Below are 72,089 nucleotides of genomic sequence, written 5' to 3' on the forward strand. Positions count from 1 at the left end.
CCATAGCAACCATCCATTTAGAACGACTGGCCTTCATAGCAACCAAGGATCTTAGCTGTGATTCATGTAGCTACAGTATGCATACAATGTGATGCAAAGTATAGAAAGGTGATGAAATATACAGAGACAGGTCAAGAAATATAGTGCAATGTAGACAGTAGTATACAGTTGATTTACAGAAGGTGGTTTAGAGTAATATGAATTAAATATAAATATGTGCAGTGTATTAGCAGTTATCTCATACAATAAGTAGAATAATGTATGTAGTAGTAACATTATAATAGTATAAATAATAATATAGATATATGCAGTGTATTAACAGAATATAATAAAACAGAATAAATATAGATATTCAATATGACAAATATATAACAGATATGTACATAACATACAGCTATGTGCAGTGTGGAAACAGTGTCATTGTAGTGCAGAAACAACATTATAAGAGTAGTAAGAATAAGTCTATGTGCAGGATGAATAGTATAAAGATCAGTAGAATAACTATGTATAAATGTAATTACAGTAGGCCTATGTACATTTGTAAATAAATAGAAAACTATGGGTTAGAGGGATAAATTAATTTTATTTAATCGTAAAAGTAAATTGCATTCAATTAAATTGCAATTAAACATATTTCCAGTAGGCTTTAATGTCACGCAAAAAGTACAACCAAAGCTGAGCTTGATCAACTAGAACGTCTAAAGAACCAGAACTTGAGTGTAGTTTTTTGCTGGGTCCCAGGCCATGTTGGTCTGAGGGGAAATGAGAAAGCGGACAGTGCTGCTAAGCAAGCCCTTAATGAAGAAGTCACAGAATGTCAAATCCCTGCCCCAGACCTTAAACCAATACTGAACTCTTACATCTCAGATAAGTGGCAATCTGAATGGGATTAATGTATCAACAACAAGCAAGGAATGTGAATTTTGGCACATTTTCATGATCCACTGGGTCGTTATGGGCCACACAAAAAACGGTGTTGCTAAAATTACTCCTATTGTGGCTATTAGAGACATGCGTTCATGAGTATCCAACTACATTCAATGAGTTAAGTAAAATACATTCACACACAAAAAAAACCCCATCACTAATGTTGTGGACATTCTTTATTCTGAGATAAATCAATAGGCTCTCAAAACAATCCCAAACAGACATAAGGTCTTTATAGAGCAAATCCATATAGATTATTTGTCAAATAAACCAGTAAAACAGAATTAGGGGATGGAATATATAACATTCACACTCATAGCTCATATTTTTAAAATAAATCAGTGAAAAAGTATCCTGACAAACAAGCAGCATTTTAATGCCTTAGTCATATTTCATAATTTCAGCCCAGTTTGAGAGGTGCAAGACGCCCAGTTTGAGAGGTGCAAGACGCGTGACATTATTTATTTTTGCAGCCAATCACTGCTGTTGTTTTATTTTATTGATTTGATTTTAGTCATAGAAGCTAAATTCGAAGGCAGGCCACAGGTAAAATCCAACGAACCGCATTCACCCCGCAAGGCAATAGTTTAATAGAGCTTTTGAGGTATTGCCACTGCTCCAACACTGAAAGGCACTGTTAGAATGCTTGGATCAAGCCAGGTTCAGCATAGCGTATGTCACTGTCTGCTCACGTTGGTGACCGGACCAGGGCAAGCACACTTTCGCAGTTCCCGCCGGAAATGCAGTCTAGTTATAACATTTATTTTGTATTTGGCCCGTTATGAAATCATGTGGAACAATTTAAACACATTGTAAAACTTAAAGCCCAAATTTGGAGACATCCATGCATGTCGAAATTTACTGCAAATTCAAAACTGGATTACTCTGGAACGGTAGCCTAGAAATCTAGACGTGCCCCTATCGGCTAGTCTAGCAACTCTCCGTTGGCTTGTGAGCTCCAGAAATCGAAACTTAATCAGGCCATTGAAATCGTGTATATAGTCGTTTGGTGGGCTTAACATAATGAGTTACAACGGTTTGGCTTGAATTCCCTGCTACTTGAAAACAAATATCCTATTGCGTCCTATTGCGTGCAGAGGGAATTTGAAAGACAACTGATTATCATGCCCCTCGGACTGAGCACTGCTAACGGTGAGTGCCCAGACCCTACATTTTAATGTGTGTCTGGCTCGCCAGGCTACTGGAACGGCTAACTGTACAGGGGACTGCTTTACACCTTTGTGTTCGGTAAAGTCTGCTGTTTTTTTCTGATATATGGTTTGTCATGTGTTAAAAGAAGGGTTAAGAGATGAATGGGTAGGGAGATCATGGACGCAAAACCTTCAGTAGAATGTATGATTAAATTGAATTATATTATTTACTTTCCTCGCGAACCGTTCAACACAGCAATTATTGGCTAACATCGTTTAAAAGCTGAGAAAAAGCTCTTTCATGTGATACTTGTGATGTCTGTGTGATGATGAGTAGGCTACTTCGCAAGTAGTTCCTTAGTCAAAAACATCGACACATCGAAACGTTAGTCAAAGTTTAATAATGTTCTGCACCTTTTACTAAAGAATAAAGACAATTAAGAAGACATCTGAGCTGCACATCTCTCCTCTCTAAAATATCTGTCCTGGCCTGGTTGCAACGGATTGTGGCCAAACGACAGAAGCGCGGAGAACCCTCCTTTGTCTACCAAAAAGTGTTACTTTGTGCCCCGCGCTCCCCCACTGCTTGTGAAAGAAGGGGGTGGGGGAGGGGGGCTTAACGTGAAAAAGCTTAATGTCCCAAATCAGCAACAAGTCATAATGGTAGGCTACAGGAAGTGGGGGGAGGGTATGGGATGACCAGAACCGTCTTCGCTGTGCTATTCAGAAAGCATCTTCTATTGTCTTTCCAGGCGCCAGGGCTTGAAAACGAAATTATTTTTCAAACGTTCCGTTCCGAACGGTTCAGGTAGGCCTATATTTAACGTTTTCGTTCTTGCATGCGTTCCGCCACCAACATATCGGTCCTGAAACGGTTCGGAACGCAAAATATCGTTCGTTCTTAAAGTTCCGGCAGTGTTTGGCAGGCCTATCAAGTCTATTTATGTGGACTTTACCTTAGAATAGACCAGTGGCGTAACAAACCAATGGTGGGCCCAGGTGCGAGAGCGCTACGTGGGCCCCATACCGACCTAATTTGGCCCAGGATGACTTAGCTCTGATACATGCAATACACATTAAGGGTGACTTCAATTGTTTACACAAAGGGCCTGAGGCACCGAAGTAGTTTAGTAGTTACAGATTACAATTTCAAATAAAAAACACACGACTACATAGGATCCATTACATGTGAAAACATTAAAAATAATTTTATTAACAGCCTGCAGGCCAGGGTAATCTAATATTACTGCATTAACATCAACTCGCATGGAATTATGGGAACACTCAATGCGCCTCTTCAACCCTCTGCTGAAACTGCAAGCGTAGATTGCTTGCTTATAAACTCGCACTGCGCAGAAACAAAACTTAATGTAGCCTAACTTATTTAACCGTGCAGAAACCAAATAAAATCATTCATATGCATACAATCCCCAATATGCTTGAATTAGGCTATTAGAAGAAGGCCATCTTACGAGCCTTTCGTTGTGCAAAATCGTCAACGATATTCCCAATATTTAATGCTCTGGCTCTCGTATTTTCAATGGACAGGATAGCTAACCCACTGAGCCTCTCCTGCCCCATGCTGCTCCTTAGGTAGGTCTTAAAGGAATACGCCACCCCTAGGTGAAATTGGGTCTCTCCCCGCAGTCCCTAGAGTTGGATGAGTGAGCCAAAGCGTTTTATAGCCGACCCAGCCATTGTCCTAATCTAGAAACGGCCCGGTTAGCTTTAGTTTAGCGTAGTCGCTGTAATCCGGCGCTGCCAGCTAGCATGTCGTTTCAAAAGTGAATCAAATAACTCAAGATTTTTTATAATTATTTCTCGTAACCTGTACATTCACATCGAGTACAAATATCAATGCAAATTAACACGAAGGGATTTACTAGACCAATTTATATTTGGAACTATTTTCGGGCATAGCACCGGCAAAGCACCGCTGCCAGGCGCAAAGACATCACGCAGCATCTGAAAACCCTCAACTTCCGGCAATACACCAGCGTTAGTATTTTGAAGTAGTTTCACCAGAGCCCGTCTTATTAGACATTCTCTGGTTTCACCGAAGGACTTTGGTTTGGGAAAAATGGCTACTTGCTGTGTGAAGGGCTGCGGTAACAAGCCGAGGACATACACCAACATAATGTTTCACAGAATTCCAAAACCAGTGGAACGAAGAAATCTTTGGCTTGCTGCCCTCGGCATTCCTGCAACAACTCAAGTGGATAAAGTAAATCAGTATCGTGTTTGCGAGGAGCATTTCAAACCGGAGGACTACGAAGAGAAAATGCAGTATGCTACTAGAAAAATGCTGTTACATCTGAAGGATATGGCCGTCCCATCCATTTTCAGTACAGAGGCAGAACAGTGTTCATCATCCATGCTTGTAAGTATAATTTCTATCCTTCCTTAGGTTATACGTTGCTAACGTTATAACTGAAACGTTAGTCCGACTCACATTGTCGCTTCCAGTTGTATTGTATAACTTCATTAGGCTGCCGTTTCACCCTATTGACAATATGACGACTTTACCTTTTACCGTTACCTGTGGAATTAAATAATTGTGGGGCTTGGTTACACTTTGCATACAATCGCTCTGTTGACTCGAGTGTACTGCAAAGTTTGATAAGAAAGTTGCAAAGAAGTCACTGTTCATGTAAAGTTTATGTAATCGACCATCCAACCAAAGATTTTTACTCAACTGACATAACGTTAGTACATGGGCATTGTTACCAACTCCAAAGACTGTAGGCAGAATAGGCCCTCAAATCAGTCCCCAACCAACCAGCTAATTACAGTAGCCTAGCTAATGTGTAGCGCGTCCATTCTTCCCATGTCAAAATTAGTGTTTGATCTTTGTTTAGGGTAACGTCACAAACAATATTAATTAGCCTAACCTGTGATACTTCTTTACACTTGCTGTAATGAATGGCAGCTATCCAACAGTACACTGCCTTCTTCTACATTTCCTGTACTTTATTCAAAAGGTTGTGTTCTCATGGAGTAATCATTTTAGTTGCATTATATCAACCATTTATCAGGGTGAGCTCAGTGATGTACAGGAAGATGTACAAGACACACCAGAAGTGGAGGATTCATTCACCCTTTTTGCGGGTGTACCTCAGTCCACTCCTCAGAAATCCAGAACTCCGGACTTCAAGGCTCCATTACCTTTTCTGCAAACAACTTGTGCACAGGCAACATGCACCAAGTCACCGTCTGGCCTTGCACCCACATGGACACAACCGGTAAAGCTAAAGAACCTTTTCTCATGCTGTTTTTACAGGTACTGTGCCATGTCACCAGAAAGTCATTATTACATGCATCTATTCTTTTTGTAGGGCACCGCATCTTTGTCCACGCTGACCACTGTGCGCAGTCCAAGAAGAGGTCTAACATTTGATGTGAGTGGCAAACTTAGATGTTCAGTATCTAGGATCCATTATGTCTAGCTTACAATTACAGTAAAGCACAAATGTAGTTATGGAGCTGTTAGAAGATTGTAAGTGTTAGTTATTGTTTTTTATGAGGTGACTAACGTGTGTGGGGGCAGCCATGGCCTACTGGTTCAAACTTAGAGCCAAAGGGTTGCTGGTCCCTAACCGGCAACTGAAAATTTGATGGACTATGTTGATTTGTCAACAACAGGAACCACACAACACAGCACAGGCGGAGATGGATATCAGTACAACATCTGCCTTTGACATCAGCATGACCTCAGAGCCAGCTGCTGATCCAGCAGACACAAGTTTTGTCCCGTACTCGACCCCCTCCTCCTCTGCCACAGGAAGCTCAGCGAGCCTTTCTGGACAGCCAGGAGGTTGGCATGAGAGAAAGTGGATCGTAAATGAGTCCAAACTGATGGAACTATTTCAGAGATGTCCAAGTTGCGGAGCTTCAATGTGCGATCTGAACCAAACCAAAAAAACAACTGGCAGCCAACTATCAATAAAATGGGAGTGCAATAATGGACACACTGGGGAATGGCAATCCTGTCCCGATACACGAGGAATGCCTGAGAATAATCTCCTCACAGCAGCAGTCACACTCTTTACAGGTGCAACATACACACACATTGCGGACTGGGCTGGGCTATTGAATCTTCAGCTACCTCAGAAAACAACTTATTACAATATACAGTCAAGTTATCTCATTCCAACTGTTGATGAAACCTACAAGAAACAGGAAAATGCAATCAAAGCCAGACTCATCTGCCAGACTCTGGATGAAGAAGAAGTGCACATCTGCGGGGATGGGAGGAGCGACAGCCCAGGTCATTCATCTAAATACACAACCTATTCTTTTATGGATGACGCCACCAAACAGATTGTTGGTTTCGATTTAATTCAGGTAAACAAACAAAACAAAAAAATGAACAAAAATATTGGAGACAAAATCCTAATATGTATTGTCTAAAATGTCTATGTAGTAGTAGATTTGTTTGTCAATTTGTCTTTGGGAGGTGGGGGAAGGAAAGCGAAAGCGTTTCACTCTCGCTTAGTGTCTTTAGGGAGGCCGAAAGCAGATAAGATTGGGGTTGTTTAGGTTTAGGGTGAGATGCCTTCCATTTTTCAAAGCTCTCTTTGTCCATACTGGGCTCTGATGACCTGATCATCATGACATGATTTTTCAGTTTGGAGAGCAGGGTGGAGAGATTCTCTCGAGACAGACCGAGAGAAAAGCAGGGAATATGAGGAAGGAATGTGACCACCTCCACTGAAGGCCAGACCACACTTATTTGTAACCTTGTGCCCTCTAGGTGACCCAAGCCAAAAATTCAGTCGCCATGGAGCGGATGGGTTTCAAGAAAGGGCTGGATAAGCTGTTGGATGATGGGATTGCTGTAAAAGTGGTTACCACTGATAGACATCCCTCCATTAGGAAGATGATGAGAGAGGACTATCCAGATATAACACACCAGTTTGACCCTTGGCATGTGACAAAAGGTTAGTTTACAAGGGTACCATTATGCAAAGGAGCCCATCATCATTTAGCATGTGCATTCTCTAATCTGCATTTTCATTCTTTTCCATATACATTTAGGGCTAAAAAAGAAAATGGTTGTGGCAGCGAACAGGAGAAATTGCAAGGACCTTGCACCATGGACAAGAAGTGTGAGCAACCACATGTGGTGGAGCTGCAGCTCATGTAAAGGAGATCCAAAGGTACAAGCATGCACAGTGGAAAGTGAAAGATGTATTTCCGAAATTATTATTGAACATATATAATGCACAGTGAAACTGCTGGCTAACAATCACCACAGACAACTTGTTTTAAATACTGTGCAAGGAATGTAATGGAATACAAAAATGTGTTCTACTTGTGCTCCAATAAATCAGGAGTTACAGAGACGATGGACGTCCGTCCTCCATCATATCCGTGGTGTTCATCGATGGGAGGACGATGGAAATGAATACAGATGCTACCACGATGACATCTCAGCAGATGAACAACGGATAAAAAAGTGGTTGCGACATGATTCACCTGCCTACAAAGCCCTGTACGAAGTTGTTATGAACACACGTCTACTAAATGATCTGAATCAAATGGCCCTCTTCAAGCACACAGGTATGAAACACATATTGGAGTGATTCTCAATCATGAAACCATGGCAGTCTTGAAAAGATCATGTGCACATCAATTACATTTTGCAATGTTTTCTAATTTGTGTCTAATTTGATTCGGCTTTACCAGGACAACTAGAGGTGTTCCACAACTCTTTACTGAAGTACTGCCCGAAGCGTCTTCACTTTGCCTATCCATCCATGCAGGCACGGACAATGTTGGCTGTCATGGACCACAATGAAAACCATAACCAACCACGTCAACAGGCAACAACAGAGACTGGTAAGGACCAAAATTAGCCTATGACCTTGTGCAGATATCTTGTACTTTGTAGCCATAGCAATACCAGTACTGATATACAAGTAATGCAGGGGCAGCCGTGGCCTACTGGTTAGGGCTTCTAACTTGGAGCCGAAAGGTTGCTGATTCAATCCCCTTCCAGTGGACCACAGCTGGCACCTAACCTCTCACTGCTCCCTGGGCACCGCTGAAGCAGGCAGCCCACTGCCCTGGGTTGGTGTGTTCTTCACCCTCACTGTGTGTTTCACTAATTCATGAATGGGTCAAATGCAGAGACCAAATTCCTTGTGTGTGTGTGCCTTGGCGAACAAGACCAATTCTAAATGCTGAAGTAATTCTATCTGTCCAAATTGATGTTTTGCCCAGAAAAAGAAGTGCTGGATCTGTTAAAAAAAAAAGGCCAACAATAATGGCTATCGACCTGATGAAATCACCAGAAATCATTCACTAATGTTCTAATTACAGGCCGCAGAAGACACAACATTGTCTATCAAAAACAATCAAAACAATGGATTGCCAGGCCTGTTTACGTGGACACCACCCAAAAGTTCAGAGATGAACTTATGGAAGGAGTCATCCAAAGAAGGCTGGACCCCTCCATAAAATATAGAGACCCATCATCACACGTTAAAGTTCCTCGCTTGGCAGCAAACATCGGTCTGCCAAAACCCAGAAAGGAGGACGTCATGAAAGGCCACACTTTACGCTTCAAAGTCTCATCCTAGTCTTCAACAATTTTTTTCTTTTCCTACATGTAAAACTCACTTACATACTTTGTTAGCGTTGTTGATAAGCATGTGTGTAGTCATTGGTCTAGCAGTTCTGCAGTAAAAGCAGTTTTATCACATGTTGTAGAAGCAATATTGGATTACACCAAAAGTAACCTTAGATATTCAAAGAATAGAGGATGTATCGAGAAAAGATACTCATATTTACAAAGACTTTCCATGAATGCAAATGTTTATTTTCTATCTCAATGTTATATACAGGTTCCTACGGAGCCCTCCGGGTGACATGGGGGGAAAAAAAACATGGGTTAGAAAAAAAAAAAAAAAGTAGTGGGGAAAAAAAACATGAGGAAGAAAAAAAAAAACAATGCACTTTTGCGGGATCTCATTGCGGGATCTCGCAAAGTTTTGCGAGATCTCGCAAAAAGTTTTGCGAGATCCCGCAAAAGTTTTGCGAGATCCCGCAAAACTTTTTGCGAGATCTCGCAAAACTTTTTTTCTACTTTTGGAACTTGCTGGGCTTCCTACTTGACCCCAATAGGCCCACAAACCACTACCGCCAGATGGCAATCGTATCATGATACTATGATTGCTCTATCACTGTTGCGTGTTGTGGGTTTTCTGGACACATTACATAGGCCTATGACACGGGAGGGAGAGGGAGACACCTGCGTGCAGACACGCACACACGCAGGCGCGTAGCAAGCGTGGGGGATGTGGGTGTTATAATGTACACAGTTTTGCTGGAACACGATTATATCCCCCACACTTTTTGTCAGATTAAATTGAAAGTAAAATATGGAAATAAACGCTCCCGTAAAGAGTTGGAACCGTATCTATAACGAACACACAGAGACACAAATAGGTCTGTTGATTTGATTGAACGGTCATCCAGCCAATCACACCAAGTTAGGTGAAGAACCAGAGCCGCTCTGATCAAATTCAAAGTGTACGTCTTTCAAGGCTGCTGCTTGGGTCTGCATTGTAACGTCTGCAGTGAGCAGATTTCAGATAGGATAGAATTGAAATGATAATTGTTACCGCATTATGCTAATTTAGTAAATCAAAATTCACTGTCTGACTGACAGTTTTTGCCACAATGCAGGGAGTCAAAGTGAAAGCGGGGTGCGTGCACCAAGGCACCTGTTTCTGCAGGAAAACCTTTGGCTACTGTTCTCAGAGCATTATGCTTTCTCTGCCTATGATCTGCAGCTTTTCTCAAACTATGGGCCTCCTCAACAATGAACCTACTACTGCTCCACGTAGCCGCGAAATTAAGTTATGCCCGGTGCTTCACACATCTGCTCATTTGCAGCATATAGTGAATGGCTACTTGCGAACGTTGTGGATTACTTGCGAACATTGTGGATTACTTGCGAACACTGTGGATACTTGCGAACTCTGTGGATTAGGCTACTTGCGGACTCTGAATTATCTCTGGACACTTACGGTCAGTCTCATAACGCTCCAGGCTGGAGCTGCTGTACGGACTAAACCAGTACTTTCTTAAAGCCGGTCATAGGACCCTGTGATCTAGCTCAGTCTATTGATTGCCTTGTTATTGCAGTCTAGTGTGGCCTACTGTGTGTGTGTGTGTGTGTGTGCGCGCGCGTGTGTGTGTGTGCGCGCTTTGAGTTTAGCCCCCGGCCGGGGTTAATGGCCAGTCCCTTCCCCTAGTTTAACTCGGCCATAGAGAGGGCTAGTTTAAGCGGGTTGTATGAATGCGGGGTGGTTGTGTGTGGGAGGTAGTGGTGTATTAATTAATTCTTGTGAATAAACTGTGAAAAGTAAATCCCGAGTTGTGTGTGTGTGTGTAACTCCTCCTCCGACTACCAATAACATAATTAGGCTACAATACTTATTCATTTGGTGCCATCAACTATATAGACATAGCCCAGTCAGCACACATACAGTACGTCTCCAAGACGCTTGGAAAGGAACAGCTTACATCGCGTTCCATTTAGAACGTTTTATTTGATCTGATCTTACAAACGGCGGCGTCAAGACACATTTGAGTTCTACATCGGAGATAGAGGGCTTATGATCGATCATGCTGTGTGCGTCCATGCAGCAAGTGAAACTGGAGGTAACGTGGGCTAGAAGCAACAATAGTTTAAACAAAACGTGGCTTCCTGTAACTATCAATGGAAAAATGCATAGAAACTGCTAATCATAATCTTTAAATTGACATTAATTAAGCTGGCTATATGCAACACAATTTATATATAATCCCTTTGCATATGTTTGGGTAGACTTCAAACGTTTTTGAATTTGAGCTTACAGTTCTGTGTCCTTTACATTTATTTAATAGGTATTAGTGATACCCAGGGTGCGATTTTGTGTAAAAAACAGAGGGGGGGGATTTTGAATATGTTTGTAACCCCCAACCCCCCCCAAAAAAAAAAATGAACGAACGAATAATTTCATAGCTAATAATAGCCTATATTAATTTTGCCAACTTTGTAACATTTACCTTTAGCTTAGTTTTAGTTTACCGTTGTGTATGACTTTAAACAGCGATTGTGCTCAGCTCCTCTAATGCAGGGTTGGACTACGTTTTGATAAACATACAAATTCACCTTGTTCTTGACCCATCTGAAATGACTCCTCTACCTTTGCTGCCTCCATCCTTTCTGTATTTGTTATGTAAAATGTTGTATATGATGACACTGAAGTCTTGAGTTAGTGAATTGGCTAACAGTGTTAGTTGGTATACAAATAGCCTACACATTGCGCTACACGCTGCTTAGGCTGCGTGCATTCTCTCTCCTGCAGATTTGCGTTCAGTAGCCAAGTGCGTAATATTGTAAAAGTTGAAAAAATAAATGTGTTTATTGAAGCCTACAGAAAATAAATAGCTTACTATCATACTGTCAGTTAATTGGCTACAGTGCAGTGAAGAGTTTGGAGAGAAGTTATAGGGCAACTTGAAGTTTTATGAAAATAATTTACGAACCAGAATATATAAGCTTCTATTTCTTGCAGCTGTTAAAACACCCGCTAGATAGTTTAAATACCCGCCACCAACATTTGTTTTTGCTGTACAGATTATTTCTGTAAGTTATTTGTCTACTAGGCCTAGCCTACTGGCTGATTTATCAAACGAGTGCTTTCTCGTTCGTCCTCCGCAAACTACTAGGTGTTTAAAGTAAGACGATATGCTGCTCTGAGCGCGTTTCATGTTTGGTTCAGCGCTGTTTTCCCTGCGGAAGTTCCCGCACTAAAATGTTGAGAGGGACTGAAAATGTTACAATGTTTTTGTGTTCGATGACGTTCAGAAATGCCGTCTGCCCGAATGCTACTGAATAGCCTACTCTGATATATTGACACTGAAGATCGCGAGTTTAAGTAGGCTAGCAGTTAAGTTGCATTCATCGCTATCAAGGGGTTTAATCCTTGTCCCCACCAGAGATAAAAATAATTTAGCAGAGGTAGGGATAGGAAAACCAGAGTTGGGGAAATCCTCACCATCCCCCCCTACAAATCGCACCCTGGTGATACCTCGAAATTAGGCTGCTGTCTGTTAGGCAATTTATTGTAGCCTGCTGTGTGTGCGTGTCTGCACTCAGGTGTCTCCCTCTCCCTCCCTTGTCATAGGCCTATGTAATGTGTCCAGAAAACCCACAACACGCAACAGTGATAGAGCAATCAGAGTATCATGATACGATTGCCATCTGGCGGTAGTGGTTTGTGGGCCTATTGGGGTCAAGTAGGAAGCCCAGCAAGTTCCAAAAGTAGAAAAAAAGTTTTGCGAGATCTCGCAAAACTTTTGCGGGATCTCGCAAAAGTTTTTGCGAGATCTCGCAAAACTTTGCGAGATCCCGCAATGAGATCCCGCAAAAGTGCATCGTTTTTTTTTTCTTCTTCATGTTTTTTTTTTCCCACTTTTTTTTTTTTTTTTTTTTCTAACCCATGTTTTTTTTCCCTATGTCACCCGGAGGGCTCCGTAGGTTCCCTTTTCTACATGTTTGTAAGAAAATAAATAGTTTGTCTCTTCATTTTTGGTTTTATTGGTATGTGTAGAGACTCAGGTATAGTTTTGCAGTAAAAGCAATTTTATCTACTTACAGATACAGAGAGGGCCTACATTACTTGGTTACAACAAAACAGTATAGATATTCCGGGTTATATATGTATAGAGTTGTAAAGTAAGATTTTACAAAGCCATAAAATGCTAATAATTAGGCTATATCAATTGCCTCCTATACCTCTTGAAATCCAACGTAAATACCAGACTCAGATGGAATTTTTTGTCGGATTGATGCAATCACACATGATGGCAATGGCGTTCGATTCCCTTTGCCCAGTGTCTCTCCCTTTAGGGCCCACTCCAACACAACACGATACGACACCAATCTTGTACTCGATGTGAATGTACAGGTTACGAGAAATAATTGTAAAAAATCTTGAGTTATTTGATTCACTTTTGAAACGACATGCTAGCTGGCAGCGCCGGATTACAGCGACTACGCTAAGCTAAAGCTAACCGGGCCGTTTCTAGATTAGGACAATGGCTGGGTCGGCTATAAAACGCTTTGGCTCACTCATCCAACTCTAGGGACTGCGGGGAGAGACCCAATTTCACCTAGGGGTGGCGTATTCCTTTAATAAGTTTGAGTTTGGAAAAAGATCGCTCAGCTGTTGCCACAGTCACAGGCAATGTCAGAAACAACATGAGAGCTTCTGATCTCTGCTTTAAAGCAAGACCTAAATGAGAGGAGTTGTGTTGGGAATGTCGGTGCAATGTCCCTGGTATAATGGTCTGACAAACGTCTTGCCTTAGTTCATCATCACCTGCGAGTTGAAGGGTCATAGGACGTAAAGACTCAAACACATGACAAGTTTCCCGCAAACTTGCAAATCTTTGGGAGAGCCGACTTATTATGATGTCCAGAGTTGCGTTAAATACCTGCACTTTGAAGTATCTCTCTGCATCGGTTAAGCGCTCATCTTCCGATAGTTCGTCAAAGTGACGCTTCACTCTCCGTGCTCTAACATTTTCAAAAGTACTCTGAACCCCCCATTTATTTGCGAGCGTTTGCGCTGTAGCCTTGGCCTGATCAAAGGCACGCCGGTAGTCAGAAAGGACCTGTATAAAAATATTTCTGGATACGTGCTAAACTCCTTACCTGGTTGTAGCCTAAGTTTTATGGAGATCTTCAAAGGCTTGCGCTATAATTCCAACCCTGTTTATAAACGAACCCGTTTGTTGCTGACAAGGCCTATCTCAAATTCCCCGTTTAACTCTTAACATAGAATAGGCTATAATTACGCAAACATTTAAAATCCCGACTTTAAAACGACAAGGCGTGGACAGGCAAAATAGGCTACAAACAATTTCCAAATCAGTTTCAGTAGCCTAGGCCTACGCTACGAGCTGGCCTAAGATCCGAAGTGGTAGACGGATAGGTTACATTACAACAGCAAGACAAAATATACACATTTGGACCAAAGGTCCATTTATTAACAGTGTAGATGCGGGCTTGTTTTTCGCACAACCGGAAATAGTCTCCCTGACATAGGATATGCTTTTGTGAAATTTTATAATAGAGAACGAAAAAAAAACTTTATTAACCGGTTTTGTGGATTTCAGAATAACGTTTCTGTTCCGGAACAGTTGAAGACCATTTTGTTTTCGTTTCCGTTTCCGCTCCTCGTAAAATTCCGTAAAATTCCGTTTTCGTTCCTTGAACCGGTTCGGAGCCCTGCCAGGCGCACACAGCTCGTTATAGCCTATCGAGTGCCTTAAAAGATAGGCTCTGCTCTTGGGTTTGGCCTCACAGCGAACTCAACCCTCTTGTTGCTTGCAGTTTGTTCAATAAAGCGATGCAGATTACATTATTTATTTCTGATTAATTGCGTCTTTTGATGTCTTTTGCAACATCTGCTTGTTAGGCTGGGCTATACTGTCCTGTACAGGTAAATGTTCAACAATTGCTGGTGTACAGGCTATAATCAATTAGCTAAATAATTTGTCTAGCTGTTTAAAAAAAAAATTGTGCTACATTCAAACGCAAAAGGTGCTTTGATATCTTTTTCGTTTGAACGTCGGCAAGCAGGCATGCTGCGGTTGCAATGAATGAGGATAATTGGTTTTATCTGCGGATTTATTTTTTGCATTATTCTACACATATCCCCTCTCGCTCCATCCCTGCGCATGGTGCTTTCTTAAAGGAGCTGCACCATCTTACAACAATTGCATCTACATTTTCATATTAGAATGTTTGGTAACACTTTATTTTAAGGTTCACAAATGTTAGCCACCAATACATACCTAATTAATACCTGTATTAGTGACTTGTAAGGCATGTGTTAGGCAACATTAACCATTTGTTAGGTGTGTATTCACAAATTTCTTGTTCATGACGAATTAGGCCTTTATTATTGATATAATCTTAATAATGACCTTGTAAGCCTTGATCTCTACATACTAATTAGTAGTAAGTACCAAAATAGAATATGCATAACCTACTTGTATACTGTCTGAATAAATCCCAAATAGTAGGAGAACAGTTGTAGAATAAGCAAGTGTATGGCTCAACCTCATTGCTGCATTTCACTGCCCAGGTTGCTGTGTGAAATAGCACTTAATAACTGGGAGATTGGCTCCCATTCTAAAGTGGAAACCGGTTCCTTGGTAGCAAGCACATTATCATCAGTAATACCTCTGCAGAATGTACTTATTATGACCGCCGCGCAGCGAAGCGGCGGTCATATAGGTTTAGTCAGATTTTTTTTTTCTTTTTTTTCCTTCTTTTTCGCATGTCCAAATTTCCGTCAAGGATTCCTGGGACACTGTAAGAGCTGGGTTCACGAAACTTGGTGGGCATGTAACCCCACATGGATAGCATGGAACCTCCTTTTTTCGTTTTGATCTGTAGCCCCCCCGCTGGACTGGACTCCCCGAAAGGAGGGTAGGGCAGACACAGCTTTCTGTGAATATATTAAGAACCGTAGGGCCTAGGATGACCAATTTTTTGCGTATGTTTGCCTCCAGGGGTCATGTAAACCCATTCCATATGCACACATGTGCATAAACAGATACACACGCACACGCATACATTCACAGTAATCCTACGTATGACACATACTCACACAGTAGACATATATACGCATGCATGCACATGCACACACACAGGCACATAAACAGGCAAACACACAAGCACATGCACACACACACACACACACACACACATAAACATAAACATGTACACGCACACATGCACACAATTCAAGAATTTCTCAGAATTATGAACAGGCAAGATGGGGGTGGGGTTGTATAAAATGAATTTTACATGTGAAATCTATGAACTAATCATGTTTTGGTACTTGTTGTCTAGCAGATACCAGTGAGAATTGAGTGTGCACAATGCAATTTAGTGATAGAATCAAATATGCCTTTCAGCGAGATTTATTTTTGTGGAAAAAATGTGCTGGACTGGGCGGCGGTCATATTTTGTACTGCTCTGCGGTACCGCAGAGCGGTACAAAATATGACCGCCGCCCAGTCCAGCACATGTTTTCCACAAAAAAAATCACGCTGAAAGGCATAAATGATTCTAACTGTCTCACTGAATTGCATTATACACACTCAATTCTCACTGGTATCTGCTAGACAACAAGTACCAAAACATGATTAGTTCATAGATTTCACATGTAATATACATTTTATACAACCCCACCCCCATCTTGCCTGTTCATAATTCTGAGAAATTATTGAATTGTGTGCATGTGTGCGTGTACATGTTTATGTTTGTGTGTGTGTGGGTGGGTGTGTGTGCGTGCATGTGTGTGTTTGCCTGTTTATGTGCCTGTGTGTGTGCATGTGCATGCATGCGTATATGTCTACTGTGTGAGTATGTGTCATACGTAGGATTACTGTTAATGTATGTATTTGTGTGTGTATCTGTTTATGCACATGTGTGCATATAGAATGGGTTTACATGACCCCTGGAGGCAAACATACGCAAAAAATTGGTCATCCTAGGCCCTACGGTTCTCAAGATATTCACAGAAAACTGTGTCTGCCCTACGTCCAGTCCAGCGGGGGGGGGGCTACAGATCAAAACGAAAAGCAATGGTTCCATGCTATCCATGTGGGGTTACATGCCCACCAAGTTTCGTGTACCCCGACTTTCAGTGTCCCGGGAATCCTTGTTGGTGTACGGTCACTAAATGTACACATAAATGATTTTATTGTAAGGCCCCCCATGAACGAAAGTCCACGAAACTTGGCATGCATTCGAAGGGTGTCATAATGATCCTACACTTTCAATTTCGTGCAGTTTTGACAATGTCAGCCAGAGATATTGTGATGAAAACACCTAATGTTTTGCTTTTTAATTCTTAACTAGGTGGCGCTATACATGAAATAAGTGGTAATGGGATAGGTTGACATTCCCCCTTAAGACCAACATACAAAAAAAGGTTGACCTCCTAGGCCCTACGGTTCTCGAGATATTCACAGAAAACTGTCTCCGGCCACCTACAGGCCAGTTGGTGTATAGTAACATAAATGTATTTATTGTGTGGCCCCCCATGAACGGAATACCACGAAACTTGGCGTGCATTCAGAGGGCGTCATAATGATCCTACACTTCCAATTTCGTGCAGTTTTGACTATGTTAGGTCACAGATACCTGCGATTACAACACCTAATTTTTACTTTTTTGTGCTTAACTAGGTGGCGCTATACATGAAATGAGTGGTTATGGAATGGGTTGACATGGCCCTTTGAGATCAACATACAAAAAAAAATGGTCCTCCTAAACCCTACGGTTCTCGAGATATTCACAGAAAACTGTGTCTGCCCTACCCTCGTTTCGGGGGGTCCAGTCCAGCGGGGGGTCTACAGATCAAAACGAAAACAGGAGGTTCCATGCTATCCATGTGGGGTTACAAGTTTCGTGTACCCCGGTCTTACAGTGTCCCGGGAATCCTTGACGGAAATTTGGACATGCGAAAAAGAAAAGAAAAAAAAATCCGACTAAACCTATATGACCGCCGCTTCGCTGCACGGCGGTCATAATAATGCCTGACTTTAGAATATGGAACCAATTCATGACTAATAAGTACATACTGCAGAGGTATTACTGATGATAATGTGCTTGCTACCAAGGAACCAGTTTCCACTTTAGAATGGGAGCCAATCTCCCAGTTATTAAGTGCTATTTCACACAGCAACCTGGGCAGTGAAATGCAGCAATGAGGTTGAGCCATACACTTGCTTATTCTACAACTGTTCTCCTACTATTTGGGATTTATTCAGACAGTATACAAGTAGGTTATGCATATTCTATTTTGGTACTTACTACTAATTAGTATGTAGAGATCAAGGCTTACAAGGTCATTATTAAGATTATATCAATAATAAAGGCCTAATTCGTCATGAACAAGAAATTTGTGAATACACACCTAACAAATGGTTAATGTTGCCTAACACATGCCTTACAAGTCACTAATACAGGTATTAATTAGGTATGTATTGGTGGCTAACATGTGAACCTTAAAATAAAGTGTTATCGAATGTTTTGTCAAGTGTAAGCTTAAACTACCGTGATCAATTTAAGTTCCCGTGCCCCCGCTGAAAGTCTCATGCGCTTATCGTTACACTATCAAATCTATAAGTAACCGTGACAAATAGGGTATAAGATATATAAACTCACGCTATTGTATTATCATATATGTTTGGTAATGGCTCAGCTTTCTCTGATTGTTCTACTAACTTGGAAACTGCATCATGGAAGCAGTAAGTCAAGTCGCATCAAAAATAGTAGTGGCAGAACTCCAAAGTGACACCTTGTGGTTGTTTGTGTCAACTGAAGTTTGTGCCATTTCTGCTGAGAAAATGGGGTGCGTGATTCCTGAAGGAACCCGTCCAAACTTAACTGGGACCCACTGTATATCTTGTTATATGTCTATTATATTACATTGTATATACATTGTATATATATATTATAGGGCTGCACAATTAATCGAATTTTAATCACGATCACGATTTTGGCTTCCCACGATCAAATTTGCGTGATCGAGCGATATTAAAAATGCGTGCTCTACCCATTGAACCAACCTGGCAACCCATAGAACACTCCGCTACAAAACAATGTGCCTGCATGCAGCCTACCAATGACAACTGTTCCCTGCACTGCTCAGCCTGATGCAATGCTCAGTTTGGATGCACTGTGGACTAGTAGCATTATGTTAACTATTAGTAGGCTAGTTAGACTATACAAAAAAAACGACGATCAAAAATCAAATGTGTGGCACAGCAGCCAAGAGAGCTTTAAGCAAAGCAGGGCTCTCAACTCATACCGTGAAACACATCACATCAAACCACACATGCCTTTTTATCATGTTAACTTTTAGTCCTTGTTTGCTTCCTCCGATATAGCCTATAATAAGAGTTGAGCTAACGACGGGATCCGTGAATTAGGCTATATTCATGTATTTTATAAGCTACATGTGCAACCTACAATGCATGCGTTTCAAGACACAGCCTACTCAAAAAGAGTGAACAATAATGAAATTGTAGCCTACACGTCAGTGTTTTACATATCAACAAATGACTAAACCAGGGGTGTCCAAACTGCGGCCCGCCACGCACTTTAATCCGGCCTGCCGAGCATTTATTAGTTTATCATAGATCCGGCCCGCCACACTTTAATCCGGCCTGCCAAGCATATAATTAGGTTATCATAGTTAGCTATTTTTTTCCCAGCGATAGACGACGTTGTGATTAACTTCAGGCTACTGCAAACTGCTTTACACTCTTCCTAAAGAACGTTTACAATGTCAATGTCAAAACAGCTTGTTACATCGAGATACATAGTATCTCCATTGCAGCAGATAACTACGTTATGCTACTCCATTTAATTGGGAACGCATTTGAGCGTGCACGAGAGAGAGCGCAATGACAACAGTTCCCATTACTGACCATTTACAAACTGAGTGGGCACAGCACTAGCCATAGGCTATTTGAGTGGATCTGGCAAAGGGTCTTAAATTGACAGTGCACCATTTATAAATGAATAAAAAGCATCAAATTAACAGTATTTCTTAATACTTTGTAATTACTGTGTTGCCGTTAACGTTTCCCCAAATATTAACAAAGTAGCAAGCTGGAAGTTTGGAAGTCGCAGTCAATCTATATTTGCAGTTATTTTGGGGAGTAAATGTGAGGGGAAGAATTTGGGTGAGCCAGATAGCAAGTCCAATATGTTTAAGGGAAAAAATATTTTTGTCACTAAAATTAATTAATAATCGTGATAAATAATCGTGATCTCAATATTGATCAAAATAATCGTGATTATCATTTTGGCCATAATCGTGCAGCCCTAATATATTAGTTATTGTGTGGCATTACTAGCAGAATTACTAGTGGCAGGTGCATCCATCTCTTCAGAAGCTCCCGGAGGTGTTGGAAACTTTCATCAGTAAATACAGAGCTCTGGAGGGCTGCGTTTTCATCAGGACATCTGTTATGGGGATTGATACTATATTTTTAAGACTTCATCTTATTCTTTTAAAGACTTGAGTATTATAATAATACAAGCATTTTCTTGTTTTCAGTGGTTTAATGAGAGCAAATAGTTTGCTACATACAGCCCAAACCCCAAACTCTCATCTAATCTTGAATTTCCCCTTGGGGATCAATAAAGTATCTATCTATCTAATGAATATACGGGAGCAGAAAACATCCCCAAGAGAAACAGAATCATATACGGTCAGACACACATCAATCTGACCTTGTTGTCTGAACCAGAAATTATCTGCTCATAAAATCAGTCTAGACAAGGGCATAACTTTGGGTCTACCATTGGGGGGTTAAACTTGCGGCATATTTATTAATTAATTAATTTATTTATGGAATAATTTTCTTGTGTAAAAGGACACTCAACTGTTTAAAAACAGCACTCACTTATTCTTACTGTACTCTACCGTTTTAAATTGTCCTAAAATTGTTGAGAGAATTGCTTTAAAACGTAAGCTGTTTACCATGTTGTTAGTCGCTTTGGTTAAAAATGCGTCAGCCAAATGCAATGTAATGTACTTAGGCTACTTAACGTAAATGCAGTTGTTCACTTGACTATGCCATAATGATACAGTAGTTCAATTCAGTGTTTAAGCACTTGCCAGCAGTGGCAGCTTCCACTTAATTGATTTTGTGTGTGTGTTCACTATCTTATGAAAAAAAAGAACTTAAAAGTGTAATCAATTGCATCTCTGTATTGGCACCTACGTGCAGCAAATGTATTATGCATAGGGTTAATAAAATAATAATGTTAATAAAAATGTTGTTTCAATGTTTCCCAAGGGCAAGCCTACTCACATGCACCATCATTAACTGTGTGTATGTATGTACAGTACAGGCATGCTCACTCAAAAGGAGTGGCGTGACCTCTGAACTAGCCCATAGCAGCTAGCTGTCAATGGATGACATCTCTAAGTAAATTATGCAATCCCCCCCCAAACATGTGACTGTATTGGAGCAAACAGCAACTTAACTTACAATTCAGTGATATTGGTTCTACACAATAGATCCCTGGCACCCTCTGGCTTTACCTCATAGGACACTGGCAAACGAACATCTAGCCAGCCAACTCCAGTTAGCAAATCATCAGCTAACTTAACAGCTAACTTAACAATAATGATATTTAACTCCGTTTGGGCAGGATTTTTGCTCCTTTTGGCTGGTGTCGACCAACAATGAAAAAATGTTGTCTGGCTGCCTTTCAGTGTCTTTTTCATCTTTCCACATTCAGTTAGCACCTGTCAGCTCTCTCCAACCATTCAGTTAGCATGCACCTGTCAGCTTTCTCCAACCATTTACCCCAGTTAGCATGCAACCGTCAGCTTTCTCCAACCATTCATCCCAGCGACTGCACAAAATAGTAAACAAACTTTCGGCAGAGAAAGCGGGTTGGGTAATACCAAGTAGTCAGTGGGCGGGGGGGGGGGGTATGGTACATTACAGATGATTTAAATAAAAAAGATACTATCTTGCTGGCAAATGAAATTAATAAAAAATAAATAAAAAAAGTTATTCATTTTGTTATTAATCTGAATGATATGATGATATTGGGGGCGTTATATTAGCTGGATCTGGTTATTTATCTGAATGATGTGATGATATTGGGGGCGTTATATTAGCTTTGGGGGTGTCATGACCCCCGTAAGCCCCGTGCAAATTATGCGCCTGAGTCTAGACCACCATCAACACCAGCCAACATGTGCCACCCTAATGCGTTCTTTACCACCAACACCAGCCAACATGCCACCCTAATGCGTTCTCTACCACCATCATCATCACCAGCCAACATGTACCACACTAATGCGTTCTTTACCACAATCACCAGCCAACATGCCACCCTAATGCGTTCTTTACCACCATCACCAGCCAACATGTGCCACCCTAATGCGTTCTTTACCACCATTACCACCATCACCAGCCAACATGTGCCACCCTAATGCGTTCTTTACCATCAACACCAGCCAACATGTGCCACCCTAATGCGTTCTTTACCATCAACACCAGCCAACATGCCACACTAATGCGTTCTCTACCATCATCAACATGAGCAACCTACAATAAAACTCTCTCTCTCCCTCTCTCTATGTTTGTGTATCTCTCTCTTGACACCACTTCACAAGACAAGTATAAACCTGATGAGGACCTGACAACAGTCTGCTATCTGCCAGAAATCAGGATTACATTGAGAGAACGATGATCAGTTGGGGAAAATGTGTGTCACAGTTATGAGTGTGTGTGTGTGTGGCTATGGAGGACCCTTACTCCCTCCTGTGCATATTTACATATTTACATGTGTGGGAGCAGCATGTATGCGCTCTGCTTCCGTTGTTGTTTAAAGATTGAATGGGAAATGAATTCAGAGCCAAAGACCCAAATTTAACTCAGCTACAATTTGTAAGGTATCACCAATATCAAGTTAATGTTACAGATATATGTGCATATATGTATATATGTGTATATGTATATATATGTATGGTTCCATATATTCTTTTTTTAAGTTTATTTTTTGGGCTTCTTACCTTTATGCTGACAGGACAGTGAAGACAGACAGGAAGTGAGTGGGAGACAGTAGGGCTGCACAATTAATCGAATTTTAATCACGATCACGATTTTGGCTTCCCACGATCAAATTTGCGTGATCGAGCGATATTAAAAATGCGTGCTCTACCCATTGAACCAACCTGGCAACCCATAGAACACTCCGCTTCAAAACAATGTGCCTGCATGCAGCCTACCAATGACAACTGTTCCCTGCACTGCTCAGCCTGATGCAATGCTCAGTTTGGATGCACTGTGGACTAGTAGCATTATGTTAACTATTAGTAGGCTAGTTAGACTATACAAAAAAAACGACGATCAAAAATCAAATGTGTGGCACAGCAGCCAAGAGCTTGTCCCTCGAAACGGATCATCCGTTGTTCGAAAATATTTCGGATTTCAGGCAAGTGGAGTTAACCAAAAACTTAAGCAAAGCAGGGCTCTCAACTCATACCGTGAAACACATCACATCAAACCACACATGCCTTTTTATCATGTTAACTTTTAGTCCTTGTTTGCTTCCTCCGGTATAGCCTATAAGAGTTGAGCTAACGACGGGATCCGTGAATTAGGCTATATTCATGTATTTTATAAGCTACATGTGCAACCTACAATGCATGCGTTTCAAGACACAGCCTACTCAAAAAGAGTGAACAATAATGAAATTGTAGCCTACACGTCAGTGTTTTACATATCAACGAATTACTAAACCAGGGGTGTCCAAACTGCGGCCCGCCACGCACTTTAATCCGGCCTGCCGAGCATTTATTAGTTTATCATAGATCCGGCCCGCCACACTTTAATCCGGCCTGCCAAGCATATAATTAGGTTATCATAGCTAGCTATTTTTTTCCCAGCGATAGACGACGTTGTGATTAACTTCAGGCTACTGCAAACTGCTTTACACTCTTCCTAAAGAACGTTTACAATGTCAATGTCAAAACAGCTTGTTACATCGAGATACATAGTATCTCCATTGCAGCAGATAACTACGTTATGCTACTCCATTTAATTGGGAACGCATTTGAGCGTGCACGAGAGAGAGCGCAATGACAACAGTTCCCATTACTGACCATTTACAAACTGAGTGGGCACAGCACTAGCCATAGGCTATTTGAGTGGATCTGGCAAAGGGTCTTAAATTGACAGTGCACCATTTATAAATGAATAAAAAGCATCAAATTAACAGTATTTCTTAATACTTTGTAATTACTGTGTTGCCGTTAACGTTTCCCCAAATATTAACAAAGTAGCAAGCTGGAAGTTTGGAAGTCGCAGTCAATCTATATTTGCAGTCATTTTGGGGAGTAAATGTGAGGGGAAGAATTTGGGTGAGCCAGATAGCAAGTCCAATATGTTTAAGGGAAAAAATATTTTTGTCACTAAAATGAATTAATAATCGTGATAAATAATCGTGATCTCAATATTGATCAAAATAATCGTGATTATCATTTTGGCCATAATCGTGCAGCCCTAGGAGACAGACAGGAAGTGAGTGGGAGACAGACAGGAAGTGAGTGGGAGAGAGAGAGAGATGGGGTGGGATCGGGATATGACCGCAGGGCGGTCATATCCCGATCCCACCCCATCTCTCTCTCTCTGGGTGCCCGTGGGCACTTGGACCCGTGCATTGTATGGGCGCTGTAGCCTGTTGCGCCACAGCGCTCCCCTGCCTCCATACTGTACAGTCTTAAAATGGTTCTGGTCTACAATTAAATATCTATTAAAAACTTCACAATGGAGGATGTTTTTAGCGCGTGATCTGCAGGCGACTTGTTGACTATTTTTAGAAGGTGGAGACCCCTGTTTAGGCTGATCTGTGAGGCCCACCATAAACCATAAACTGGCAACTCTGAGTGGTTTTGTTGAGAGCTGATCCTCTATGTGCGTGTGTGTGGTGTTTGTCAACACTGAAGCAGTGACAAACAAACAAAGTGCCTCCTCAAACAACAATATTTCCAGTTCAAAAATGTATGGTAATGTGATGGTGATGCTGATAAGACAGTTTACCTGAGTGTGTGTGTGAGAGAGAGAATGAGTGTGTAAGGTTCAGCTAAAGAAGTCAGAAAACTTGTTGTCATTTGCATTTTGGCACAGCAAGGAAAAAGGACTAATGTGAAATAAATATATATTATTATTAGATCACACCCTCTTGAATTACAAAGGTTTTGATAATAGCTTTTAGTGGCCAACTGGTCATAATTGGCGCCACAGAAATATCAGAGTACAGTTGTTAGGAACAGACATAATAGGCAACGAAAACTAGTACCCCCTCCCCCCGTGCATTCCCCGCAGTAGTCGTTGGTAACCAAGGTGAACTTCCCTGTCAGACGCGGTGCTCTCGTATCCCAATGAGCACGGCAGATTTTCTTAACTGGCCGGAGCAGCTGTTGTTCATTCTCAGGGGCAGGGACGCCGCCGCCATACACAGAACGCCCCACACCCCCAAAGAAGACTGACTGCAATAAGTAGCGTGCATTATGAATGAGTAGGTATTCATTGCACGAGTATTTCAATAGGCTACACCCCAGGAACAATGAGTAGTTACTCAGGAGCTTAACATAATTCAATTTAAAATTTTCACCGATATTTTTGTTATTTTTATCAAAACGATTTTAACATACAACAGAGGTGGGGACCCAACTGTGACTTTCATACAATAGCACTTGTAGTAAATGTTGGACACACACATGCGACGAATGTCGTCTTATTACCTCGGATGGTACTTACGGGCTTTCTTTATGTGTGGCAGTTTATTTCAGAAGTGAAAAGCAGCGATATTTTGTCAGACAGAAATTTAAATCAGACAAATACTGACAGATGCGGAGCAACAATCACGGGCGCGTGAACTACGCGCGGCTCGGAACACAGAGCAACAGGCGACACGTTTTCTTACCTGCGACGAAAACAGCTATTTGACGGTGAACCCCGACGCAGGCATTTCTCACAAATTCCTCAGACACCGTTCCACGTTGAAACAGGTGCCTCCTCCATGACAATAACAGCCTTTTACATATTCCCCAATTGTTTTGGCGGTGTTGTTGGCCACAGAGCGCCCGTGAAGGAACTAGAAGGGAGGGGCCGCCCGCCGCTCGGGAGCCTGTGCTGCTGTCGGTCTCGGTGGCGCGCGCTGAATGAATGAATCGCGCTGTAGGTGTCGCCTCTGACTTGGACTAATTTAATGTCGCTGTCAGATCAGTGATAGCGACGTGCCTGCCTCGGCTCAAATGCACTCGATTGAAGCAGAGAACACCTCAGTCAGAGCTGCGTGTTACTGTAGACTTTTATAGACCCATGTTGTTGAGCAGCTACGCCAGCGTTTCTCTACAGCTTTACGTGATGGACGAATGATATAACGCTATCCATCTTAATGACAGGCTGGTTATGTGGTCCAGGCCATGAAAATAATGCTGTTTGTAATATGTCAGATGTTATGTCACTATGTAAAAAGGTAATTTCTGCAATATTCGTTATGCAAGGCCAACATAATTGTTCAACTAAATCTCCTGCAGCTGAGTCACTGTCTATTAGCACCAGCTCCACATTTGAATGCCTTTATGATTTGAATGCCTTTATCAGCGTCGATATGAATGCCTTTATGATTTGAATGCGATTTATCAGCATTGTGGTTGTGATTTATTAAAATATGTGTCGCCAGGCGTTGGGTTACACTTGGTGAATCCTAATAAGGAGCAGGAGAGTTATGTGATTGCAGTCTTCTGGAGCTGTTGTAAGGACTAAGTAGCAACAGCCAGACACACTGACTCCACTACAAATACCAGAGGAGTGTGAGGTGAGTGACTCACATCGGCCGAGGACTCCTCACACACATCCGTCTCACTCCTTACACACACTCATGTTTAGTTCACAGCATGAAATACCCGCAAACAAATCAGCACACTTCACCACTGTTTTCCACACACAGAAGTAGAAGCTACAGTACTGATGATAGGGCTGTGTTGTGTTGTGTGTGTGTGTGTGTTGTGTGTGTGTGTGGCTTTGTGGGAGTAAGTGAATGAGTGGCTGGATCTTTTAAACTACTGAAGTGGTGTGTGGCCTGATCACGATGTGTGTGTGTGTGTGTGTGTGTGGCCTGATCACGATGTGTGTGTGTGTGTGTGTGTGTGTGTGTGTTTGGCCTGATCGTGATGTTTGTGTGTGTGTAATGGTGTGCCGACTGATCGTGATGTGTGTGTGTGTGTAATGGTGTGCCGACTGATCGTGATCTGTGTGTTCACTGATCATGAAGGCTGCTCTTGAGAAGCGGTATCAAGACAATGACATCTCTGCTATGGCAACAGCGACACAAAACATCTCCCCTGAAGATGTGTAAAAGCGACACATAGCTTTAGAGGTGACATGCATTTGTGTGCATGTGTGAGAGAGAGAGGGAGAGAGAGAGAGGAATCGTACAGTGTGTGTCTAGGTGGGGATGTGTAAGTATGTGTCAAAGGGAGAAAGGTGTACTGTACGTGTGTGTGTGTAAGTACTGTATGTGTGTATCAGTGTGTTTCTGGCAGAGGTAGGGAGGTGCTCCACCTGTAAGATAGGCCTATATGACAGAATCCTACATGTGAGATAACTTTTTCAAGATAATTGATTGGTCAGTGGGCGGTAGTTTTACACGATTTGAGCTATAACTTAGCACATAACCTGCTCCCAACCAGGGTTGGTTGACAGCATAACGGCTTCTACACACAGTTGTGTTGCATCAACGCATGCCAGTGGGTGTTCCCGACGGTAGCTATGCAAATGACTTGAAGTATAACCAGAATTTGATTGGTTGGTGCAGTCCGTTTATTGGCTTGATTGGCTGGTGCCGTCTGTCGGTGCAGCAACAGCTGAACTTCACAACGCGAGCGACGGGAGAAACGCGACGCAACGGACCCACAATTCAGTTCGGCAACGGATGACGTGAGCCCATGTAAAGTGAATGGGATGTGTCTCCAGCACTGCAACGCACGCAACTGTGTGTAAGAGCCGTTAGGCTATATTTGGTCGACGCTGCTCCATAAAATCCATTGTTCATCCAGTGTTTGCCTGTTAAAAACTTTGGCGCTGATGTGTGTGGCAAGTGACAGTGCACCATAGACTGTAGGCCTATAAAATGGCAGTGCACTCATGTCGAAAAGTTCCTTATTTTCAACTGAACTCAAAGATAATGAATATAGTATGACTATTCTGTTTGTTATCCCCTTTATAATGTGTGTAGGTCTACATTTTGTGTATGCACTTCTGCGGTAGCATTTATTTCAGTTTATATCAGCTATATTTCTGGGGCCGTATTCACAAAGCCTTTTATCTTACCACTAGGAGTACTCCTAAATCACACTAAAAGATTTTAGCTAGGAGTTTTCTCTTAAAAGTTATTCACAAAGCCTTTCAGACCTACTCTTAGTAAGGAAAAATGACAACTCCTAGGTCAAGGTCAAGGTAACTTTATTGTCCCCGAGGGGCAATTAATTGCGCAGCCAGCAGACAGACATAAGGACAGACACATAACAATATGTAACAATACAACAATACATAACACGCAAATGTAGTTAAAACAGTTCAGGCAGATTGTTTAAAATGGAAGTCGGGATAAAAGAGTTTCTGAGTCTATTGGACCTGCATCTGGGCATGGAGTACCTACGGCCTGAGGGCAGTAGCTTAAACTGGCAGGACAAGGGATGGCGGGGGTCAGTTACAATAGATTGGGCCTTCTTTGCCACTCTTTTAGTGTAGGTGTGAGAGAGAGAGGGGAAGTTGATGCCTGCAATTTTGCTACATGTCCTGACAATACTCTCCAGTCTATTTTTGTTTTTAATGGACAGAGAACCAAACCAGCAGATAAAACAGAAGGTTAAAACAGACTCAATAAAACAGGAATAAAACATTTTCATAAAAGTAGGGTCAATGTTAAAATTCCTCAGTTTGCGGTAAAAGTACATGCGCTGATGGGCTTTGGCACAAACAGCATCAGTGTATGAATTAAAACATAGCTTACTGTCAATAATTATGCCAAGGTGCTTATACTCTTGTACTACCTCAACTGGTTGACCATCAATGATAGTGGGGGGATGAGGGGGGCATTGCTTCCTGAAGTCAATAATTAGTTCCTTGGTCTTTACTACATTTATGTTTAAAAAGGAGCGCTTACACCAATCATTAAAATCATTCACTATGGGTCCACGGTCAGTCTCGGTGTTATTGAGAAGAGACACAATGACAGAGTAATCTGCAAACTTAAAAACCTGTCTTCCATCATATTGTGAACGGCATTCATTTGTGTATAAAACAAAGAGGAGAGGGGAGAGGACACATCCCTGAGGGGAGCCAGTAGAAGATAAAAGATTGCCAGATAAAACACCGTTAACTTTAACCCTTTGGGATCTGGAGGTTAAAAAGTCAACTAACCAGGCTATTAGCCCTGGGTTTATGTTGTGTGTCTTTAAAAGTCTGTCTGCTAAAATATGGGGTTGAATACAATTAAAAGCTGATGAAAAATCAATAAATAGTAGTCGTACAAAATTTTTTCTCTTCCAGGTGGTTAAAAACTGAATTGAGCAGGCTGCCTGTAGCATCCTCGACCCCCCTACCTGCCCTGTAGGCAAATTGTAAGGGGTCGAGTTGCGTCTGTGTTGTTGCTAAAATCTCCTGTTTAATAATTTTTTCAAAAGCCTTCATAATAAGGGAAGTGAGAGCCACTGGCCTAAAATCATTAAGTGATTTAGGTCCCTTGGTCTTAGGCACAGGCACAATCACCGACTCTTTCCAGAGATGAGGGACCTGGTGTGATTGGAGTGACTTATTAAAAATAAAGGCGTATGTCAGACAGGCTCTGCACAGCTTTTGAGGAGGCGGCCACCAATATTTTCTGGACCAGGGCTCTTCCTTTCCTTCACACCCCTAAGAATTTTGTGAACTCTGTCCTTATCAATAGCAATGGCAACATTTTGTTCTGCCTGTGATTCCCTGTACACCGACAATTCCTTTGTAAAATCATAAATATTAAAACGATTGTAAAAAGTATTCAATTCATCTGCAAGCTCAGAATCGGCCTTTCCATCAAATTTTATTAGATTGCAAGCCCATCATTGACTTCACACCATCCCATGCAGGGCGTGACTTGCCACTATTCAATAGGGCTTCAACTTTGTCCTTATATTTGAGTTTAGCTAATTTGAGCTCCCTCTTAACTTGCTTTTGCAAGTCTTTATAAACTATGGCATCCCCCTGTTTAAAACTAATATTCCTCTGATTAATGATACTTGGACACCCATGGATAATGGACACCCATGGTTTGTTGTTTGGAAAAATGGAAATGGCCTTTTTGGGAATTATTTCATTTTCACAGAAACTTATATAAGCAGAAACAGTCTCAACAAGTTCATCCAAGTTAGGACATGCTTCCTTGAATGAGTAACAGTCCAATAGCTCCTGTGTAGATTCTACTGACCAGGCTGGAACCAAACGTCTCTCAGGTTTAGTTCTCCCCAGGACAGTTTTGTAGACCGGAACCAAATAAACAACGTTATGGTCGGACAGACCAAGTGGAGCTCTACTAAATGACTTGTGGGCTCTTTTAACTGAACCATAACAAAGGTCAAAACACTTTGTATGTCTTGTAGGGCAGGTGACATATTGCGAAAAGTTACTTAGCAACTTTCCAGGCCTACAGTGATTAAAATCACCCATTATAAAGTTTGGCGCGTCAGGGGCTATACTCTGTAGCCTTTGCACTGTTTGCACTATTACCCTTGATGCGATATCAGCGTTCGCCTTCAGATGGATGTATACAACTGTGACAAATATTTGTGGAAACTCTCTCGGCAGATAATAAGGACGGAGAGAGACGGACATGAGTTGGATGTCAGGGGCACACACAGTTTCTCTGACCATAACTGTGTTGCACCAGCTCTTATTGACATACAAGCACAGACCACCACCTAGTGATTTTCCTGTTGCTGCCGGGTCCCTGTCAAGTCGCAACGGTACTCCAAAACCATCGATTTCCAAGTCGGGTTGAAGATCCTGCTCCTTGAGCCACGTCTCAGTCAGTGCAATAATGCAGGCATTTCTGTAGCCCGATACGAATCTGGCATTTGCTTGTAGTTCATCCACCTTGCTTCGGAAGGATTGTACATTGGCGAGGATTATTGAGGGGAGAGGGATCCTCCGGTGGCCCTGTCTTCTGAGCCGCTGGCGGACCCCCCCGCGACTGCCTCTTTTCCTCCCTTTTGATGGCCTTGTCCCCTGGTCTCCCTTGGAAGGACCATGCCCGATGATCTCCGCCGGGAAGATTCCAGCTGGGTCCACGATTCCCCCTCCTGTATCCCGGAGTAGCAGTAGGAACTCCCGGTTGTGTCTGTCACCATAGGCTATGCCTACGTTTGTAAAGAGGAGACCATTTTAATTTGATTCACAATGAAACGTTACATTTAATTTAGATGTTAACAATGAGTAGTTTTGGTTGTTGTTGGTGGCGTTATTGCATCCCTTTTATGAATGCAAAATTGTTCCCTCGCGATTGGAAGCTCCTGTTGCCGCATAGGCGATGCATTTCAAAACATCGCAACGTGAAATGCCACAAAAAGCTGTTTGTGAATAGGTCTTAGTGAGTTAGGAGTCCTCTTGACTTCTTTTAAGCTGTCCCAGACTTAGGTGCTACTTTTAGGTCTAAAATGCTTTGTGAATTACTTTTAGTGAAAAAAATTAGGAGTCCTAAAGTTAGGAGTGACACGCCTATTATTTCTAGGAGTTGCTCCTAAATTTGCCACTTAGGAGCTACTTTTAGCCTTAAAATTCTTTGTGAATACGGCCCCTGAAGAATATATTGTGTTGCCTCAGGTCTGCTGCACATCTTTTGAAATTTGATTTGAAATAATCAAATAGACCTACGTCTTAAAGTTCAGTTATTAAAGTAACTTGCTTTGCTTTCATTTGAATCCCAATCAAGATACACAAAAAATGCTTTATATTGATAATATGGACTCCTGGAAAGTTCAGAAAGGCAAAATAATAGAATTTTAATCATATGATAAAATATGTGAATAACCGTGATTAACTATAGGAATTCCGCGATTAATCGCAATTAAAATTTTTAATAGTTTGACAGCACTAAAATGTAGGCTATAGCCATTTAAACGTGTTTTACCTGCTAGGTAGCAACTTAGCCACATAACACAGATTCCCTGGCAGGTGTAATAGAAAGAAACACAATTCCAGTGAATATTTCACGTTTTATCAAAGACTGGCGAATGTTAAAAGTGACGTTTTTTGCCTCAAACATAAAGCCAAGACACGTCTGTGAATTTAAGGTTTTTAACCACACGCTATTAAGTTACATGCTGGTCTCTTTTACGTAGGAAACCCATGCTAAAATAAAACGTTGTAGTCACAAATTTGATCGTGTTGGTATGAATATATGTTGTAGTACAAGGATACAAGGATACAAGAAAGTTTATTGTCACATGCATATAGTTACTGGAAGTAAGAAATGCAGTGAAATTAAGTATGGTGTCAGCCTATTTGTGCATTTATGGGGGGGTAAAAAGTGCAGTAGAAGAGGGGTTTAGTAGATTAAGTGGCAAGGGCTGCATAAGAAAGGTGGGGGAGGATTGCGATTGGGGGGGGGGGGGGCACCAACAAGGAGCACCCAAGAGCAACAGGGGCAAGGAAAAACTCCCTTACCAAGGAAGAAACCTTGGGCATATCCACGGCTCAAGGGGCTAACCCAACTGCCAAGGGTCTTGGTGTGTGTGTTGGGGGGATGACAAGGGAGATGGGATAGTGTGCTGTGTATGTGGGGAGAGGGCAGTGTGCAATATGTGTGTTGGAGAAGCTTCCTCATGAGACAATGTGCTGTGTATTGGGGGGCGGGGGCAGTGTGCTGTAAGTATGTTGGGGATGTGTGTTGGAGAAGCTTCCTGATGAAATAATGTGCTGTGTATGTAGGGGAGAGGGGGGGGGGCAGTGTACTGCAAGTATGATGTATGTGAGTGATGACAGTGAAGATGTGTGTGTGGGCGGGAGGGGAGTGAAGCAGTGACTGTGTGTGTGTGTGTGTATAGTGTGTGTGTGGGTAGGTGGGGGCAGTATGCTGTAAGTAAGTAGAGGATGTGTGTTGGAGAAGATCCTGAAGACAATGTGCTGTGTATGTAGGGAGGGGGGGGGCAGTGTGCAGCAAGTATGTAGAGGAGGCTTACTGTAGCAAGCAGTGTGCTGTATGTATGTGAGGTGATGACAGTGATGATGTAAGAGTGTGTGTTTTTGTGTGTGTGTGTGTGTTGGGGATGGGGGGGGGGACAGAAAGGCTAGGCAATCAAGGACATGGGTAGATAGATGGAGGAGAAATCAAAAATAATAAATAAAAAGTTCTATAGAGATGTGCAAAAGTTGGAGAAAGTCAGATATGTGTTTGTGTGTGTGTGTGTGTGTGTGTGTGTGTGTGTGTTTTGACGTGTGATGAATAAGAAAATAAATAAAAGGTCTGCAGCATAGGGAGAGGGATGTAAAAGTGCTAAAAGTCATGTAGGTGTGTGTGTGTGTGTGGGGGGGGGGGGGGGGGGGTCATGAGTGCTGAGGAGTGGATGAGTGCAAAGTCAGTATAGTGTGAGTTCAGAGTTGGGAAATGTTTGAGAATGCTGAGGAGTGAATGTGTGCAAAGTCAGTATAGTGTGAGTTCAGAGTTCGGATGGCCTGGGGATAAAAACTTTATAAATCAATTAACTAATCAACTAAATCAACTAAAAAAATCAATAGTATGATTACTGTCAAATATACGAACGTCTTGGAAGCGTTGTAAAATTATTTAAATAGATTAGAAGAAAGCCACCGCTGAATAAGGTTGATTTGTTTAGATCCAGTGAAATTGCTGCCTTGACAACGCTACCTCATGGCTTCGGTACTCGGCGGGAGGTAGCTGATGTCATTGTTGTTCTTTTGCGCATGCGGGTCAGTTCGGAACCACAAACAGTTCACACTGAAAATCTGATGTAGGCCACATTTTAAAAGGTAATGTGAACAGCTAAACAAAAAAATTGTATCTGAGCAAAAAATCTGAATTGAGCATTAAGACTTGCGGTGTGAACAGGGTCTAATTGTGCTTCATACTGTCCCTGACCACGCTGTATGGGTCTGTTGGACTTTTCCCTGTTTCCCCAGTGTGTGTGTACACACTTAAGTGTTTGTGCGTCCCTTTCCCCTCCTGTGCCATAGAATATGTACATTTCTGATGGGTTTTTGATGGGAGGAAGGTGTCTGGAAAAGAATGTTTAAGAATTGGTTGGTCATTGATAAGGGGTGAGGTCACTATAAGAAAGTCAGAGCTGCTGAGATTAAATTTAGAGTGAAACTCATTTAACTGTGTACGAGTGACGGTCAGTTTAGTGTTTACTTATACTGTACGTGTAGAGGGTTTATTGTTTTGTTGTAGATCGAGTACTCATATTGGACCTACCTAGTCTGTGAGAGAATAAACAATAAACCTACAAATTTCAGACTACCTCCAGTCTTCTATAATCTTCATAAAAGTCCACAATGTTACATAATAATCTTTTATGTGCTATATTGTATTAAAGTCAATGCCATTTCCTTATTGTATCATTTAAATCCAATGAACTCATGTGCACTTGTTATTCCAGATCTGCAGTGCTCAATCATGGGATGTGGGATCAAATCAGAGTCGACCATGGCAGGGACTTGTGCCTATACATGCAGGAGAAACTGTCAAGACACAGATGCAACCTCAGCAGGCCACCATACCTTCAGACAACATCTACAATGGTGAGTTTATTTTTTCCAATACTGACAAAGAGTACAACTAATATAATTAAATTAACAAAAGAGAGAAAGAGGGAACAAAATAAAGGGTGGGGTGTGAATGATATGAAGAAAACATGAGAGAGAAAAGAGAGAAAGAGACTGAAAACATGAGATAGAAAAGAGAGAAAGAGACAGAAAGAAGAGCCACTGCACCTGAAAAATAGATTAAAAAAAAAGTTTTTAAAAGTACAACATTTGCTTATTGTCATTACTTTATGATGTAGAGGTCTACTTTCATCATGGAAAAAAACATTAACCAGTTAAAATACCCCCCCCCCCCCCCCCCACTATACCGTTTCTTTGTTTATTTACTGTATGTATATTTGTGGTTGTTTAAAACACCTGACCTGAGATTTTCCATCCATCGGAAAATGATCAGCAATTGACAGTGATGGTTAAATAATCAGTATCTTTAACAACTTTTGGGTAGGTGTATTAAGTAGTTTTGGAAAATAATTTTTGATTAGAAGATCATGCCTAAACAAACAACTTTGTTTTCATGACTGAATTAACAGATTGAGATTTTCTCAATTTCAATTGACAACACAATTTCAATCTGTTTTACTTTATGTATAATTGGCAGACCATGCCCTTTTTAGCATTGCCCTGTGACCTTATTTTCTCAGGGTTTTTTTTCAGTTATGGACAAATAAAATTCTGAATTTGTTTTATACCCACTTTACATTTAAGAAAATATGTACTTTTGCAGACAACACAGGTAAAGGCATCTTTAACAGCTGCTGCTTGGGCCACTGTTGTTCTGCGATTGGAATCTACAAACTCAATCAGCTCTTTCATTGTGGCGGAGACATCTTGTAATCCCTGGGCTGCTAGGACCACCTCCTCGATTTTTTCAAAAACCTCATCGAGATCAGTATCATGTAAAACAGGCAAACCACACAACAAACTAATTTTATCCTAGTTCTTTACTTATTCTTAACGACATCCTGCTTTACAATAAAATAATTTTAATCTTGTAAATTATTTCTCCTGTAGTTGTAGACATTGTATTTCAAATGCAAACTCTTCTATTCACAAGGTTAATTGCAATTACTTTAATTTATCAGGAAATGTCATTTTTACCAATAATTAACCATTAATGCAACCACAATAATGCTATGCAAAAAATGCAAATCCAGTTTAAGTACCTCAATCTCCTTTTTTTATTTCCTTGTAAAAGGAGGAAATCTTTCTACTTCACTGCAAAAATCTTTCTTGCTTTTTGCTTCCAAAATGCTGATCCTGTAAAGAGAATAGGTAATTAGTGGTGCAAATGTCTCTGTCTCTCTGGAGTAAAACAGTTCAAAGGTGACAATACTGAAACATGGACTATTCAGGAAGTCATTGGTCAGTCATTCCAACTACAAATGAGTAACTTTGAAGCACACACAGTAGTAGGTGAAGTGTTCAACTGTACCTCCGGTTCCCTCTGAATCCAATATCTTTCCCCCTGTCCATCAGTGAGGATGATTGGCTCTTGTTAAAGGGCATCATTAACCTTACTCTGGATGCCCGCAACGGAAGCCTCAAATTCCAAAAAACACACTGTTAACGTTTTGCATGTCTCCAACTTGCCATTTTCAAGTTCAGCAGTGGCGATGTTCCTGAATATTGACATGAAAACAATTTTTTCAATTATTTCATTTTATTTAGGCCTTCCTGACAGTGCATCTACTTAAATTATGCAAATATACTTGTGGGATTAGGCACTGATGGAAGGTAGCTAAGAGTATTTACTGTAGTACTGTGCTTGAACACAAATGCCTCTATTATTATGGTCTATTATTTCCTTGAATTTACATCAGGGTCCGTGTATCATTAGTTAATTTGATATTCAATTGAGAATTAGGGATGGCAAAATTTTTAAAAAATCTTAACCGGCCACTGAGCCTCATTAACCAGTTAAAGTCTGTCACCGAAAATTCTATAACTGCCATTTATGATACCCGTGTCCTGTCGCGCGTCTTTCTCTGCCCGTGAAACAAGTTATCCCCCCATTTTAGAATGGTTAGGCTCCCGTCAGACAATGTTAGTTCGTGCCCTTTGTATTATACATTTTCCCCAATCATTGTGGAGGAATAAGGGTTTTGTTTTGGGGAGAAAATAATTTCTTTCCCTGCGCACCCACACACAGGCACACATTACGCACAACGTCGACCTTCCATGCAACGCGGCACCGAGCTCGGGCTATAAAAAGCTCACGTTACAAAGTCACAAACAGAGAACGCTACATTTGGTGGTGTTACAGGAAAGTATATTAACCAATGTCTTCGTAAAAAAACTTACCGATTGCCAACAGCCTCTGTAGCGTGCTGCACAAAATCCTTTGCAATAAGTTCCTGTCGTCATGCCATTTAAGTACAGATGAATAATAAAACACAACAAGTAGGTATATGCTAAGTTAGTCTTTCGTGTCTTCGTTTGCCATTACATTGTTACAATTATCATCATGCCATAGTCAACACGCAGCCACTAACAAGCAGTGAAGTTTGTCACAATATATAGGCTACACGCAAGGCGTACAAATAGTCACTATAGTAACCGGTATAAACTGTTTTCGGAATGGCTACGTGAGCTCTGCTGCGGCAGAGCCATGGCTCTGCATTGCGCTTAATAAATTCCGCCGTGGCTCATGCTCACATTTATCATTTTTAGATATTGAGTGATCATATCGCCCCATACAATACAACACCAATAACATGTGTGTGCGCAGTGTAATAACAGACGCTGGCTGGCATTCAGGAGCTTTAAAAATAGTGTTTTTTTTTTAACCGGCGGCAGAAAATTAAACGGTTACCGGTTAACATCCCTATTGAGAATCCAAAATAGAAAAAAAAAAATGACTTGTTATTTCATTATTTGTTTATGAATGTGATACAAACAAACAAATAACGCTTTGTTTTTCAGACTTTTGATTTCATGGTCAGATCAAAAGTAGAACATTTAAAAAACGGCTTCAGGGCCAAAACTGATTTTGATATTTATTTTTTCCGACTTCTGCGACCTGGAAGTCAATCTGAAGTCGCTTTCTTGGTCTTTTAGTGCTCAATGTTGTCAATTTAGTGACTTTGTTGCTAGATTTAATGACTTTTGGCCATCCCTAGCGACAGAAAATGTTGTCTAGCAACTAGCAAGAAATTGGCCGACTTGCGTAACGATGGCAAACTCAGCTTAGTTGTTGAATCGTCAGAAAATCATCTCCCATCTCATGCCTGTTTCGTTTATGAACATAATGTTACCCCATGATTATAGAAGTAATGACTGGGCTATGTAGTATTAGTCCATGTTATTGCACGGAAGTAGATGTTCTATAGATCTCAGCTCAGATCTGTTGTCGACAATGTCATTGGAAGGCAGCCAGCTGCAGTAGGCCTAGCCCAACTTCTGGTGAGATTACACCAGAGACAGGTAGCTATGGAATGACAGGGAAACTAGGGACACGCTTGCCAGCATTGTTCAACAAGCACATTGATCAAAGGAAAGTGGGCTACAACTTCATTCACAAACAGAGCAAATAATTCAAATCGAGCATACAAGTAAGAATAACCTATTTGTTGAGACTGTTGGCTGAGAAAAAAAAGAGATTCTGTGAGTGGACATTTAAATAAAGCCATTGTCTTTTGGTTAAATAGAACTGATAGTCTTCAAAACAGAAGCAGCAGCTGGCAATGGAAGTCAATAAATCATATCCGGGTCACAGCAATTGGAAAAAATAAATATCAAAATCAGTTTGGCCCTGAGGCCATATTTAAAATTTTCTGATTTTAATCTGACCATTAAAATTGAAAAGTCTGAAAAACAAAGTGTTATTTGTTTGTTTGTGTCACATTCATAAACAAATAATGAAATAACAAGTTTTTTTTTTTTTTGGATTCTCAATTGAATATCAAATGAACAAAACATACACGGACCTGTAATGATTCTATTGTTAATATCTTGAAATCACAATCAAACTTAGTACATACAATCAGCCCCACACTCTTTGGAAGCATATCAAATTCTGCGAAATTCAAAAAGGGGTGCTACAATTGACATGTCTATATGTTCCTATAACACAACAAAAACAGGCCTTATCTAACTCAATATACCACTCAACTCTTGATACAGGCCATGGTCATCTCGCGACTCAACTGTAATTCTTCTGATGAGGCCTCAGTCTGTAACCTGAAACCCGTTCAGATGATTCAGAATGTGGCAGCACGTCTGGTCTTCAGCCAGAATGAGGCTACTGGCTAATGGGGTCAAAACTAATCAGCCCTGCTACAGATACACTGCTTAACCCTTAGAACCCTAAGCTGTTTTTAGGGCATTTTCACTACCTTTATTCATAAGGATTTATTCTGGTCATGTGTTTGGTCATTGTAAATTGTTTTTTTCAGCAGAGTCTAGGCTATTCAGATCTGCCATAATTTCATGTATTAGTAATAGCATTGATTTTATTTTGAATTTTAAAGAATTAAAACACAAAAAGCATATTATAAAAATTCTTATATTTTGACATCTATCTCACCACAGCAAGCTCATAGCTCTACGTGCATTCCATGTGTGTGTAGGGCAGACTATCCTGAATCAGGCAATATAATTGCCATGTTGGAGGGATACTCTGGGGCTGAGCAATTTACAGAAATATGTGGTGTGTGATTTACGGAAATAAATGCCATTTTTTATTTAGTGATGAAAAATTACCTTTCTACGCTCCATATCTGTGACACGAACTGATCTGACCTGACTTGACCCGAGTTTGCGTGTTAGCCTGCGTGTGGCTATGGTGTAGGCACTCATAATGATTCTCTACAACAACAAGCTAGTCTTTGTCTGTTTTTATAAGCCAGAAGGATCGATATACATATACATGGATAGCCCTCTGTCTCCTCTTTCATCTGATATGATTGCCATATCTGTGCGATCACGGGTTTGCAAGTAATTCAAACGAGAGTGATGGGTGTGCAGGTGAAGGCAGAGAAGTATAGACTGTAAATATGATGCAATTTGATTTAATTTGATTTTTATGATTTGTTTCTAATTTTCATACTTGATCGTACAGACAAGTGCGTAGTCTCGTTGGAAAGCCCCACTTCTGCTCTGTCACGCAATAAAGGTTTCATCTCGCTGCGATGAACATTTCCGGAGCAATGTAACAGAGAAGAAAGGGTGTGTTTTTTGACACACTTTGCGTCAATTGGGTTCTAAGAGTAACTAAGCAGTTTTGGCAATTTCTTCCCTGTTTTCTCGCTTTTTGCTCGCAGGTTTATATTTCAACACATCAATCGTCAGTCTGCTGTTTCCTCCCTGTTCCTCCGACAACGTTCTATTCGCTTTCTGCTTCTTTTCGCTGGCTCTGCAAATATTTAATATTGTTTTCAGCCCTGTCCCTTGGCGGTAATGGGATGAGTGTGTGTGTGTGTGTGTGTGGGGGGGGGTGTACCTGTGTGTTTGTGTGTGTGTGTTGGAGGAGGGGGGGGTTATGTTGTGTGTTATGTAAATTTTACAGAGGGATAAATACGACACCGTGTGAAACTCGGACAAACAAACCAGACTTGATTAGAAATACATTATGGAGAATGGCAGCTGACTGTATAACAAAGCAGGCTTTGAGGACCTTTTGATTGATAAAGGATTTAATTTCCTCCAGAAGCAATCAAAAGGGACTTAATTGTGCTATGGAGGGTGTATTCAAAACTTTAAAATACATACAAGGTGACAGAAGTAGCCTATACAGATCACCTTGCAAAAACCACTGACGTTAATGCTAGCTAGCTAGCGGAAGATTGATACTGAGATATGTTGGGCTATGTTAACATTCGATGTAGTAAGAATATAGTAGTTGGCTAATGAGCATTTTAATCTTGGGATTTAACAGGGAACCTGGTTACTGTGCCCACGTTGTTGGCTTAGTAGCCTACATTATGTCGAGCTGTGTGAGAGCTGTCCTGTAGGCTACTGTTAATGAAATATACCCCCGTTTTCTAGTCTCTCGGGGAACCTTGGCTAATGGTTAAGTGCCTTGACTCAAGGGCACAATGGTGGAAGCCAGGTACTGAACCCACAACTTTTCAGGCTACTGCACGCTAGCCCAACTGCACGCTAGCCCAGCTCGTTAACCACTACACTACCACCACCCTACAGGCTACTGCACGCTAGCCCAGTTGCACGCTAGCCCAACTGCACGCTAGCCCAGCTTGTTAACCACGAGGCTACCACCACTTGTGCTTTGTCATATATATTTTATTGGGTTGAAGAAAATGGCTTGAATATTTTATTGGTGTATATTTGTGTTTTGAAATACTGTAATACGAGGTATCATGAGCGGTGGGGTGGAGAGGCGTCATGAGAACTCTACATTACAGCATCCTGAAAGAATTCTGACACCATAGTGATGCATCAAAGCAACAACACACAAATGCCATCAACAACACAAACACACAAATGCCATCAACAACACAAACACACAAATGCCATAAACAAGACCATCAACAAGACAAAGACATCAACAACACAAACACACAAACATCAGATGAACCACCCCCACCCAAATGCCATCAGCTAAATGAGCCATAATGACATTGCAGGGAAATCTGAGTGTGTGTGTTTTCTCATTCCTGATCTCTAAAGCCCTCCGTGCACTGGGGAAACCTGTGAGTGTGTGTGTTTTCTCATTTCGCCCATTTTAGAATAGAGGTTCCTGATCTCTAAGCTCTCTGTGCACTGGGGAAACCTGTGTGTGTGTGTCTTTTCATTCCTGATTTCTAAGCTCTCTGTGCTGTCATGGAAAGGCAGGAAGAACAGGAGCAGAAACAAATCGTATGAAAACGTGTATGTGACTGTGCGTGTATGTTTGTGTGGCTAGTAGTGGCATATACGTGTATGTGTGTGTGTATGGGTGTTTGGTTTGTGTGTGCATGCGGTGTGAATGTGCGTGTGTGCATGTGTGTGTTCGTATATGTGTGTGTGTGTGTGAGTGTGTGTGTGAGTGTGTTCGTATGTGTGTGTGAGTGTGCGTGTGTGCATGTGTGTGTTTGTATATGTGTGTGTGTTTGTATGTGTGTGTGTGTGTGCGTGTGTGTGTGTATGTGTCAGCTTCATAAAGAGCCCGCTCCTCTGCTGCTATTTTCATTCACACAAACTGATGAAAGATATTTGTGCCTGCTGTGGATTGCGATGAGATGTTAAATACTATTTTCGTTTGTTTTATCTGCAGCTGTGCAAAATACCTTATCGCCACTCCCCATTCCACATTTCTCTCAGACAGCATAACATGTGATTACTATGTCTGGCAATAACAATGAAACCAGGACAAGAATGTAATGATTAGGAGATGAGAGATAAAATAATAGCCTGAAATAAACATAAAGGACTTATGGGTCTTTTGTGGTTTTGCTAATGGAGGAGCTGTAATTTCCACTTCTGCATTTGTATTTGAGTGTCAGCTCGAGCTTCCATTCCCACATAATTGGTCTTGTGAGAACATTAAAAATGCCATAAACAACAACAAACAAACAAGGCATGAAGGGGAATAAGTGATTTCATGATAGGCTTATGGCCTATTAATAAGAAGGGATTATCGAGCATCATTGTTCACATTATGAGCTACTGGATTAATTGATTAACATTGATTAATCAATCGGTTGAATTGGAAAAAGAGGGGGTATGAAACTTTGATCCCTTTCTGAGGCGTCAAATGATATTATCCAAGTATAGATGGGTAGATGGTCTGATTAGTAAACTAAAGAGTTGCTCACACCCAGAACAATGACTAAATATAACTGTAACAGAACACCAAGAACAATGACTAAAGAGAACCGTAACAGAACACCAAGAACCATGACTTTAAAGAGAACCGTAACAGAACACCAAGAACAACTGTAGCTCTCACAGCGCAATAAGGGGAAGCACTTGATGCAAGTAGGGCTGGGACGGTGTGTGTGTCTGATGTGAGTAGGGCCCCAGTGTGTGTGTGTGTGTCTGATGCGAGTAGGGCCCCAGTGTGTGTGTGTCTGATGCGAGTAGGGCCCCAGTGTGTGTGTGTGTGTGTCTGATGCGAGTAGGGCCCCAGTATGTGTGTGTGTGTGTGTCTGATGCGAGTAGGGCCCCAGTGTGTGTGTGTCTGATGCGAGTAGGGCCCCAGTGTGTGTGTGTGTGGGTGTCTGATGCGAGTAGGGCCCCAGTGTGTGTGTGTGTGTCTGATGCGAGTAGGGCCCCAGTGGGAACGTACCTATGTCCCCTGGGTCCTATGTTCCCCGCTTTGTATGAGACCGGGGAACATAGGACCCTTTTTTAAAACCCTAACCCTAACCCCGAGCGGGGAACATAGGACCCTTTTTTAAAACCCTAACCCCGAGCATAGTTAGGATGACCCCGCCCCAGTGTGTGTGTCTGATGCGAGTGTGAGAGGTCATAAAGTCCATTGTGAGTTGACACAAATTATTCACTTTGACGAATTTATGTAGTCGATTACGTCGACTAATTGTCCCAGCCCTAGTTACTTTACTTTAAGTGGATTTGAAGCTTAAACCATGGTTTTCCTTACTTGAAACACCTTTGTTAAAATAGAAGACTGAAGTATGAATGAACGTGGAATGATAGTTAGCTCAGATTTCACTTTTTGTGGTCTTAATGCAACATTTTACAAAGCACTGACAGAGCCACCAAGGACTGTGAGCGAATCAACAGCAGATGTTAGCAAACCATTGTCTAACTAACTTAGCTCCTGTTAGTATGGTCAGAAAAGAATGAGATGACAGTCAAAAGATACAATTACAGTGCTGCTATCAATTTGGTCGGTATAACCCCATTTATGTTTTCATAAATACATCAACAATCAAACTGGCCTCCATCACTCAACCAATGCTAACCTAACTGTAACATTATTTTTTCCTATTATTGATGTAACATTAAGCTGGTATAAAATTAACGTACCTGCAGTAAAAACCAAGCATGTTCGATAAACATTCTCAGGTTTATTTTGGCTTCAAGAAGAAATGGGAATTACATTTCATGTGAAAATCATCCTAGACATTCTCTTCCGTAAACCCATGTTGTCCTTGTAGGAAGCGCCTATCATTTTTCCAACCTACTTTGGATTAACTTCCAATTTAACAAGTTACGTGTGTCTTGCAGCAAGACGCTGCGCCATCTGGTGGACAAACTACATAACGCCAATATTGGAAATGCAGCCTAAATGATGAATATACGGTTTTCTTTTACTGAATTTGTAATTATATATCGCCCGTTATAATTGCCAATACCGAAAGTATTTGCGTGCCTGTGTGTATATGTGTGTGCGAGTGATTATGTGTGTGTATGTGTGTGCATGTGTGTGTGTTTGTCCGTGTGTATGTGTGCGTGCGTATGTGTGTGTCTGTGCATGTGGATGTGAGTGTGTGTGCATGCATGTGTGCGTTTGCAAAAAAAGGCTGTGTGTGAGACAGTATAATCCTCTTCCAGCAACCCTTCCCTCAACACCACCATCTACAGGCCGATGGGTGTACGGGTGCAGCAACCCTTCCCTCAACACCACCATCTACAGGCCGATGGGTGTACGGGTGCAGCAACCCTTCCCTCAACACCACCATCTACAGGCCGATGGGTGTACGGGTGCAGCAACCCTTCCCTCAACACCACCATCTACAGCCCGATGGGTGTACGGGTGCAGCAACCCTTCCCTCAACACCACCATCTACAGGCCGATGGGTGTACGGGTGCAGCAAACCTTCCCTCAACACCACCATCTACAGGCCGATGGGTGTACGGGTGCAGCAACCCTTCCCTCAACACCACCATCTACAGGCCGATGGGTGTACGGGTGCAGCAACCCTTCCCTCAACACCACCATCTACAGGCCGATGGGTGTACGGGTGCCTCATCTGCCTCAGTGCGGCCCTTTTTAGCTCAACAAGATGCAGAAAAACTAATTCAGGCCTTTATCACTAGCAGGTTAGACTACTGCAATGCACTTTTCACTGGTCTTCCCAAAAAACATCTAAAGAAATTGGCACACAGAACTCTGCGGCTAGACAAGACCAAGAAGAGAGAACACATCACCCCTGTGTTGGCTGAACTGCACTGGCTCCCTGTTTCCTATATAATTGATTTTAAGGTTATGTTAATTACTTACAAAGCTCTAAATTGCATAGCACCTTCATATATCTCTGAGCTTTTAATATCTTATCAACCACAAAGGAAACTTAGATCATCCAATTCTAATCTTTTAATTGTACCCAAAGTGCTCCACAAGCAAAGTGGAGAAGCTGCTTTTATCCATTATGCCCCCAAACTATGGAACACCCTGCCTCTGTACATCAAGCAGGCGAGTTCAGTAAATATTTTTAAAAAAGATCTGAAAACATACCTGTATAGGAAAGCCTTTAGTTAACTCATCTTATCCTGTAGACTACTTTTTCAGATTATTCTACATCTGCTGCCATTGGAGGGCGCAGCCAGCCAGAAGCAGATAGGCTCCCCCTATTAAGTCAGGTTCTGCTCAAAGTTTCTTCCTGGAATATGGGAGTTTTTCCTTGCCACAGTTGCCATATGGCGTGCTTGTGGGGAGTAAAGGGTTAAGGCTGCCAGTCTTGAATGTCTGTGTATAAAGTCAAATAATTGCGACATATGCTAAGAACAAGCTAAGGCTGGCTGCTTGGAGTCCGCATCAACGGGGCCTAAGCATTTGTTAGCCTAGGCATTTGTCAGCAAAGCCTTTATATATCCATAGTGTAGCGTGACTATACAAATGTGAAGATGTGATAATAATTAACAATGAGAATCATAATTTGCTATTAAAATATTTTTAGTCATAGTGTGTTTTCTTAATTAAAAGCATAAACTGTTTTTTTCTAGAATAATTTGTTATGATTTTGCTTAAACTTAAAGGGCCCTATTTTAATGGTCTGAAACGGAAGTGTCTTCGCGCAAAACGCAAGTGACTTTGTGGGCGGATCTTGGGCGCTGATGCTAATATAAAATGGGGTGGTCTGAAGTAGCTACATTAATCATGGGTGTGGTTTGGGCGTAACGTGCAATAAACCAATCAGAGCGTCATCTCACATTCCCTTTAACAACAGGCACGCTTGTTCCATAGCTGATTGCTATTATGGTGGCGTATTTGCCAGGCGCAGCCAGGAGCGTTCACAGCGATATGGGGCCCTATCATGACATTCTAAAGTGCATCGTCACTCGTCAAAAGTCTATTCAAATTTAGTAGGATGTCCAGTTCACATTGGGAGGGTTTTCGTTCTCAAAAGTGGAGCGCATGGCGTAACAAGGTGTTCCTAGGTCTTTTAATCAGTCATATGGGTGTGTTTGGGGCGTAACATCATTTTAAACCAATGAGAATGACATCTGTCATTCCCTTTAACGGCGCAACGCGCGATATGTCAAATAAATGCATCGGTATTTTGGCATTCAACGGCGCATTTGAAGGAGGCTGCTTGCGAGACCGTTTGGAATAGTCATTCTTAAACCATGCTTTACTAAAACCTAGCATAGCCTTCACGCATTTGCACTCGTCTATTATTTGAACTCATTGGCAAAGTGAAACTAACTTCACCAAGGAGTCAGTCAACGACAAGACAGTTATATGCAGTTACTTTCACTATTGACTGACAATGGGTTACCATCGAAAACATAGGCTGGAAAAAGCAACACTTACCCTAATGTTGCTCAAATGACTGAATAAAACAACATTTATCCTGCAGATGAGTTGCTTATATCTCGTGACAGTGCGTCTTCAGCTGTGCTCCATACGTGTCTCTCGCCTCTCCCCTAATCACTTTTAACCGTCATTACCAATTTGCAAATGATGGTGAATAACTACTCATCATGAGATGTACAGTATTTCGTAATATCTTTATTCTAATTATGTTTACCATTGTAATCGTGCAATTTGTAATGCTTTGCATGGACGTGCGCTGGTGTGCCTTCATGAATGATAGAAGGATGGTGCGTGCACCTGCCAATATGACTGTTGACATGCGCTCTTAAAATAGCATATGAACAACTCGCCATTGACTTCTGACCAGGTTTAGGTGGTGTATGATAGCGATTTTTAGACAATGCGCCAGGTCCCTCCCTAGGTTGTTAATTGCCACACCCCTGGGCGCAATGCTTAAAAAATAAAGGTGCAAAATAACGAATTCAACTTCGCGCCAGTGAATAACGAACTTTACGCCATGCGAAAATACAGCCCATGATCACTGTTCAGTTGGGAACAGTTAGCTATTGATTTTTCATCTTGACAAAATGTAATACAGAATTGTCACAAAGACATACTTTCCGATGTTTTGGGATCATTCTCACTGAATCACGAGGTTATGAATACATGGTGATATATTTGCAATGTACAATGTAATCTAACATTACCTCTCTATAGACAATGCATATCTTCCGTCAGTTAATCTCTTCTCTCCCGTGCTGCCGCTGGGGCATTTGGGTTAAATGGCATCGGCATGCAGTTCAACATCACGTCTCCTTAAGTCCTCTAACATTACCTAATTTATGTCATCAACACATCAGTGATTTGTGAAAATGTGTACGCTAGATTTATGCCTATTTTTTCACATGGACACCACACTGATTTCCCTCGAGTGGTAATATTTTTCTTTGAAATTATGTATGGTTTACAGAAATGGGAACTACATTGTATAGATGAGAGGAGCTAAGTGTGCGTTGCGCAGCACAGGCGGCCAAGCAAGGGCTTCGTTTAAGTTGACCTAACTTTCAACTCTGCACAGTATCCCATTAACTGCGTGACAGTAGACTATTTACAATATTTTCTGTAAAGCAGAGTTTGTAAACACATTATCATCAACTTAATTCACGCACAACATTTATTTGAACAGGAGAGAGAATAACAATGAATGGATGCAGCAACTACAGAAATTGTACAGAAATTGTAACCATACTTGCTGCTTTCTTGTACTATCTGTTGCTGGTTAACAGCACATGAAAAGCTGATTTAAGCTAATTCACTAACTCAAGACTTCAAGGCCATCATGGATATAAAAAGTTTTTTGAAAATAACGAAAGGATGGAGGGAACATAGCAAAGCTTGGAGTTATTTCAGATGGGCTACAACAAGGTAGGCAAAATTATGGTGCTTAAAACCTTACACAACGGTAAATTGGAACAAAACTAAAAGTAACTTTAGCCTTTATAGGGCTGTAGCCTATAAAGTTGTCCAGATTAATAGGTCGTAATTAGGCGTTGTTGTAAAGATATTGCATGTAGATGTTGTACTTTATAGGCTACTAAATATTTAGGTCACCAAAGCACGAACAAAACCGGGAAATGGACAAATATTATCAAGGCTTTGAATGTTTCCGTCTGTGCACGGGGGTGTCTGTAGATTGGTGTGCAACGCATTCATTCATGCAGGCCTGTGGTCATGCATGCGCCCTTAAAATAGCATCTGCATTTTCGCCACAGACTTTAGACCAGGGAGTTCCTGGTCTGTGGCGGAATTGTTTTCTGAAACTGCAAAATATCAACAGTGAACGTTTGCGCCGGAACACGCCCCGTCTTTTCGCTGAACCGCCCCCGTGGGCGCAATCGAATTCCCTAATTTACAGGCATGTACCTGTGGAGGGAAAATTCCAATATGCGCTGACTACAAAATAGGAAAGACAAACGCGCCAGTATACAAAGTCAATTGCGCCGGGACGGAAGATAGAGCCCAAAGAGTGTTTTTCTTAAACATAAAAGAAAGTTTGCTTATAAAACTTAAATTGTTTTGCTCAGACTTAAGGAATATTTACTTGAAACATAAAATGTGTTTGCTTAGATATAAAAAGATTGTGTTAGAATTAAAGTGTGTTATGCTAAATGAGATGTGCTTTGAACAAAATGTAAAGACAGAACATAATGTACCAGCTGTAAGAAACTGTTAGTCAGCAAAACAAAAAGCTGACTGGCAACTAAAAAAAAAAAAAAAAAGCAGAACCAATATTTCATGGCAAGACATAATACCAAACTTGGACATGTTCTGCCTGACCGAGAGGGGTATAAAAAGAGAACGGCCCCTTGTTCAGGGTTCTTGGTTCTTCTTTTTCTTTTTCACTTTTCTTTGGACCGAGCATTTAGCCTTTAGACTTAGACAGTTTTCATTCCTTGTATTTTTGTTTGTATTTAATAAAAGTCAAAATCCTAACCTTTGATTAGGAGTTTGTAAAAAGACCGTCTAGCGTTTTTTTCGTATTTTTCTGCCTCTCCTGTGTTGCTGAGAACCCCGGATGCCTTGCAATAGGGCCTCCTGCTCCAAAGATTTGACATCCCTCCGGGTAAGTAAGCTGGACCGTTTGAGGGCTACTTTCTAAGACACTGTATATGGGCAAAAAACACACTGCACTGACATACACAGGAGTAGCGAACTCAGCCAGGCATTTGGGAAGGAAAGTCCTATGCTCCAGGGCAGAGAAAAAACCAAAAAGGCTTTGTTAGCAAATTTATTTGGCGCAACAAATTGTTTGTGAAGCTAAAGTCTAGGACCCGTTGTGGTCTAAATGCACATCACACACCCAAGCGAGGATACGGAAATCTGCCTGATAAATACAAGTGTATTTATAGATAGAATCTAAATTGTTATAGATCCGTTGTGGTCAATTGAAGTTCTTATATGTTACAAGAACTATCATTTAAAAAGGAGCAGATTTTCTCTCAAATCTGGACGGCCAGACGAACGTCCGTAGTGAGTTTCTGACCTCTTTCAGATGTTAATGACAAACAACTCTTGCAAATACAGCTCTGAATTTCTTCCTCTTTTAGTGAAGTTAACCACATTTTGAACTACAAGTCGAAGGGAACAGGGAATAGCGACTAAGAGATAGAGAGAGACTCTGAAGTGGTCTATTTTCCTTAGCCCCTAAACCCCAAATTAGGGATTTTGATTCAGATAGGGAGAGCCTCTCCATCAAGTCAATCCTCTTGTACAGCCTAAACCCGTCGAAAAGGGGCCCCCGCACCAGACACACACACTGAAAGATACTTCCTCTTTTACCCTGTGATATTATCACAGTCCGAAGACGAACACCAACAGGAGTAGCGATCTCAACTGTGTTAAAGGGAATCCCTTTGGACACCAGAATAGTCACAAAACGCACACCTCCTCTTTTACCCTGTGAAATCCTCACAGTCCGAAGACGAGCGCACCCACACCTACAGGAGTAGCGATCTCTACTGTGTTACGGGAGCCCCGTAAACACTAGAGTGGACACAAAACGCAACAATAGTAGTATAATAGTATTTCTGATATGTTGCTGATTGGATCATAAACGGCCACAGCAACAAAGGGGAATGACTGACTCTTCTCTAATAACTGTGTTACATGTTATTTTCTATATTTCTGATATGTTGCTGATTGGATCATAAACGGCCACAGCAATGAAGAAAAGTGAAAGTGATTGATAATGACTGACTGACTCTATTATTGTGTTACATGCTCCAAATGATTGTGTTACATGCTCCAAACTTTGAGCTGCATTCTGTGTATGAAAGGTGCTATACAAATAAAGCTTATTATTAGTATTATTACTTTTTGAAAAAAAATTGAAAATCAATCTGTCCCTTGAATAATTTTGTTCCATTAACCAAATAAAACTTCCATGAGAAATGTTATTGAATTCTATTTATGTTTAGGTGGCCCACCGAGCCTCTGAAGTTTCCAACTAAAGACGTCCATAAAGCTAGGCTGAAAATATAATTTTTTCTTAAATAACGGCAAAAATAATGGGTCTAGTCCTATAATGTCAATGGAAGTTGAATATAAATATGGACTTTCCGCATCATTTGGTGTGAGTTGTGTGTCTCTATCTTTATTACTTCCTGAGATATGTCAGTAGTGTACATTTTGGGGAAGCAGCCAGACCAACAGATATCTTGTCTTAGCTGAATTACTGAAGCTAAGCAGGTGTGGGCCTGGTTAGTACTTGGAAGGGAGGCCTCCTTGGAAAAACTAGGTTGCTGCTGGAAGTGGTGTTGGTGGGTGGTCAGTAGGCGGCTCTCTTCCCTCTGGCCAAAAAAATCGATCCCAATGCCCCAGTGCAGTGACGAGGACACTGTACTGTAGGAGATGCCATCCTTCGGATGAGACGTTAAACTGACAGTCCTGACTCACTGTGGTCATTAAAGATCCCATAGCACTTATCGCAAAGAGTAGGGGATTCCTGGCTAAATTTCTAACCTGGCTCATTCAATCTGGCCCCCTAATCATCCCCCACTGTAATTTGCTCATTCACTCCCTCACTCTCCACCTCAAGCTGGTGTGTGGTGAGCGTTCTGGCGCATAATGGCTGCCGTGCATCACCCAGGTGGGTGCTACACATTGGTGGTGGTTAGTGAGGTCCCCCTTTCCATGTGAAGCGCTTTGAGTGTTGAGAAAAGCAGTATATAAATGACACGTGTTGTTGTTGGAAGATGCAATAAAAATTGCCTTTGCCAGGCATTTTCAATAAACAGCATGAAAGTAAACTATCAATAAAAGCTTGCTGTCATGGGTATTCCCAGTACCAAAAGGCTGGAAAACAATTAATATGTGGCCCACCAAGTCGATGTAAAATATGTATCATATTTGAAAGTTGCCATTTATACTATAATCCGATCAGTCATTATCCCTTCACATTCACACGATTTGCTGATTCCCACTTTGTTCTGTTTTCTGATGAACCATCCGAAAGATACCACATGAAGCACCTGAGAACTTGACGACAGTTTGGAAGACGGGGTCTAGTGATAATCGAGTCATCCTGAACAAGGCAACTGCCCAAACCAAATATCCAAGACGATTGTCTTGTAGACAGAGTACATTTTGAACACTGTGGATTGGCATTAGGCTACTAATACACTCTCCACTAAAAGCCATGTTGCAAAAAAGTTCATGTAATCCTGTGTGATCAACTACTACTCTACACTAAACAAAACATTCCCACGCATGTAGCCTATATCTGATTTGGAATTATGAGATTTTTATAACACAGTTAGCCCGGTTAAAACCAGACCCTTCTCAGTCGTAACTGAGAGTGGGTCTGGGGAAGGTTCGTTCCCAGCCCATTTCCAAAGGGCGTTCCCAAACGGACGCCGATCAAAATGCCTTGGACGCAATAGGAGAGGCCAAAAACCAATCAGAGCAACGAAAGAGACAAGAGTGACGGAAACACAATTTGCAACACTGTCTGGTTGTAGGGAGAAGCAGGAAGAATTAACCACTTTTTATAGCCTGGCGGGCCATCCTATATCATTGAAATGTATAGTCTGGAATCGAACCATTAACCTCGCTTAATCCAAGGGGCGGGCAGAGAATTGTCTTTCAAACTCCCTAGGCATGCAATAGGCCAGCGCTACGACCATATCCGTATCCGGTCGGCAAAACAGCAAATACATCCTTCTTCGAAAGGAATGACTTAAGTGCATTGTGTTGCTCAACTTTCAAAGAAAAGCACAAGTCCAACTCCTCCAAAGTTGATGCCAACGCCGATTCAAACAACCGCTCTTCGTTCGCCATAGCCACCTTTCTTGTTGTTCACCGTCGCAGGACTGTCGTTATCCTGTTAAGCCCGCCTTAAGACTCTCTAACAAAATAGAGCGCTGTGATTGGATGACGTCCACGGCGTCAGCCAATAGAAATCCCTATGGTTTGATACTAGACGTACAGGCTGAGCAAATTAATTTGCCGCCGCTAGGGTGCGTCTAGATTTTTAGGCTACACTTTTTAATTAAACGTAGGCTAATTTACAAAGACATCGTGCCACATTGAAAACTAATATTTTGTCACTAGCAATTTACATCTGCCCTCTGTCAAACACAATTGCATTTTCAGCTCTGAACAAAACCGTTCACGTTCAAACAAGCATTTTGTTTCATTCGTCCTTTCTGGCTGACCGGGACATATAAAGCAGGAATGGGGGACGAGACACTGAAATGTTCAAAGCAATTATACCGGAATTGTTTCAAGGCAAACACTGAAGTGTAGCATTCGAGTTATGCTCGCATAGCACACCAATTCAAAAGTAGCCTATGTGTTTTCTGTCGGCTACGTGTCCAGCTACTATAGTCCTATAAATGAACAGAATATCAAACCGTTTTCAGTAGCCTACCACTGTTGCAGATATTACATAGGTATCCCTTACATACATGTTTGTACAATGTTGCATATTCCAACATAAGGAAGCAGTTAAGAAACTTCTAACTCCCTGTCTTAAACCAACGTGGTGTCAGCAGCAGCCATCGTTGATGTTTATTTAAAAAACCCTGGCTTATTCAACAGGGTGCGCTATCGTCATCGTGTAAAGCCCGACTCAAGGGTTCTGATTGGTGCCTCGATCTAGGAAAATTGGAAATGGGCTAGAATGGGTTCTTGGCCAGACGGACTTTCAGAGTGAATCTCGAATTTGCCGGAAGTATGTCTGTTTTTTTCCCAGGCTATAACACAGTAGCAACAACAGTTAAAACTAGAAAATGCAATTCCAGGGCATTACCATTGCATGTAAATGCAAAAAAACTGCTGTGTATAACATTATATTACTTACAGTATGATTATTCAGATTACACAGTCTTACAGTATTCTTGAAAACCACTTACTTGGTTAGATGTTAGCTTAGAGTATATGACAGTCAGTAAAAATAAATGGTCAATTCAATATTGATCAACATTCTTTGTTTTAATACAGCAGAATGATACTCAGAATACACTAATAAACACTTACTAATGTAAGCTTGAACTAAAAATCACAGTGTGTGTATATATATATAGACAGAACTTGATAATGCCAATCATATTATCCTAAGACAGATCTATTTATCAGTGGTAACTCTGAACTGGCAGCAACAGCTAGAGGCCTCAGTTAATGGTATTAGGTCAAATTTGATTGTGATATATACACTGAAGAATAAAAGAGTCAGCCCTTCAGATGATCAGTTTTAGACAGAACGACAGAACTAGACAGAACTTATTTTTCACACAGCACAGCTCAGGTCTAAAAAGAGAGGTCTAACAACACAGCTATGTTTCACAGATGTTACAGCACAGGAATGATTCAAAGGTATGAATGGTTGACAAATAAGATTCACAGGTATACATGTTCCCTATAGTTAGTGAGTATAGTCCTCACACCACAATATAGTTCTCAGAATGTCTCAGTGTAGATCTCAGATAAGTCTCAGTATGGTTAAATGGTATGTGAACAGATATGGTTACATGTTTGTAAGAATGTATGTTAGTATGTTGCTAGCAACATTGTCAGAGATGTATGGTTGACAGGTGTGCACACAGACAGGCACACACGTAATGTCATACATGGTCATCACCACTGGTCTGGTCTGGAACCTAAAAGACAAAAGCAAACAAGTTTAACAGTTGTGCCAAAACAATACAAGGAATGTCTGCAATTGTAGCCTATTCATGGCTTTCATAAGGTACCTTTCCACAGGGGTATAATCAAGCACCAAATGCATTCATAATCTAGGTGCTTGCTTGTATACACCTGTGGAAAGGAACGATTAATGACAAGTGTTACAATACACATTAAGGTGTTTTTCATCAAATAACATATTATTCAAAATAGAAAAAACAAATGTTTTTCTGAGAAAAATCACCAAAATATGTATGACAACATAAAGAAACCCAATGTTTATCCAGTGAGCTGTGTGCTTTATGCTCTTAATACAGTTATTATTCAAATAACTACTGGGTAACAAATTGATAATAGTGAAATTATGTGAAATATACCCCCATATTGCCAGGCGATTTCCTGAATTTGTCAACAATTTCGACCATTCATAAAGGGTAATGGTGGGCCACCTAAATATTATCCAATTTACTTCAAAATTTACTAGGAATGTTTTTTTGCTCAATTGAACATAATAAGAATAGGGACAGATTAATTTGCATATGTCAAGGTGGATGATGCAGTCACTAAATATACACATAAATTAATTTATTTTATAGCCCCCATGGATGAAATTCCACAAAACTTGGCATACCCCCAGAGGATGCCAGGTTAATCATACACATAAAATGTTGAGAGGGGGGGGGGGTAGACCTTGGTTTCAGGTTTCTACGACCTTCCTATCAAGAGATAAATGGCTAAGAAACCCTAGTCATTGACCATTTTGTTATTTTTTAACATCTCGAGAACCGAAGGTCGTAGAAACTTGAAATCCACCACACATAATTTGGCCGCAAGCTTTCCAACGGTACCACCCACGAGTTTCTACGATGTGCGGTTCATGAGCTACGAATTTTTCAAAATAATAAAATAATGAACCTTTGTGCGCATATTTCCTGACAACGTACAATGATGAGAGTAGTACCGTTGGAAAGGCCGTGGTCGACTTTGGGGGGGGGGGGGTTGAACTTGGTTTGAACCTTCCTATCAAGAGATACAAATATGTAAAGAATGAATGTTGACAAATGTTTTCATAAAATAACTTTGTTTTGGGTATTTGTTTGACTGCTACGAAGACAGAGCCTGCTAACCAGCATAGCATCAGCAATAGCATAGCACTGAAATGGAAGACCCACAGGCCACAGGGCTTGAGAATATGGAGAACCTCCATGCTGCCTACGGCGAGGCAGCTAGCGTGGAGGTGTTCTTGGCATCGGAGGATGTCCGAATTCCGCTCTAGAGATGGGTCGGCCACGAATGAACTAGTTCGTTCGAACGGGTCTTTAAAATGAACCACCTGAACTGGTTCACCTTTCCAGTTCTTGTTCGTTCGTCGCTGAATCACACTGACCTAGTGCTGCTGTGAATGCCTATGGCCCAGCTTCCTAAGGCGAGAGCCAAACCAATCGTATGCTGTTGTCTGTATTGTTTCTAAAACGTTCTCATCGAATTAGCCAATGAGGGGCATGAAAGCATAGCAACCGTTTCCATGAAAGAAAAAAACAAATGGGCTAGTGAGACTATTGGGAGAGCATACGATAAAAAATGGTTTACATTAACCATTCCATTTTGCATTTCAGTATTGGCATTTACATTTAAATATCTGTCTAATGGTAAATGCATGCTGTCTTTGTATTTTCTGTGTCATGCCAGGTTAATAAATGTCTCTTCAATCTGTCTCGTTCGTTCGTTCCTTCTCACACCAAGACCCCCCACCTGTTTCACTTCGGTCTGTCGTTCTCGTTAAGTCAGTCACTCGTTCTTGGCTAGAAGCAGAGTGATTATGGCTCTGTAGCCTAGGCAAAATGGGGACTTGAAACCTTTTCATCCATATAATCTTTCTGCCAAGCCTTTAAACATGTTTGTCGGCATAGCCTACTGGGTCTTTGTTCCTTTATGAATGAACACATTTTTAAAAAAGAAATTAGCTGATCTAGCCGTAGTCTACTCTATACCTTCAATATGTCAATTTAATGTTCAAGGTGAATGAACACATTAGCTACTGCTGTTTTGTCTAAAAGTACACATAATCATGAAGTTGCAGCTATATTTGCCGCTACAATTACAGTGTTGTGTTAACCGTTTTCACAAACGAGGAGCTGAGAACCTGCATTCCATGATTCACCGCTGAGCTACGTTGTAGGCTACCGGAAATGCGACTGAACGAAAGAACGAACGATTCATAACGAATCATCTTGGCGAACTGAACGACGCGAACTGTGTCATGAGAACGAACGACAAAATCCACCTCTATTCCGCTCCATGCCTGCACAATTGACGACCCACAGAAGAATTTGCAATTCACCTGTGACGTAGACCAGAGTCATGCACGGGTCCAATTTTTGAAATCCGCACCCACCCGTACCCGTCATGTTTAAAACCGCATCCGACCCGTTTTCCGACACCAGAGCTAGTTAAATTCCATACCATTTAATAAAACAAACACCCGACCTGTACCCGAGTTAAAATCAGTCTACCACCCGAGTTAAACAGACACATTTAAGGAACTAATTACACAACCATTAACACTGCAGATCCAACTTCAGCTGAAGTTGACAGGCCTATCCTACATGATGAAAAGTAGGCTACCACAATACAACACTCCGAATGATAACATTTTACCACTCTTCAAACTGATGCGGCTACAAGGCTATCGCCACGCAAATGCCTAATTTAGGATTCAAAGACCGCCTTGCACACACATCACTAAATTTATTAACAGCAGCAGTAGGCTAGCCTACATGAAATGAAGAGGTTACATGCAGCTATTCCGACATTGGCATCTAATTTTCAAGCGTCCCACTATTGCGACGTTTTTTTTTTTCATTGTCGGAGTAGCGACACTTGACCTTTTCTTTCAAACGTACTGCCATTCCGACACGAGGTCATTAACAGTGGCGTAGCCAGGATTTTTCAACGGAGTGGCCTAGGGTTGGCCTTTATTTTTTTATTCCAATATGGGCAGCATAGGCCTACAGTAATCGTCCCAACTTTAAACAACACACAAACAAAATTCAATCAATTTGCAATGACCACGGCTGAAGAGTATAGTATGACTATTCATTAGGCCTACATAATTAGCCCATATGAAACTTCTGTGGCCTTTAATGGTGCGGATTATGCATGATGCAGCGTATGCGGGAAATTACTGTATTAATATAAATGGCAGTACAATTATCATTGTACTTAAATCAATGAATGTGATTATGTCCTAGTTACCTGCGCTTTAGTGTCGTACACTGACATTCGTCAATGGGGATAGTCGCCGACTCTCATTAGATGTGGATATTTGGAGGCAAGGATAGCCTTCAAGAAACAAGGTTAATCGCAGTTGCTGTAAGACATTCGGCCCTTCTCCAGTCTCTCTCAAAATCAAAACACCCAATTCACGCTTGGACTTTTCGATTATGTTTCTAAATGTTGGGACTGATGGAGACTGAACTCTGGGGGTTATTTGAACTTTCGTTGTGAAGTGGTTTACTGTAAAAGGAGTGTTGGATATCCCGTCTGTCTTTGCACAATTATAGGGCCATGATAATGCATGCGCTAGCCTAGAGTCGAGAGAAAGAAGACTAAATAAATATGCAGACATGTTATGTGCAATTCAACAACTGCACGCATGACATGTAAAAAATATAGGCTTAGCCTACATTATTGTGTAGTAAATTGAGTTTATCCAACCTGCTGGCAAGCCAAAATGTGTTGCAACTTGAATATATCGCACACCCAGTTTGAACACCCTGATGGACACTGAACTCTGGGGGTTATTTGAAGGTTCACTGAAATGGTTTAGGCTACTGGAGCATAAAAATTCCGCCCATCTTTGCGCAATTGGCCATTGATTAACAGCCATTAATTAATTAATCTAGGTGGCCTGGACGCACAGAGTTTGTTTGATGCATGGAGTTTCCGACCGTTCTCCCCTGAGAGCTTAGAGAATAAAATGAGGAGAGCCACCTGTGTTTTTACATAATGTGTAACATTTATTCACATGGCCAGTTCAAAATCACCTAAGGTTTTGACTGAAAAGTGTGCCGATATCAATTATTGGGAAAAACATTGTTTGGAGTGGATGGCGGGTGGATTGTTGATGTCTGCAGCTGCAGATGACATGACTAGAGTTCATCCATGCATGTTGGAATTTGATAGGATACAGAAACTGCAGAGATAAATTGAAAATGAGGATTGGTAATGTCGGAATAGCGGTACTAAAAAAAATCGGAGTAGGGGCATGTCTAAATAGAGGCATGTCGTAATAACGGTATGTCGTAATAGAGGGTCGTCGTAATAACGGGATATCGTAATAAAGAGTGAACCCCAAATGAAGGAATGATTCGGTCATAGCCTACACCGGATTATGCTTTAGCCTATGAAACTTTATGCAAGTAGGCATAAGACATGTGACACACTATCCCGTTTATTTGAGTGCAAGATTGAATGGGAAAAAATGTGGCCTACCTTTTCCCACGCATAGGAGAAATCTTGCTCGCTTGCAGGGATGGCAATAGATCTCACAATCTAAGCAATATTGGGAAATAAACAAGCATGCTCTCTCCACCATGACAAAATGTCAAAAGAGTCATCTTTAGATGTTTTTTAATCAATGTAAGCAGCCACTTCGTTCTGAAAGACTGCAGGCAGATCCCGCCGCGCATGTGATTTTTAAAAGTGAAAGTATGGCGCCTAGAAAGTTTTGGGAAGGCATGTAGGTTACACACGAAATATGCATTTCAAATGCTTTTATCAACTGGAATTGCAGGCATATTATTTAGGATGTGTTACTATGTATAAAATAGGGTTACGTATGCACATGATGTTTATGAAAGGCCAATTCCGATTTAGACCCGTGTCCGACCCGACCCACACCCGCATCCGACACAGTAGAATGTTTTTCACCCATTTCATCAAAATGTGCGGGGGTACCCGAACCCGTGCAGGACTCTGACGTGGACGGCTTGGTGATAGAGCTGAAGTCGGTGACTGGCCTCCAACGGGGGCTGAATCATTTGTATCTGCCCAAGGTAGGCATAAATGTGAAACCATATTATATTTACTGGAAGAAGCACATTGACTTGGGTAACTCAAGGGTCAAAAGTCATTGAACCACATTTGTGGAATCACTCTGGCTTACCTGGATGGGGGGTACTATTTGAATTTGACCGCTTACCCCAAAAACAAACAGCGCCCAAGTCCCCTGCTTGAGGAATCGCAGACGATTAAAGGAGTGGTTGAAACTGCTGTCAGTGAAGTTGTCATCAGCTTTCAGGAGCAACTTCAAATGATGAGCGATGAAGACCTGAGAATGCCTTCAATGGCAAAACCATGCCTCACAAAGACGGGCAAGTTCCATGTCTTGAGGAGGGATCAGGTCTTCATACTCTCCTTGCAGCACCGGACCATTCAGCATGCAAATGACACCGCAATGTAGACCAACAACACCAACTAAAATGACCAGCTTGAGGTGGTACGACAAGCAAAACCAGTTGAATCACCATCGTAAACTGGGTAAACCAGCTGAAGGTATGTTTTCACAAGAGATTTGCTAGTCTAGCTGGTCAGCCATCATAGGGTGGTCAAACAAGCTGGTCAGGCTGTTTTTTTCATCAGGGATGTTTCAGTTTGCCTTCAGTTTTCCATGAATGTCTGTGAACAATGGCAAATGGATGGAGGACGTAGTTTTTCACAAACGTTAGATAGGAACATGCAGGGGCTAGGCAGCGGTTACCGTTGAGATGGAATTCTTTTAAATTTAACAGTGCAAAGGAAACCTATTGCATATTGCATTCCATTAGAGTGACTGGGTGAATAATGTTATTCATTGTAGAAAGACAACAATTGTGGAAAATAGTGGATGAGAAAATAAGGTAAATTATATAGTTGTTACGCCTTTCCCGCCAGTTTGTTTGAATTTGTCCAGTGTTTCTTCAAGTGTGGTCCGGGGACCACTGGTGGTCCGCAAGCTATCCCAAGTGGTCCGCGAGCAGACGTGGTAAAATATAATATAGATGAGTTGTTTGCAATATTGAACCAACTTGTATGTAAATCCAAACAGTTCTGCAACACTGTCTATGTAAGATATGCCAGTCTAAATCATATGAATCCTCTGACACAATAAGCAAAGTGCAAAGACAATAAGCAAGATGGTTCAGTGAGTAGGCCTATATTGTTGAAGTAGGTCTAATCTTTTTTTTGTTTTTTAGGTGGTCCGTGCGTTTCTTTTTTATTGGTTAAGTGGTCCTTCGTCTGAAAAAGTTTGAGAAACACTGGCCTACAGTGGGTCCCCGTTAAGTTTGGACGGGTTACTTCATGAATCACGCACCCCATTTTCTCAGTAGAAATGGCACAAACTGCAGTTGACACAAACAACCACAAGGTGTCACTTGGGTGCCACTACTATTTTTGATGCGACTGACTTACTGCTTCCATGATGCAGCGGAAGCACGGGAACTTAAATTGATCACGGTAGTTTAAGCTTACACTTGACAAAACATTCTAATATGAAAATGTAGATGCAATTGTTGTAAAATGGTGCAGCTCCTTTAAGAAAGCACCATGTGCAGGGATGGAGAGAAAGCGAGAGGGGATAGGCCTATGTGTGTTAGAACTTAGCGTGTGGAAAAAGTATGTGCTGTTGAGACTGGAGTGAGTCATATTCAAAATAATGCAAAAAAAAGCAATTATCCTCATTCATTGCAACCAAAGCATGCCTGCTTGCCGACGTTCAAACGAAAAATATATCAAAGCACCTTTTGCGTTTGAATGTAGCACGAAATTGTTTTTAAACAGCTGGACAAATGATTTAGCTAATTGATTATATAACCTGTACACCAGCAATTGTTGAACATTTACCTGTACAAGTACATTGACAGTAGCCCAGCCTAACAGCATGTTGTAGGCCTACTGTAGAAATTTCACTTAAATTGCAACCGCAACATGCCTGCTTGCCAACGTTCAAACGACAACGAAAAAGATAATAAAACAACAAGAGGGTTGAGTCTGAATGACACTGAGTTTTTAGACACTGAGTTTTTGTAGTTAAGAAATATTTTCGTATAAAGAAATGGTCATTCTTCAATCTCCTTCACTGACGCCTATGGAAAAGGCTTAACGTCCCAAAACAACGATCAATGATCATCAAATTTCTCTCTCACATTGCTCCTCATAACCATCTATAAAAAAGTGTTTTTTCTTTTCTTTTTGAGCACATCCGAATCCCAGGACATAACGCACTGGACCTTATAATAGGCTCGAGATATAATTCCAAAGGGGGCAGATAGGGGCCACTGCACTTAAAACTTAAAAAGATGAAGCTTTCCGAACTTTGAAATTGCGATCAGTGACTGGCATCGGGTGAACGAAGCTTTTCGAAGTTGAACAGGCTATTAAAAACTATTTGCGCACCTCCATGTCACAGGAGAGACTGGGCTCTCCCTTCTATGAAAAAGACGTTAGGCTACCTGCAAACTGGCCTATGATTTCATTGCTGAGTTTGCGGCAAAGCAAGAAAATGTTTTTTTTTCCTGAGTCAAGATATGGCGAGTCAGTGTCATTTATTTGTCCAATGTTAGCCTATAGATACAGACCAGTACATCTTATCAATAGTTTGAATGTCGTGTGTGTTTCTGCTCATTGACAAATACCGTTCAGCACAATGATTCATGCCCAATTAATTCCCCCTGTTAAAGTGTTCGCCTTTGTTACACTATTTGGTTTCGTGATGTAGCCTATGATAAACACCATATGGCCAAATATGTGACTCAGCTAATGTTATAGGCTATACAATTGAATTTCCCCTCTTAAAGGCAAGCTGGTGTAGCTTATTAGACTAGGCTACTATTAAAATACACCGACGGTAGCCTTGACTATGTGTAAAGTAAGCTATCGCATGATTTCATGCACGTAAGTGAAAAGGGCCTTGCATCTGTCAAGTTCGCACAGGGCCTTGCATCCCCTTGCGACGGCCCTGCAGCTCCTCCTAAGACAGCGAGGAAAAAGTTAAAATACGCGATAAACCCGGGAAAAGTTGACAGGTTTGTTTCGGTCCCGGTGATTATTTGTGAAATTGTGCAAACGACAGCCTTTTCAAGGCATTTCAAGGAAGGAGTCGTAGCATGCAAGCTCCCAAATTGACCCAGTAGCCTAAGGCATCAATAAATTGTTGGGACTGGGGAGGGTCATGCGTTTTTTCTCAATCACTTTGGAGGGTCATAGAAAAAATTCTTGCTGGCGAGGGAGGGTCACGTCTTTTTTGACTAACGCTCCCAAAACTCCTCCGGTAGCCCCTTAATTAAATAAATAACGAACAGTCCCTAATTGATTAATAGCCTAGGCCTACACCAGCAATTGTTGAACATTGACCTGTACAGGACATTGACAGTAGCCCAGCCTAACAAGCAAATGTTGCAAAATACATCAAAAGACGCAATTAATCAGAAATAAATAATGTAATCTGCATCGCTTTATTTAACAAAGACATTGAAGACATTACTTTCTTGATAAACATCAATTAGCAATGAATGACTAGATGATATCAGAATGCTTTTTTTTTATTGAAGTCACGTTTTGTCTTCATTCACAAAACAAATTATGAAAACATAACATGAAAAAGATACAACACACACATTAACAATCTTCTTAAAACAAGAAATACAATAAATGAACACAATTCACTTTATTATCACTTAAACAACAAAAAATTAATCACTCAGCCTAATGGGAAGGAGCTTCCTCTCCTTTATCATAGTCTTTTAAGAATCTTCATAATCTTGTAGCTGATATCAGGATGATCTGTGATAACTTTGGTGCATCTTTTACAAAATGCACTGATTTTCTCAGTGACATCACGGTTTCTAAGCAGGTTGTTTTAGCTTTGAGGCGACGCAATGTAAAGTTCTCCTATGGCTGCATTGTTGACAATAGTGTTTCGGTCCACTCCAATCTTCTCACAGGACCGCGTGATAGAGCTATGCCCCTTTTTTATGTAGGTTTTATGACAACCTCATCTGGACCACGGGCAGAGAAAAGTAAGTAGAACATTAGTAATTTATTTGTGTAGTGTGTTACACAGAAATAGCCAGTCCTTCAAAATGACCTATGCAGCTCGTTAGCTATGCCCACAATATCTTGGAGCACCTATCGCATAGGTCTAACTGCTATTGGTGGCTTTAAGAGCCATGTAGAGAGTTGTTGCACTCCATAATATGCAGCAGCTACAAATACATCATCACCACAGGCCTTTATATGGCTATGTGTGCAGCATCACCACAGGCCTTTATATGGCTATGTGTGACAGAATGCAGGCCAGCATCACCACAGGCCTTTACAGTGGGGAAAATAAGTATTTGAACCCATGCTAAAGTTGACTAAAATGCTCATTGGGTTCAATGCAAATTAAACCAGCTAATAGGCTAACTGAAAAACACACCATGCCAATCTCTAGGTATGGTGAAGGTATGTGATGATGTGGGGCTATTTTAATTCCAAAGGCCAAGGGAACTTTATCAGGATGCATAGTATCCTGGATCCATCAAATAAGTGGCCTTTAAAAATAAAGAAATCTGCCTGCCTCTATGGGAATTTATCATAGGGGTCAAATACTTATTGCCCCTGTAATTTAAGGAAGAACATTTATTTATTTACGATACATTCTTCATTCACTAAGAAAATTAGTGTCCTTAAAGGTCTCATCTCATCGTTTTTTCTCCAGTGCGTCCTTATCCGATTCTGCCTGTGCTGTGCTCCATATTCAACTTTACAGTGCTAAAACCTGGCTAAAACTCGAGTCAAAACTGTTGCACAAAATATCTTCGGAGATACAACTTCATGTGTTTGATCCTAGTATCCGAGTAGGAAGAAGAACCGCTTCCTGATTGTTTGTCGGTGAACGTTGGTTTAATAGAATGGTAACAATTGCATGTCAGCTTAAAATTTCTCCTAAAAGAGGTAAACGTTTGTGGCAATCGTCATCTTGCATTCAAGTAATGAACAGTTGGAAACGTTTTGAAATAAAGACCTATTTCTTTACAGTCAAAAGTTTTTGCAATCTTCCTAGTAGATATTTTACTTCACAACACAGGTTATAAGCACCCTAAATGCAGTTCAGCCACTGACCTAGCTTGCTAATTGTATGCTATCAGAATAGATAGTTACGGTTTGAATTCCATGATACTATCATTGAAAGACCACTTGGTCATAGCCCAATATATATATAGATCTAAATGCAAACACACCTACCTAGCTATATTTCGCTGGAATTGTACCAGAATGCCTACAGAAGCAGAGAACGTGTGCTGCAAGACTTCTCCAGTAATGAGAACTATGGATTTGATAGCCTACATTGGCAGAGGTTAGCCTACTCAAGTTGTTATTTGTCACGTATGACCCTTAGGAAAAAGTACTATAGGAATCTTATAGTATAAGACTACTAAAGAAAAACTATAACAGTTATAGGATATTATAGAGTTATTAGTACTTCTACAGTATGTCCCAAAATACGTATTCCTATAAGATTACTATACTATTTTGTCCCAAAATACTATAAGATTCCTATACTACTTTTTCATAAGGGGATTGCTCATGTGGTTAGAAAAATGGGCAACACCAGTACCCCTGCACCCAGGATTAGAACCAGTCTGCCTTAACATAATGTACTCCCTTCAAAATGCACTAAACATTCGACTATGGCTCCCTGTGAGACAGAAGATATGAAAGGTAAGATAAACCTTTATGCAACTCAATTTCCAATAAATAGCTTTATTATATTTACATACAGCAGTGGTACTCAAAGTGTGGTCCGCAAGCTCTCTCAAGTGTTTCACAAGTAGGTAAAATGTGGTAAAATATAATAGAGGAGTTGTTTGCAATATTGAGCCAACTTGTATGTAAATCCAAACAGTTCTGCAACACTGATGTAACCTATGCCAGTTTAAATCATATGAATCCTCTGACACCATAAGCAAGGTGGTTCAGTGAGAAGGCCTATTGTGTAATATACTGTTGAAGTAGGTCTACTGTTTTTTTTTTTGCTAGGTGGTCCGTGATTTATTATTTTGTTTAAATTATTATTGTTTAAGTGGTCCTTGGTCTGAAAAAGTTTGAGAAACACTGACAAATAGTAATATTGCAGTCTATTAAAATAATGAAAACACAAAACAAGAACATCCAAACTATGCACAGAATTAACGATGTCCTCTTTTTGCCAGACGATGCACACATCTGGCCTACAGATCCTTTGTAAGATGGTGCTGGGATTATTTAGGGAAAAAGGTCTGAGTTGTTGTTTCGGCTTGTGTTGTCCTGGGTATCCGAAGGGACAACACACAAAACACATTTGTTGGCTGTGATGATTCTATTACATTGCTCATTGATTGCGCTGGGCCATAGGTGGAGACATCAGGTGTTATTGTGGAGATGTCACTTTCATCCTCCTCCTCCTAGAGGTCTTCTAGCTGGCCTTGGATGAACAGGCTTGATGGGAGTAGAGGTAGCAGGCCCCCATGCCCATGGTGTATCCGAAGTGCTTGTATCAATACTCATACTTTTCATGAAGTATTCTGTTTGGGTACCTAAAGTAAATAAAGGTGTATTACTGTCAAGTTACAAGATACTAATAGTACACAGGACATTCACTATCTCACACAAAACTGTACTGGCAGAATGGAAACAAAAATATTTTAGTGACTGTGGTAAGGTGCATGATGTACTAAGTAGCACACCCACCAAAATACATTCAGTAATATTAATTATATCTGTTATGCAATTCATGGGTTTCATCAGGTCCATTTACACAGGTATATTAATCAAGTACCATGCAGTCTGCATTCATAATCGAAGTACTTGATTTTATACACCTGTGGAAAGTGACCTGATGAAACCCATGAATTGACTTTCCTAAACATTGATGAGCACATAAGAACCTGTATTAGCCTAATAGAAAAAGACTTCTAGAAACTAACTAGCACAACAATAAAAGTTAGATCACAAACCTTTGCTTCTAACGTGATGACCTAATGTAGACTAGAAAGCTGTGTAGTCCGACATGAGGATGTGCTCTGGAAGACATACAAAACACTAAGTAAACAGCAAGTAATCAAACAAAACATCATTGTAGGCCTACAAAGGCCAATGTAATAATGGCAAGAAGACATAAATTAGACTGAAGTGTAAATACCTGAGCTTAGCCTAATAGTGCACGGGTTGTGTTTTTGATTTTCCCTGTTTAGACTAGAACAATACCAGTCCTTAGTTGAGCACATGATATTTTTGCCAATATTATTATTTGTGATTTAACGCTTAGGTTAGAAGATTATAGGTTCAACAAGCTAAATTTCTGGGTAGTGTGGTCATACAGTTTCTTATGAGTGTAGCTACACCAGGCACGTAACTGAAGCATTCCGTTCGCGTTGCGTTGTTGCAGAATTAGCTTCCAATAGGCCTAATCAATGGAAGTAGCTACACCTGGCGTGTTAGTGGCCTGTAGGCTATGTTCGGGAAAATAGACCATTCCTCTAATGGATTTTACCAGAGCCCTTCCTATTAGACATTCTCTGATTTTACACGTCGCGAACAGAACACTTCAGTTACGTGCCTGGTGTAGCTTCCTGTAATATAGGCTAGCCTAAGCCTAGCTTGTGCCCTTTTCATGCATGCTAACGTGAAGAATATGAACATGCTATTTTGTAACAGTCGTTAGGTGGAAAAGTTTGTTTGTACTTACAGCCTGTGAGCTGGTGGTCGATCGTCGTGACGGTACAGGTCCAGGTTTTCAGAACATCGATGCAAAACCACTTTCTAACTGTAGGCAGGCACAGTGAGTGTGGTCGAAATGATTGGAACACAGAACTAATGTTGCACTATACTTCGGTGGTGGTGTTCCAACGATAAATTCCAACCATTTCTTCCTCAACTCTTCTTTCTAAGGCGAGATGCAACATTGATGTGTTATTGCAACAAATAACACAGACACGAATTTGCTCTGCCATGTTAGCAACTTGCTGTTAGCTCCTACTAGCTGCAGAGAGACAATCTCCTGGCCAAAATCTTCCTGTCTTCCTGTGGGCGGTCACAAGCCAAGGTGGGCGAGGCCATGAATAATTGTTTTCCCTGCGGTGTCACAGGGAAGGGCTTTTTCTGATTTGCTTGTTTTTCTGTGTATTTTCTTTCATTGGCTAATGCGGGCAATGGGGGTAGAAGAACATTTTCACGTGCAGCATGCATATGCAACTTGGAGTGAGCTATAGTATTTCGAAAGGAACAAGTATTAAACGATTTCTCGGTGAATGAGACCTTTAAAGGTTGGATTTTTACTATTTGTTTTAATTAAGGCATTAAGATCAATTTCTAACAGATGTTTTTATATTTTTATTTTTAGTCAACTTAAGCATGGGTTCAAATACTTATTCTCCCCACTGTATATGGCTATGTGTGCAGCATCACCACAGGCCTTTATATGGCTATGTGTGCAGCATCACCACAGGCCTTTATATGGCTATGTGTGACAGAAAGCAGGCTAGCATCACCACAGGCCTTTATATGGCTATGTGTGACAGAAAGCTGGTTCTGATTTTTGAACCATTGGGATATGCAGGGCCTAACCATGTAAAGCTCTACATGTAATTTGGAAGCCGGTGAAGAAAGCTGAACATAGAGGTGAAACAAGTGTGTTAATTGGATCTAGTGGATAGCCTTGCAGCAACATTTTGAATGGAAAGCAGGCAATGCAGATTGTTATGTGAAGAGAAGAGTGATAGAATTTCTAATTACCTCGTCTGACTTGACTATGTTTTATCTTTTCCTTCTTGTGTAATTTTTTAATGGCGAGCTGTGTGACTTTGGACACTGGTGCCGTCGTCTCATGATGATGACACGGGTGCCATCGTCGCATGATGATGACACTGGTGCCATCGTCGCATGATGATGATGTGTTCGACTGTGGACACTGGTGCCGTCGTCGCATGATGATGTGTTTGGTGGGGTGTTATCAGCTGGATTTTTTCATTTTCGAAATTGCTTGCCCATAGTACATCAGAATGAGTCTTGATCAGATTTAGGTCTCACATGTAAAAAACAACTAGGCTGCTTGTCGCGGAATTGCTCTGTGCGCTCTAGACAAACGACACTTCAACGCACCTGTGGTTTTGAATGTGCACGGACACTCAGGGTAAAGACAAGGCAGTGACCAAGAGCGTCCTTGGTAGTGGCACAACCTGTAGTGCTTCAGGAGTACTGCAGGACTGGGATGTTCAAACCTGCAGAGTTTGCATTGCATTCCAAATCTGCAAAACATGTCATATGATAAGTTGCTTTATTCAATCATTCAATATTACATAAACATCAAATTAATAGATACAGGTTAACAGTCACTATGCTCATATTACCATTATTACATTTAACATTGTCAAGTTTCACGCTATTAGCAAAATAACTGCTGAAGAAATTAGATAGCTTGCTTTGCTGTAGGACTAGAGAGTAGGGAGGCAGATTAGCTCGCTGAATGTACAGAGTGAACTGCTGTGCATGTGGCATGCCTGGGCATGACTTGCTTAAAGCAACACCAAAGAGTTTTTTATATCTTAAAATAATGTTTCCAAAATCGTTTCAGTGGTTCATCAACTCATAACAGAGTGAACGGCAATTCTGCATTCGCTTCGTGGCCCTCTATCGGCTATAACCGCACTATGTAAGTTTGCCAGATCGGGTAGCGGATCTGTAGTTCGATGGAATGAGACATAAGAAACTACAAATTTGACTTGCATCTGATGTCGCAATACATCGTACTTTTAAAAGTCATGCAAAATAGTCTACCTTGTCTGTGGACATCTTATTTGCAAAGCCGGTGCTGGATAAACAAATAGCGTGCGTGTGACAGAGGGAAAGTTCTTTGGTGTTGCTTTAATTGTGGCTCAGCGCAATACCACTGAAACACTTGCCTAAATCAATCTCGACATGAAACGCTATCCTGATTAAAAATAACTACATCAATATCGATATACAGTACACAAAGTTCGACCCTTAACAGCCAAGAGCTAGCTAGAACTCAGCATGTGCAATTAGTTTTTCCTCGTTGCAAGTGCAGAAACCAATGAAACTCCTCTCTGATATTGCCATGGCATTTGGCAGTATGGTAAATGAGGTCAAAGGAATTAACAATCACAATGCAACTCCTGATTTTACCATGTAATGCATAAATTAACATCCAGGTTTGTCTTGGGAGTTCTTTCATCCTGTCGTAGCAGCTAATATGCCCCGCCATGAGCCTGTGCCAATAACAACCGAAAGGACAAAGATAATGCTTGTGTTAACGTTTGCATTGGCAGTCAGTTTAAACAGAATTGCGAGGGAAATTCCCGACATTAAATCATTTGTTCACCAAGGCTTAGCGTCAAGCTAGCTAGCCGTTGGACCTGCCTAGCATAGCCTACCACAATGCTACGGCGATATCACTGCCTTAAAGTTTTGCAAATAGCAACAAGACTATTCCTGCATGTACATATTGAAACGTTGTGATTTATAACTTAATGAAGGTGAAAATTGCACATAAAAAGAGCGTCCATCTTACCTTGTCGAAGTCGAACTGCCAAGGACTTCTCACTCACGTCACTCGACCGCAAAAGTTTCGAGGCAGGGAAGTGCGCATGCGCAGTGGCATTGGTGAAGTGGCGTCAATCAGCACTTGAAAATATCGGTTCACTCAACTCAATTTTCGACTTCCTATGAACTTGTGGCGAAGGAAAAGTGTCTCAACTAATTTTTTTGAGTTACTTGAACAATTAGAAGGGACATTTGTTCATTTAACTTAGAATCCTTTTCTCACTCTACAATGTTGCAAGTTACATTTTTTACAGTGCATTATGCAGATCCGTGCCGGACGTTGTGGTAGGTGTGGCCCAGTTCTGTCCCAGTGTATTTTTCCTATCTGGGTAGTTTTGTAGGAATACTACGCTTGTAAGCCCTATGACTTTCAGTTTCCTTTCTAAAATATTTAGTGACTTCATCCCCAATGAACTTACTGTAACGTCGGCACACTGGACTATGTGCTACGGACTCTGGGACAATGCATTCTGGGATACGGGGGAGAACTCTGTGGTTGTTTGTGTGTGTGTCCACCCCTGTATGTGTAGTGTGTGTGTGTTTGACGTGCCTAGTGTGTGCTATATTCGCAGTCTGAATCCCTGCTCCTGTATATGAATGCTAGCTATTGTGGCAGATTTTTTTTGAAGATGTCATGTGTTGCCAGGCAGCAGCCGAGAGATATATGTAGTAAAGTTCATGAAGAGTTCATGTGCAGCCAGGTGGCCAGGCAGAAGCTGGGGGAGGATGTCATGCATGTGCACGAACATGACACAGGCCTACTGGGGATTATTTAATAATTTTTGTGGCAGCTTGGTGAGCTCATCCACCAATATAATTTATTGAGTGTATCTGATTGGCTACAAGGGGTCTGCCATTTACATAGGGGGCAGACACCCGGCCAGGGTTGGCCATACGAAAAAAGGAGGTGTTTTGATAACATACAAAAACTTTCCCCAAGAGGAAAATCCTCAGAACGTGCGCACCTTCTCCCCAAGTCCTGGGTCATGGAGTCTCCGCTGCAGAGGACATCCATCATTCGCAACTCCTGCCTGGCGACACTTAGTCTCTGTGCATTTTTTCAGAGCTGTACCCAGGAGGACTTGTGAATAAAAGGCCACAAGCGGCCACTTCTCATCTCAGACTGTTCTCGACTGGTTTTTGTTCAGAGTGCTAAGTTAGAGTTAAAAGTTAGTGATTTTTTCCATGACACTATGGGAAACAGCCTTCTGGCTAATTCTAATCCGTTGCATTAGTCTAGTCAGTGTCTTTGTTTACAAATGTAGCTGTCTTGGTTTCATTTTGAAGACATGAACTCTGGGTGGGTTTGGGCATGCCAACGGTGAACGGTATCGGAGCGAAATTGGAGCGGAACAGAGCAGCCGTTCTGACCTCTAAATTGAAAAGCGCTCCGCGCTCCAACAAAATTCCATCCGCTCCGCTCCTCTAGCTCTGATTGTCACTAAATTTAAGCGCTTTTCCGTATGAAGATCCATGATAGATATATGCGAGCCCATTCTTTGCTCTTTTAGAGGGTGGAGTATGCGCTTTTCCGTATGAAGATCCATGATAGATATATGCGAGCCCATTCTTTGCTCTTTTAGAGGGTGGAGTATGCGAAAAGAAGATCCATGATAGATATATGCGAGCCCATTCTTTGCTCTTTTAGAGGGTGGAGTATGCGCTAATTGCCTGATGGGATTCAGGTTTGATAAATACGCAAAACGAGGAGGCATGGCGTGCGTTATTACCGAACTTGCACCACGCTACACACACACTACTGTACACACACACACTGGTCAGTGCACAACACCACGCTACACACACACACTACTGTACACACACACACACACTGGTCAGTGCACAACACCACGCTACACACACACACTACTGTACACACACACACACACTGGTCAGTGCACAGACAAGGAAGTTCTCGGCTCATAAATTAATTTAAAGTGACAGCGTTTCCATGAAACTTCCAAAATCAACAAAATCTCCTTTAGAGCCAACCTCAGCCATGCTTCCCTAAATGTTAAACACTACAGATTACTCAGCTGATTTCTGCTACATTGAGCGGTGCTGGTATCAATAAATTAACAAATATTCACCGCCTGTTGTCAATGTTTTCCACAGCATAGTAACCATACGTTGCAATGTTTTCCACAGCATAGTAACCATACGTTGCAATGTTTTCCACGTTGCATAGTAACCACACGTCGCATGGTTTGTGGCTCCAGATTTGGAGTTGTTTGTGTTGTTGCTAAAAGGTCAACTCTGAGCGGCTCTGTAGCGCTTGATTCTGGACGTCCTGGTACACGAGCTTAGCCGCTGTGAAAAGGTCAAGTGTGTGAAAGGGCCTTTTAGGGTGACCTGGCCAATCAGCAGAGAGGGTTAGTAGGTGTGTGTGTGTAGTAGGTGTGTGTGTGTAGTAGGTGTGTGTGTGTAGGAGCTAATCAATGCCTCTCCCTTGTGTGTGTGTGTGTGTGTGTGTGTAGGAGCTAATCAATGCCTCTCCCTTGTGTGTGTGTGTGTGTCTGTGTGTGTAGGAGCTAATCAATGCCTCTCCCTTGTGTGTGTGTGTGTGTGTGTAGGAGGAGTGTGTGTGTGGC

The 72,089-nt window shown here is 41.3% G+C and overlaps 1 protein-coding gene across 2 annotated transcripts; it reads left to right on the plus strand.

Moving 5' to 3' along the window:
- Positions 1–4,381: 4,381 nt before the first annotated feature.
- On the plus strand, positions 4,382–8,901 carry LOC143140023 (uncharacterized). Of its 2 annotated transcripts, XM_076300865.1 has the most exons (9): positions 4,382–4,458; positions 5,114–5,320; positions 5,414–5,476; positions 5,721–6,422; positions 6,832–7,018; positions 7,116–7,237; positions 7,412–7,640; positions 7,767–7,919; positions 8,403–8,901. In XM_076300865.1, the coding sequence occupies exons 1-9, from the start codon at positions 4,402–4,404 to the stop codon at positions 8,660–8,662; spliced, it is 1,980 nt and encodes a 659-aa protein (XP_076156980.1). In that variant the 5' UTR covers positions 4,382–4,401; the 3' UTR covers positions 8,663–8,901. The 2 variants fall into 2 exon arrangements, with proteins under 2 accessions (XP_076156980.1, XP_076156979.1); XM_076300864.1 differs by lacking the exon at positions 4,382–4,458 and having other exon boundaries at positions 4,725–5,320.
- The last annotated feature ends 63,188 nt before the right edge of the window (positions 8,902–72,089 follow it).

This window comes from Alosa pseudoharengus, unplaced genomic scaffold, assembly GCF_046254945.1.
Source record: "Alosa pseudoharengus isolate Yale_2024_CS ecotype anadromous, Long Island Sound unplaced genomic scaffold, YU_APseudo_1.1 YU_APseudo_1.1_scf_23, whole genome shotgun sequence".
Classification (NCBI taxonomy): Eukaryota; Metazoa; Chordata; class Actinopteri; order Clupeiformes; family Clupeidae; genus Alosa; species Alosa pseudoharengus.

Excerpts from the sequence above, each read along its gene's own strand:
- LOC143140023 (XM_076300864.1), top strand. The coding sequence starts at position 4,997 with ATGAATGGCAGCTATCCAACAGTACACTGCCTTCTTCTACATTTCCTG. Across the intron at positions 5,477-5,720 it reads GAAGAGGTCTAACATTTGAT|GAACCACACAACACAGCACA; the intron begins GTGAGTGGCAAA and ends TGTCAACAACAG. Across the intron at positions 7,019-7,115 it reads CCCTTGGCATGTGACAAAAG|GGCTAAAAAAGAAAATGGTT; the intron begins GTTAGTTTACAA and ends ATATACATTTAG.